The sequence below is a fragment of the Coptis chinensis genome, chromosome 6 (genome assembly GCF_015680905.1).
Source record: "Coptis chinensis isolate HL-2020 chromosome 6, ASM1568090v1, whole genome shotgun sequence".
Classification (NCBI taxonomy): domain Eukaryota; kingdom Viridiplantae; phylum Streptophyta; class Magnoliopsida; order Ranunculales; family Ranunculaceae; genus Coptis; species Coptis chinensis.
The window spans coordinates 46,924,907-46,996,995 of record NC_141461.1 but is presented as its reverse complement, the minus strand read 5'-3'; the positions used below and the strand labels follow the sequence as shown (position 1 = coordinate 46,996,995).

The following is a 72,089-nucleotide window of genomic DNA, read 5'->3' as shown; positions in this document are numbered from 1 at the left end:
AGCGAGCATACAATTTATCTTTTCTTTATTTTACATTTCTATTCCAAAACAATTGTTCTCTCCATTCTATTAATGCAAGATTCTCGATACATCAATAGCTATGTGATTTTCCAAAAACAAAACAGGAAATATATTTTACACACACCAATCCCTAGAACAACGCAATCTAGGGGCTATTTGATATCAATTTTGCTTATTAATGGTCGCCTATATCACCGAGCTATTCACATGGGTCAGGACATTCCATGTCTTGTGTAGTAAATCCCCCAACTCGCGTAGCTGAAGCTATATTAGTCAAGATTGCGTTCGCCCCAGAGACGACACGAAAGTTGCATGAGATTATCTGTTATGGTTGGTTTTTAATAATTAAAGTCAAGAATCACAACTTTTTTAGTACGAGTATCTTAAAATATCTCTCCATAATTTTCAAAACTAGAGGATATAAAAATGAAAATTATACACCCCGGAGTAACCAAAATGATACCGGATTCACGTATAATTTTATCTTCTTGTCAAAACCTCTATATAGTTAGAGATATTTTTTTTTTGGGAAAACTAACAAAAAAAACATGAGACATCTCCAAACAAGAATTAAACAAATAGAGTAACCCAGAGTGATACTATTTTCTGTTTAAATCTATCTTTTGCCTCCACATCTCTATTTGTCTCAAGAATCTGACGTTAAAAGACTCAAACTTGTACAAATTTCCAAAAATTCTTCATTTTTTTTTCTCAAATTATTTCCCCCTTCTCAATCTCTCTTTCTCAAAACTTTCAAAAAATTTCCAAAAATGTCTTCTGTTAAGAACAAAAACCCTCCACCTAGCAAGACTAGATGGATCAGTTTCAATGATCGTGTGCAAGCACTTCCTAGAGAACTACAACTAAAGATATGGACACATACCAAAAACCATTCCTGGTTTGGGTAAGAGTTCATACGCACGTAAGAGACGAGCTATGAGAGAAGGCTGTTGCTCGAACTGTCAAGCACCAACTTGTCTCAGTCTTCAACCTCATATTGAAATTTTACTTTTCAAGGTTTTCATGTGCCAGCCACCTACTCACCAAGCACAGCTGAAGAGAGTAATCTAACCATCTGGTTGGGATTGACTCAAGTTTTCAAAAACTTCAAAAGTCTTGGAAATCTGACTTAAAAGGACCCACCTTTTTAAAATTTCAGTTCAAACATATTCATAACCCAAAAAAATTAATTAAAATTTTTCCTTCTTTTCTTTGTTTATTTTTCCCTTCAGCTCTTTTTCATTATTTCCCTTATCTATTTTTCGTCCATTGTTAGATATGAGCATACCATATATCATTGCGTAACATTTTCGATGGTGATCGTTTTGGTACCTCACGGATCAAGATCAGACAAGTAACGAAGATTGGATTGGCAGTTGAAGTTGTCAAAGTACCAAAGATATGATCAGAATTACCTTATTTCATTTGGGCTTGTGCTAATATTTCGAAACAACTAAAGATGCACATGCCATCAAATCCTTTTATAGCCACGCGACCGCCCGACAGACTCTCATCTTCCCAAATTTCCCAAACCCTAGCCGCATTAACCAGGCGCGCATCCGCCCTCTTCCACCGTGCGATCACCTACCCACCTACAAACACTACCTCTCCAAATTGTTATAGTAAGCTCCATTTTCAACCCTCATTCCAACTAAAAACCCCGATTTCATTAACTCCTACTTAAAATGGCTTGAGTCCTAAAAATCGTGTCGGAGCAAAATTTCGAACCACTCTTTAATTCTGATCTTTTTTTTTTTTTGCTAAAAGATAATTGATTAATAAAGAATAAATATTACAAAAGTGAAGGTTACATATTAAGAATTGCTTAGAGAAGGTTACATCATATGTGTACCTTTCCTAAAACATCAATGATCTAGTAGACAAATCGAAAATAAGTGGTGTAGTGATTCTCTAGATTTTTCATGAAAAGAGGTCTACTGTCCCACCATTTTGTTTCACCTTGAACCAAGTTTCCCCCATGTTTAGAGCAACTATCAGCTCCAAGGTTAGTCTCTCTCCAAGTGGCTGTGACATTGATCCATGTTGCCTGCTCCTTCATAGTTTGCCACCTTTCTCGGGCTCTCCAATGTATTTTATTCTCCTGAAAAGCTTGGACTACAGATTTTGAATCACTTTCCACCCATATATATTTCCATCCAAGGTCCAGCGCCTTTTTTACAGCTTCCACAATAGCAACTGTTTCAGCCATGTAACTAGTTGTGACGCCCAGTCCTCCTACCCCTGCACCTAAGAATTCCCTCTTATAGTTTTGCATAACCATTCCCCAACTTGATCTCCCAGGATTCCCTATCGAGCACCCATTGGTATTAATCTTTAGGATTCCAGGTGGAGGAAGAGTCCAGAAACATTCAATGATTTTCGGTGCTCTTCTCAGCTTGTGTTGAAGATTGAAGACTCTAAGAATCTTTAAGTCATGAACCGAGTTCTCTATATGCCCTGTAGATCTATGGTGAGCTCGAATGATTGCTCGTCTTGCTAAAAAGCAAATTTGCGATAAGCTTGAGGCTTTATTGTCGTAAAGTGCTCTGTTTTTGTTCTTCCAAAGACTCACCATCGTAGTTATAGAACAAGCTTTCCACATATCAAGTATGAGGGAGTTGTAGTGTTTCCCTTGCTACTGCACGTCCTGAAATGATTTTGGGTTCTTGTGAGTGTTGAAAATGTCTCGAGCATAGGTCCATACTCTTTTGGCCAAAGGACAATGAAAGAGAATATGCTCCAGAGTTTCTTGATGATTGAGACAGATGCAACATCTGGAAGCCAGCTGCGTTTTCCTCCTTTGAAGTTGATCATCTGTTCGTGTTGCTCCGTGTGCCAACTTCCATGCTATCCCTTGTGTTTTCGGCAGAATTTTTGAGCTCCATATATATTTACACCATGATGGTTTGGCTGATTTTTTTCTGATGGCTTCATGAGCTTCCGAAACTGTGAAGTTCCCAGTAGAAAAGGCTAGCCATACCCTAGTATCATCTCTTGAGCTATTTGGCTGCGGAAGAGTGCCCAGTTCAATACCCATTTGCTGCAACATTTGAGTCATATTTTCAGAAAAATGCCAGTTATCACCCTGAATACAATCATTGAGCTTTGACTGAAACTTAACAATATCCTTTCTCTCTTCCTGAAAGAAGTCGCAAAGCGGTTTCTTCAACATCCAATTCTCTCTCTAGAGATTGATATAGGTGCCATTGCCCACCGTCCATCCATGTAGATCTTTCATCTCACTTAGAGCCCATTTGATACCATTCCAAACAGTGGATGTTTTGTAATTTGACCATCCCCCTATTTGATTGGTATATTTACCTTTCATGAAGGACGCCCAATCACAATCCTCTGTTAGTAGGCTCCACGCTTGTTTCATAAGCATTGAGAGATTTATATCTTGAAGTCTCCTTAGCCCCAGTCCTCCTTCCTCTGTAGGCTTGCATGCTTTCTCCTATGATACAGTGATAGATTTCCTTTCCATCGGGTTTCCGCTCCAAATGAAATTTCTGATTATAGCTTCACATTCCTTTATCACTAATTTCGGCCACTTGTATATAGCCATATTGTGTACTGGGATGCTGTTTAGAACATGTCTTGCAAGAACTACTCTTCCTTGGAAAGATAGTAATTTTTTGGCCCATCCTGAAGCTTTTCTTCTGATCTTATCCACCAACGGAGCAAGTGCTACTTTCGTAACTCTCCCCATGACTAGAGGTACCCCTAGGTATTTTTCAGGCAGGGTTCCTTCCTTGATATTCAAAGTCTCCTGTATAAGATTTTTCCTTCTGGTTGTCATTGGGCTGAGAAAAATCTTGCACTTGTCTTTGTTAATGATTTGTCCAAACGAGTCTTGATATCTGTTAAGAATCTTGACAATATGTCTAGTGCATCTCATGTTAGCATTACTAAACAAGAAAATATCATCTGCAAACATTAGATGTGATGGACTACAGTATTTACCATTAACCACCATATGTAGAATCTTCTTCTCTTGGACAAGCTTGCTGATGTTTCTGCTTAAACAGTTCTCTGCTAGCGCAAACAACATTGGAGAGAGTGGATCACCCTGTTTCAGCCCTCTCTCTGCAGAAAAATGACCTTTCGGTCCCCCATTGAGTAGTATAGACATTGAGTTGCTAGAAAAAGCTCCTATTAGCCATTGAATCCATACTTCACAGAATCCCACATGCCGAAGGACTGCCCATAGAAATTCCCAATCCATTGTATCAAAAGCTTGAGAAATGTCGATCTTGATTGCTAAACTTCCCCCATGCCGAGGTGTTTGGAGCTCATTGATTAACTCGGAAGCTAACCCAATGGCTTGCTGAGAGTTTCTATTTGGGATGAAACCGTATTGCTCCTTGCTAATGATCCTTTATGCAATTGGGTTCAATCTTGTGGCAAGAATCTTGGTGATGATCTTGAACACAAAATTAGAAAAACAGATAGGCTTGAATTTGTTAACTTGATTGGCATTCTTTTATTTCAGGATTAACACAATGAAGTTCGAGTTAACTCCCATAGGCAAACGAGATTTGATGAAGAAGTATCTTATAGCTCTGACTAAATCATATTCCACAATGTCCCAGCATTGTTGAAAGAAAAAACCTGTAAATCCATCTGGGCCTGGGGAGTTGTCAGCTTTAAGGTGAAAAACCGCTGCCATCACTTCTTGTGCAGATAGGATGGAAGATATCTTTTCATTGTCTTCTCATGAAATTACCTGTGGCATATTTTGAATTAGACTCCAGTCAATCGCATGCTTGGATTTTTTGAATTTATCCTCATAGTGATTAACCAAGAACTCTCCAATATCCTCCTGAGTGCTGACTGTGTTCCCCCACATTGTTTTTCAATTCCGAGATCAGAGATTTGCTTCTATTGCGATTCACCATTGTGTGAAAGAACTTGGTGCTTCTATCATTATCATTATCCCAGTTGGCTCTTGATTTCTGCCTCTAGAACATTTATTCCTATTCTAGCAATTACTCGACTTTATTCTCTTGGCTCACCATTTGCATAATGAACTCCTCGTTCATGTTCCCTTGATCAAATTGTTTTTGCATCTACTCTAGACTTTTGGATTCTTCTTCAACTTTAAATTTGATGTTACCGAAGACCTCCCTGTTCCAAGATTTCAAAGCACTTTTCAGTCGCTTTAGTTTTTGTGTCAGGATATAGATTAAGTGGCCTGACACTGGAACATCCTAATTTTCTTTAACCGTGTCTCTGAAGGTTGAGTGTGAACACCACATGTTGAAGAATTTGAAGGGAATATTTTTTGGTCGAGGGATATCTACGCTTCGACCCACTATAGGAGAGTGATCCAAGCATAGCCTGTTGCATACCTTATAGTTCCATCCCGGGTATTTGGAGCTCCAAAGAATATTGAAAAACATCCTATCCAGTTTTCCCAGAATTTTTAATCTCCCGACTTGCTTGTTCCACCAAGAAAAGTGAAACCCATTGCAAGGAGCTTCCATCAAATGATTGGAACCAACAAAATCTCTGAAATCAGTCATCGCTGCTGTAGATGGTCTATGGCCTCCCTGTTTGTCTGAGTAACTCAGATAAGCATTAAAATCCCCAAGAATTAACCATGAAAGGTTACTGAGGCTTAGCTGATGAAGATCCATCCATAATTGCCTCTGATTCACATAGATGCAATAGGCATGAATAATAGATAAAAGAACTCCATCTATCTCCACTGTTAACTGTTGATTGGAGCAATGTATCAGATTCGGAGTAGCAACTGTTGTCTTCCAGAAGAGCCAAATGTTAGGAACTCTATTTTGACTAGTGTTGTAAAAGAAGCAAGAACTTATTCCCACAGATTGGAGATAAGACTTGGAGATATCATCAGGGCTGATCATTGGTTCTGCAATACCTACTATTTCAGGATCCCATTTATTGATGAGCTTAGAAAGCCTATTTTGCGACTTGTCGTTCGCAATTCCTCTTATGTTCCAAAAGATGCACCTCATTGAGATTGAGGTTTTTTATTGTAATTTAAGGTATAAACCACCTTTAATTATCCCTTTTTCCCAGTCCTAGATCGTGATATGGACCTGGTAGCTGGGGGATATGTTTGTTGCATCTGCCACTGTGGTTTGTTTCAACTCTTGAAGATTAGATCAGATTCTTGAGTGTCATTCACCATTAATCCCACAGTTTGATCTTATTCCTCTTGTTCATCATCCTCCGCCAGGTCTCCCCATCTGGAGGGAGGGGTTTCTCGGTCAGGTTGTTCTTTTTCTTCCACTCCTTTATGCTGGTTGCGTACTAGCATTTGAAGGACTTTCTCCACTTCAGTCTCGGCCAAAGTTTTTTCAGCATAAACTTCATGGACTCGAGATAATGATGCGGCACTACTTCCTGCTGATTTCGGATCCTGTTCTTGCTGAGTCCCCTCTTTTCCAGCACTGTCAGTCACCTTGTTTTTCTCCAAAGTAAGTACTTCCTCCTCCCTGACTAACTCTGCATTTTTATTCTAATTCTGAGTATGTGTACTCTGATTTTGTTCTGCTTCCTGAATTGATTCTCTTTCTTTGCATGTCCCCCCATTTGCGTCGTGTTCTTGTTCATCAGCTAGCTCCTGCTCCTCTATGGTTTGAATTTCCTCAATCTCTAGATTTTCAAACCTATTCTGAGTTTGAGTTTCCACCGGTTTCTCATTAGTTTTTGGTCTCCATATTGCCTCTCCTTGCTTACTAGTTTCAACTTGCATCTGTTTTCGACCTCTTTTCCTTCTCGGCTTCCCTCCGAGAAATTCTGCATCAGGTGTAAGGTCAATCACAACATCTTTGTCTTTATTTTCTTTCCCTCTAGAAGTTTGCATATCACCTTTTAGTTTCCTACATTCAGTAACCAGATGCCCGACGATTTTGCAGTGGGTACACATCTTTGGTAACTTCCCTATCTCCACTGTCTGCCAAAACTTCACAGACTTTGTTTTCACATAAATCTGATCAGGGATGGGTTCAGATAGGTCCACATCTACCAGAATCTTCGCATAATATCCGTATTCTCGATTAAGAGTTTTCTCATCGATTTGCATCGGATAACCAACCCCTCTTGCAATGGACATAAGGGTTTATGGTTCCCAGAATTCTTGTCCAAGTCCTGGAAAACGAAACCATACTAAAGCATGGGACTGCCTCTGGCTATCCGGACAAAAGTTCGGTGTCCATTGACTAATTCTTATTGGACTTTTATCAAAGTCCCAGGCTCCTTTCGCCCAAACTCTATTCAGATCCTCAGCATTGGAAAATCGCAGAAATAGATATCCTTTACCAATGGGAGTAATAAGCCACTCACCTGAGGGCTACCAGATTTTCCTTGCTATTTCACGCACTTTTTCGATTGGTACTTTCTGTAGATCAATTCTACCCACTAAACAGAATTTGCAATAAAGCAACCCTTTTTCATACACCTTTTCTGGAATGGTGATGGCTGGGTAGTCCCCCATCTTCTCAGGGTTTGGAAGTTCTTGAAGTTCCACTTGTTGTTGTGTGGCTTGCTTTGCTGCCTCAGCATAAGAGATTTTTGGAGCTGTTTCTTGTACCGTAGGCTGGCTTTGTTGATTTTGTTCCTTACCAATGTCGATGCTCTGAGTGGGTCGCATCGCCTCTTGGTTGCTTCTTTTATCATTAAAGGAGCTTTCGAATTCATAAATATCCATGTTTTTTCTGTTTCTTTTCGGAACTCGGCACTGTTCACAATGAAAGATTTTACCCTAGAAGTAACATACCATAAAGATTGTAGAAATTAGCCTTTTCAGAACTTTCACTGTAAGCAGTGAAGGATTTGACCCAAAAAGGCAAGAAGAGAAAGACTTATCGGAACTAACACTGTTGAGCAGTGCAGGATTTTACCCGATATAGATATGGAAAAAAGTTGAGGAGATAGAGAAAAGTCAGAATCTTTTGTTTTTGCTAAAAGCGGCAAAAAAGAGAGGTGCAGGATCATAAGCGCAGCTTATGTAATATCACACCCAGTCGCCTCTAACATGGTCCTATTTCTAAAATTATTTCATATCTGATCTATTTTAAGTACACTTCAAGGTTGAGATTAGAAGAAGAGGATGGGAGTCTTTGGTTTTGTTGAAGGATGCGAGTTATTCTCCATCTCTCACTCTTTCATTTTACAACATGCAACGAGGGGAGGATGACCGCGTCATGGTTGTCAGGGTTGGCCACACATTTGAGCTTACTAAGGAGGTGGTGAGTAAGGCTCTGGTGATTCCTCTTAAGGTCTATACTCAGACAGAATAGTCCCCAGACAACAAGACCATCGATGTGGTGATGGCAAAAACGCTTCTCAAGAGTAGGAAAATCCCTACATCACATTGCTCATTTTAGACTTCGCTGCGAAGGAATCAGTTGGCAGTATCTCAATGGATAGCCTTCAACTTGATAGGCTCAGTAAGCCTTCTGATATCGGTAAGGCGATGCTCCACATCCTGTGGATTCTTCAGGAGCAAAAGAACAACTTTTGCATCGCCACCTTCGACTGGGAGCAACTCTGCAAACCCAAGAGATCCACCACCCCTCTACCAGTGCTGGTCACTAGGATCATGCAGCACTCAGGGTTCGATGCTATAGACGATATAATAGAGGTAAGGAACGCTACCAGAGGTCCTATCTATGCCCACTACATCCAAAAACTCTGGCATCAACCTGCCAGCAGAGGCGCCGTGCAAGCAAGCGTTACCGACCAATGGACTACTTCGCTGAAGGTGGCACTCGATAGTCCACTCAGCCTATGGACAGAATTCATTTCCTCCATGAGGGCTAGAGGATTATGTACCAGCATGTCCACCACCTCAGGCAAGGTCAGCGAGTCATTATTGAGGCTCAGCAAACCCTCAGAGAGGAGCAGCAGTCTTTCCAACAGGAGTAGTGACGTTTCCAGCACAGTGTCACAAGGATACTGCAGAGCATTAAAGATGCACTCCCGCATAATGATAAACACCTGAAGTAGTTGGGTGGTAAGTAAATCAAAAAGTATTAATGAGGTTCATCATAAATTGTTTGGAAGATGGATTGGTGTGAGTTGTGAAAGAGAAAATGTAGTATTCTTAGCTTTAGGACTTGTTTGTATTGAATGAACTTTTATTGAATGAACAACTTAAAGGAAACAAATTGATTGATGAAAGAAAACTTGTTTGATTGAAGATTGAAACATAAACTTGAAAGAAATAACTTTAATTGAATGATTGAAACATAAACTTAAAAGAAAGAGAATTAAATTGAATAACAAAAAGTAAAACAACTTGAATGTAAATGACTTAAAAAAATAAATCTTACACTACTCCTACATGACACTAGAATAAGTCTAGGTGCCTTCTCTCCTCTTACTTTTAGGTTCTTATACCCCTACTTTTACAAAAGACTGATTTACCATCTCCCTCTACAATCAAAACACCTCATCATGTTTGTTTTATGCTTTTCCTTTTTCCTTTTTCCTTTGGCTTTTACCTATCTTCTTGATCAAGCTAGGTTTTGACAAGTCTTCTTTTGTATCATGGCCATCCATCTCTAGTCTTCTGAGTTAAGGATGTGACTTTCAGTTCTCTGGTTTTGAGTCTTTGACCTTTGATCTTTGACTTTGACTTTGACTTTTCCAGCACTTTTTCATAACAACTTCGAGTCTTCATAATAAGCATTAATAAGGCCCCTTTTGGTGCTAAGATTCAGCTTTTATGATAAGTAGTCTGAAATGATATGTAACCTGAAAAAGGCAATAAATACTATGAGTTATCTTTTTATTATGCGTAAGAAGGGCTGTAATGCAGTAACGTAAGGGTGATAAAATGTACATTTGAGAGCTGATCACCACCCCTAAATAGCATTTTGTTTGTCCTCAAGCTAGGATGAGAGAAAAGACTAAGATCACAAATGAGTGATTTATTATTATTATACTAATCTCGTTTCATGAAGTGCGAATGCATTGACCATATACAACAAGGCCTTAAACCACTAGGAATTCCATAGTGGACGAGCTTAAGCCTTGTGAGAGTTTTCCAGAGAAGGTACTCACAAACTTCTTCTATCTAGTACAAAAGGTCTTGTCTCCTTATTTACTCTCAGAAATCTATACATCTCATTAGCGGGGAATAAGGACAAACTCCTTTGAACTTAGAATAACATATGTACAGTAATTTAATCATCTAAAGATAAATGTGCACACATGAGCAATAAAATGCAAAAGTAGAGTCGTTTCCGAAACTTTTGGAGAGCGTCCTTAAGGTGGGTTCTCCAGGGATGTGTTAAAACACAAACTCTCAGATAGATTCACTCAAGTTTCGTTATCTCAAATGCAGTATGCATTTATATTTCTCACATACATGAATGACGTCCAAAGGAAATTGGGGTCGATTGATCACACTTGCCACTTACTATCACACCATCATATTCCTAATTGAGCTAGAGGTCTTTTATTAGGAGTTATAAGGATAGGATGGTGGTTTAGAAAGAAAAAGGAAAGGGAAAACAAAAATCTTATAAGTTGAGAAATTAGGTCTTCAAGATACTCGTAACTAGAGAATAACCTCATTTTGTTCTTTGCTTCCGAATTGGGACTCATTATTTAGCCTTTTAGCTTTGTGACTCCATATGATTTTGAAATTTTGGGAGTTCTAACTTTGATTTTGTTTCTTTTTGTTTTTGTTTATTTCGATATCGAGCCCTTTTGATTTTTTTTTTGGAGTTTTGGTTTTTTGATGGGTCTTGTTTTTTTTTTTTTTTTTTTTTTTTTTCTTTTCAAAGCAACTAACTGATCTGATTTTGTATAAGGTCTTCTCTTCTCTTTTTCTGATAACCATCCAATTCTCAACTCCTCAGCTGGATAAACTTTTTATTGTGTGTTGTAACGGGTCAGGGATTTACGGTAAAGAATAAAAAGGCTTTTAGAAATTGTGAAGGCTCAAAAGGGGTAACTATAAGAAAACTATCTTTTTGGGTTCTTAACCTTTATTTGGCTATATCGATCCAAAAAAGGCCTAAATTCTCTCCTAGGATATGGCGTGGTGATCAAGCAAGTGGATGTGTAGTCTTTCTATCAGGACATCCTTTGTGTCCTCACTCAATAATCATTCAGATGAGGCTTTTAGCTAGATTCTCACAGGATATGAAACTTAATTGTTTTAACCTTAGTCTCGGAAACTCACTGCTATATACAATCAAATGTTTATGCATGTCATTCATGAAAAGATGCAGAAACTATTATACGTATATTAATCTAAGTTCGAAGAACAAATCCTTACTCTATTGCTATAATGAGACTTCTAAACTTTTTATTCATTATAGAAAAAGGAAACAATACTAGCTTTTAGTACTAAACAGAAAAATATTTTTGGTCTTTTTTTGAAAAAAAAAAAATTAGAAAGGAAGAAATATACGACTATATCTAATATAGAAAATGCATAATTTTTGCAAAATGTTACTATACTACCCCCAAATAGAAATATGTTTTGTCCTTATGAAGAGATAAGGAAAGAGATTACAATGAAAACATGAGCAAAAATGGCGATACACCTGTATTATGTTCTTCATGATGAAAATATACCATTGCACCCCAAAATAAGTTTGGGGCGTGGGTTGTTTGATATAGAACGAGAACTGCATGGTTTGTACTAGGGATAATTATTCTACTATGAGCTTTTTGGGTTTTTGTATTTTTTTGAAAACATATGTAATGTAGAAAAGAAAAATGGAAAATTTTGGCATGATGTATTTATATTACCTTCTACTCATATACCCAATTCCACATAAGAAACAAATAAAACAAGTAGACAATATTAAAATTACACTACTAGTTATAGTTATACATAAGTTTGAAAAGAAACAAACTGAAAATAAAACATAATTATCTATACAAATACTAGGGAGCTGCCTAGTCAGAATCCGTGCGGGACTCGTCACGACGTCGAGAAGATCCTTCTCCTTGCTGACGTCGGGTCCTAGGGTGTCTATCACTACGCAGGAGTGCATCTCTAATGCTCTACAGTGTCCTTGTGACATTGTGCTGAAAACATCACTGTTCCTGCTGGGAAGACTGCTGCTCCTCTTTGAGGTTTTGTTGAGCCGCTCTAATAACTTGCTGACCTTGTCTGAGGTGGTGGACGTGTTGGTGCAGAATCCTCTGGGCCTCATGGAGGAAATGAATTCCTTCCATAGGCTAAGCGGACTGTTGAGTGGCATCTTCAGCAAAGTAGTCCATTGGTTCAGTGGCAAGTGCTTGCTCGGCGGCTTTGGCGGTAGATGGATGCCAAAGTTTCTGGACACAGTGGGCATAGATAGGACCTACGGTAGCGTCCTTGACCTCCACTAGAGCGTCTGTAACATCGAACCCCCATTGCTTCATGATCCTAGTGACCAGCACTGGTAGAGGGGCGGTGGACCTCCTGGGTTTGTAGAGTTGCTCCCAGTCGAAGGTGGCGATGCAAAAGCTATTCTTCTACTCCTAAAGAATCCACAGGATGTGGAGCATCGCCTTACCGATATCAGAAGGCATGACTGAGCCTATTAAGTTGAAGGTTGTCCATTGAGATACTGCCAACTGATTCCTTCACAGCGAACTCTGAAACGTGCATTGTGATGTAGGGTTTTTCCTACCCTCGAGAAGCATTTCTGCCATCATCACATCGATGGTCTTATTGTCTGGGGACTATTTCGTCTGAGTATACACCTTCAAAAGAATCCCCATACCCTCACTCACCACCTTTTTTTTTTTTTTTTTGCTAAAGGTAATTGATTAATAAAAGAATAAGAGTTACATGGAACCAAAAGTAACAAAACAGAACGAGAAATAGGAATACAGGGCCTTTACTAGAATATGGTTATCTAGTTAACAAATTGAAAATAGGTAGTATAGTGGTTCTCCAAATTTTTCATGAAAGAGGGTCGAGATTCCCACCATATATTGTCTCCCTGAGTTAGAGCAGCCCCATGTCTGGCACAGCTGTCTGCTCCCAAATTAGTCTCTCTCTAGGTTGGAGTGACATTTATCCATGCTGCTTTTCCCTTCAGTGATTTCCATATTTCCTTAACTCTCCAATGCGTTGTGTTGTTCTGGAAACATGAACAACTGATGAGGAGTCCCATTCCACCCAAATATATCGCCATCCCAGTTCAAGCGCATGCTTAATGGCCTGCACAATTGCCATTGTTTCTACCATGTAATTTGTAGACGTACCCATTCCGCCAGTAGCTGCTCCCAGAAATTCTCCTTTGTAGTTTCGGAACACAAACCCCCATCCTAACCGTCCTGGATTTCCCCTCGAGCATCCGTCAGAATTTATCTTGAGAATACCCGGAGGAGGTAAGAGCCAAAAGCATTCGAAGATTTTTGGGAATCTTCAAAGTTTGTGTTGGAGATTGAAGTGTCTAAGAATCTTGAGATCATGCACCGAATTCTCCATATGCCCCGAGGACTTATGGTGAGCTCTTATAATCGCTCTCCTGACTAGGAAACAAACTTGTGGATAGCTTGGAGTTTTGTTGTCATACATTACTTTGTTTATGTTTTTCCATAGACTTACCATGACCGTCAGTGAGCAAGCTTTCCACATGTCCAAGATGAGTGAACTGTAGTACTTGCTCTGCTATCTCACGTCAGAGAATGACTCCATCTCTCATTGTATGTGAAAAATCTGTTGAGCAAACTTCCAAACCTTCTTGGCGAATGGGCAGTGAAATAGGACGTGATCTAGAGTTTCCTCTTGATTTCGGCATATGCAACATCGAGATGCAAGGTGAATTTTCCTTTTCTAGAGCTGGTCATCAGTTCAAGTAACGTCATGTGCTAGTTTCCATGCAATGCCCTGTGTTCTCAGAAGGACTTTAGAACTCCAAATGAATTTACTCCATGTTGGCTTCGGAGTTTTTGTTCTGATAGCTTCGTGTGTCGCTGCCACTGTAAACTGCCCAATTGTAGAAGCCATCCAAATTCTTGAGTCCTCTTTAGAACTATCTGGCTGTGGTAACTTAGAGATATCAATTCCCAGGTGATGAAGCACTTGCGTCATTTCATTAGAGAATAACCATCTATCCCCCTGAATGTATTCACTGAGTCTAGCTTGATATTTCAGAATTTCTTTTCTTTCCTCTTGAAAATAGTCGCATATGGGTTTCTGCAACAACCAATTCTCCCTCCAAATATTAATAGCTTCTCCATTACTGACGTTCCAGCCATGCAACGGTGCCATTTGAGTGAGATCCCATTTTATACCAATCCAAACTGTTGAAGTTTTGTAGTTGGACCATCCACCAACTCGGTTAATGTATTTACCCCTCATGAAATCTGACCAGTCTCCTTCTTCAGTCAACAGAGTCCAAGCTTGTTTCATAAGCATGGATAGATTGATATCTTTGAGCCTCCTTATTCCTAGCCCTCCCTCCTCTGTTGGTTTGCATGACTTCTCCCAAGAGACGGTGATAGCCTTCCTCTCCGTTGGGTTACCACTCCAGATAAAGTTCCTGATGATGGTTTCACATTCTTTTATCACCGATTTTGGCCATTTGTAAATGGCCATGTTGTGGACAGGGATATTGTTGAGAACCTGTCTTGCTAGCATCACCCTTCCTTGGAATGATAACATCTTCCCAGCCCACCCTGAGGTTCTTTTCCTGATTTTATCGATCAAAGGAGTTAGAGCCACCTTGGTTACTTTCCCGCTGATGAGAGGTACCCCAAGATATTTTTCTAGTAGGGTACCTTCATTGATGTTCAGAATCCCCCTGATAAGGGTCTTTCTTCTATTGTTCATAGGACTGAGAAAGATCTTGCATTTGTCCTTGTTGACGAGCTGCCCATAGGAATCTCGATACCTGTTCAAAATCTTAACCAGATTCTTGATGCATCTTAAGTGAGCATTGCTGAAAAGGAACACATCATCCGCAAACATAAGATGTGAAGGGCTACAATATTTTGCATTCACCACCATTGGAAGAATCTTCTTCTCATGGACTAGTTGGCTGATATTTCTACTCAAACAGTCCTTAGCCAGAGCAAATAACATGGGAGAGAGGGGGTCAGCCTGCTTAAGACCTCGTTGTGCTGTAAAGTGATCTTGGGGGCCTCCATTGAGCATGATAGCTAAAGAATTGGTTACAAATGCACCTTTAAGCCATTGTATCCATGTCTCACAGAATCCTAATTGCTGGAGTACTGCCCATAAGAATTCACAATCCATTGTGTCAAAGGCTTGAGAAATATCAATCTTTATGGCTATGCTTCCTCCATGTCTGGGAGTTTGCAGCTCATTGATTAACTCCGAGGCTAAACTAATGCCTTGCTGTGAGTTTCTATTCGGGATGAATCCATATTTCTCCTTGATGATAATCCGTTCAACCAGTGGACTTAATCTAGTAGCAAGAATCTTAGTGATCACCTTGTAGACAAAATTAGAAAGGCATATAGGTCTATATTTATTCACCTGATTTGCATTTCTTTCCTTTGGAATTAAAACTATGAAGTTAGAATTAAAACCAAAGGGCAAACTAGACCGCCTAAAAAAATAGCTTATCGCCCTTACTAGATCATGTTCCACTATGTCCCAGTAGTGATGGAAGAAAAACCCAGTGAAGCCGTCTGGCCCTGGAGAACTATCTGCATTAAGAAGAAAAATTGCTGCTTTGATTTCTTGAGCTGTTGGTAGTGCTGACAAAGCTACATTGTCTGCTTCAGAGATAAGTTGAGGCATTGTGTGAATAAGGTCCCAGTCGATGTCATGCTCAACTTTTTTGAATTTCTCTGAATAGTGCTTGACCAAGAATTCTCCAATCTCTTTTTGAAAGTCCATAGCAATCCCTTCATTATTCTTCATTTCAGTGATCATTGATTTACTTCTTTTGAGATTGGCTTGGGCATGAAAGAATTTGGTACTTCTATCATAATCATTATCCCATTTTGATCTCGATTTCTGCCTCCAAAATCGTTGTTCTTGCTCCAGCAGCCCCTCCACTTTGTTTTCTTGCTCTAACATTTGCATAGTGAAACCCTCGGACATGTTTCCTTGGTTAAATTGTTCTTGCATCTGTTCTAGTATCCATGATTCCTCTTCCACCTTAGCTTTGATGTTTCCATAGACTTCTTTGTTCCATCTCTTCAGAACCCCTTTTAGCCTCTTCAACTTTTGGGTCAAAACAAAAATCGAGTGTCCTAGGATAGGAACTTCCCAACTCTGTTGTACCACCTCTCTAAAGGAAGGATGAAAGCACCACATATTAAAGAATTTGAATGGTATGTTATTGGGTCTCGAAATATCTATGTTGCGCCCCACTAAAGGACAATGATCCGAACATACTCTGTTGCAAACTTTGTAGTTCCATCCTGGGAAGTTGGAACTCCAAAGAGCATTACAAAACATTCTATCCATCTTTCCCACAATTTTAAATCTCCCCACCTGCTCATTCTACCATGTGTGGTGAAATCCATTGCAAGGAACTTCCAGAAGATGGGCAGTACTAACACATTCTCGAAAGGCATTCATTGCCTCTGCTGATGGTCTGTTACCCCCTTGCTTTTCAGAGTAACTCAAGTAAGCATTGAAGTCCCCCATTAAGAGCCATGGGAAATTAGCATTACTGATGTGTTGTAGTTCTGTCCATAGCTGTCTCCTCTGTATATAGATACAATGGGAATGGATTATTGTGATAATAGCACCTTTTACCTCCACTATGAGTTGTTGTTGTGAGCAGTGCAGAAGATTAGGAGTGATAGATGACTTCCAAAACAGCCATAGATTAGGAACCTGACTTCGTCATGAGTTATGATGAAAAGTTGTACTCAGACCTTGTGATTGGAGAAAAGACATAGACATATCCTGAGGATTGATCTTCGGTTCAGCTTTGTTTCCCTTTTCCTTCTCGGTTTCTGTCCGAGAGGTTCATCAATAGGTGTTAAGTCAATCATGACTTCCTTATCTTTGTTTTCTTTCCCTCTAGTAGTTTGCATATCTCCTTTGAGTTTCCTACATTCTGTAACTAGATGCCCGACAATCTTGCAGTGTGTACACATCTTTGGCAGCTTCCCTATCTCCACAGATTGCCAAAATTTCACCATCTTGGTTTTGACATATATTTGATCAGGTAAGGGTGCTGATAAATCCATGTCCACTAGAATTTTTGCATAATACCCGTATTCCCGGTTAAGCGTTTTCTCATCAATCTGCATTGGATATCCTATCCCTCTTGCAATGGAATAGATGGATAGTCCCCCATCTTCTCTGGGGTTGGAAGCTCATGAACTTCCATTTGTTGTTGTGTGGGCTGACGTGTTGCTTCAGTGTAAGAAATTTTCCTAACGTTGCTTTGTGTCGTAGCTTTGTTTGTAGAATTTAGTTCCTTTCCAATGGTCATCCCCTTATCAGATTATGAAGGAGCTTGACATTTTCTGTTACCATTGAACGGACACTCAAATTCATAAATATCCATCCTTTGGTGTTTCTTTTTGGAACTCAATTGTCACACCCCGAATTTCGACAGAATTCGGAAAAACATTATTTGTTCCCCGACTCTTCGATCTCCGAGGTGTGACGCACTCTCCACTTCCAAAAATCCATAAAACAGTTTTAAAATATGCGGATAATTAAAACCAATAAAATTTTAACTTAAACAAAGTCATCTTCATTATAAAACAATTTACAAATGAAAATGCAAATAATATTATCTCAACTGAAAATCTATATCACCTCGAGGGAAAACAAACACAACACGAGATCACGAATGCTAACGCAAAACCACAAGCAAAGAACCAATCTTCTTCATCACTAAACCTGTCAAAACTTATCAACTATGTTCATTGAATGAACACACCCGATAAGCAAACATGCAAATCGGGTCAGCATTATAAAAATGCTGGTGTGAGTAGCCCTAAAATACAAATATACTTATACATATATATACATAATCCATACGGCAGTTAGTTCCTCCACCGAGGCGCCTTAACTTTTAACGACTAATACAACATCCTTAAGTTCAATAATCTAGGCAGGTAGTTCCTCCACTGAGGCGCCTTAACTTCCCACTAACCACACAACAAACTATACACATCATAAATAAGGCATGTAGTTCCTCCATCGAGGCGCCTTAGGTTCTAACTAAACAAATAACCAGCCAACCATATACAAATCATCTATCTAGAGATATATCATTTACCAACATATTACCATAATTAGATTATTTCAGGCTTTCTTTGTGTGTCCCTAAAATCACGTCGTATCTATGTCTTACCTAGTTTCCCTGGCTACCATCGCAACCCAACGAACATGTACATCCACATGCCTCCGCACATAATGAGCCACTCGATGCGTAACCACCACCTGAAATGGATGCCGCGACACCATTAAATCCTCACACGGAAGCCAAATCTATGTAAAAGCACGCCACTATTCGGCATAAAATATTAAGCATCATCGTTCTATTTTTTGCGAACGGAATAATCAAGCCACTATTCGGGTTTCGCCGGAGGGCCATTCAAATTTAATCGAAACGCCCGGAGGGTCGCCGAAGGCCATTCAGATTAAGCGCCGGAAGGGCCAATCACATGAGTTGTGGTAGTGGTTCTAGGATTTTCGTTCGTAATTTATTCGGTGTCATACATCTATGACTCATAAACATTTCTACTATATCACGTGCAGGTCAATTACCTTATTGCACTAAGCCACAATCTCTAGAAATATCTCAATATATCTCATAACCATATTTCATACTTTCACGTGCCAATATCTTATTGCACTACACCACACTCCCGTGGGCAAATATTCACCAATGCTATATTAGCATCTCACATATAAAAATAATGGAGTGTATATACATTTCTCCAAGATATTGCATCAATATATTATAACGTATTATATCATGTCATGTCACAATGCTTCAACGTATCACATATATTATAACGTATTAGGAATATAATATCTCCTAACATCTCAATATCGTCACGTGTCAAAAATACACAACATCACTGTCAAATCTTTCTTAGATAATGACCACCAAATTATACAAGCTTCCACAGCATTTTATTACTACATATGTCCATATAATATACACATAAAACGTAGCACAAATAAACAGTCCACAATCCACAATCAAAGCCCAATATACTTTACACACTACTCACATCAAATCTAAATTAGATAATGACAAACCCAAATTACATAATATCCGACAACGTTTTATTATTACATTTATCCATATAGTCAAATATGTGAAAAACTGAAAAGTCAACATTCACGAATCAACGGTCAAAGTCAACGGTCAACAGTCAAAGTCAACGGTCAACGGTTAAAGGTCAACACCTCATGGTCAAGGTCAAACTCAACATGTCATGGTCAAAGTCAAACTGTCATCGTCAAGGTCAAAGGTGAAAGTCAACCGTCCATGGTCAAAGGTCAAAGTCAACCATCAAAGTCAACGGTCGATGGTCAAAGTCAAACTGTCGTTTTCGTGTTCGACAGGTTCATGGTCATAGCCATGGTTCATGGCTAAGGGCAAAGGTGCATGGCTCATGGGCTCATGACCACGGTCCTGGTTCGGACCCAACTGGTCAAGCCCAAACCTTAAAACCCGAAAGTCTAAAGTCCACTTATTTATTCTACCTGACCCAATTGGATCTATTTTAAGTCCAAGGGACTGGTCCATGCAATATTAGAAAACTGGCCCAAAAACGTTAAGGGGTTCGGTCCAAAAATACAAATGAAACGGGCCATAGACTAATATTAGAACTGGTCCCAAAACTTAAGTTAAACGGTCCCAAAAAATCAAATAGAAAAGGGCCAAATAAAACAAATAGAAAAAAGGCCCCAAACAACTAAAACAATCCGGGCCCAAACTTAAAACATTTCGGCCCAAGCAGAACACCCAAAATCGGGCCCAAAAACCAACTAAGGTTTTGGCCCACCCCAATCAAAATTTGCAAGGCCCAAGGCCCAAACCGAAAATTGACATTCTTGTTCATCTTCTTCCCTAGCTACCACCACCAAAGCAGCCACCAAGTCGCTTGTCGGTTAGACTCCCCATCCAAACCCAACCAACTTTAACAAATGCAAAAACTCCAAATCATACATTTCATATACTCCCTTAAAACTGGATCTAAGAATTTCGGCCACCATTATTGGGGCTTCAAGCTCCAATCGACAGCCCCCACACCCACACTACACTACTCCATCCATCAAACAATACAAAAACACAACAATCACAGTTTAAACACGAAAATCACAAATCAAAAACCCACACCCTCAGTAATGGCAGTGACGGCCATTAACGCCTCCCTCAAGGCTTCACTGCCCCCACTCGTCCATCATCATCCCACTACTCCAAACATCCTAACCCAACACAACCGAACAAACCAATCAAAAAGACGACCCAACCACCGGCGCCATTAGTGCCGACAACACCGACCAAACTTCCACTAACACCAAATCTCCAAACCAACAAATAACCCACCCAAAACAAAACAACAAGATAATAAAGGCAGTAAGATGGAGTCATGGGCTGCGCCTCCATGAATGCTTTCCGCGATTCGACAGTTTTAAAACGCAATGATCCAATGAGTTATCAGTTTAACAGTTTAATCAAAAATCCGAAATTTAATAAAATTTAATAACACCAATAGCACGAATTCCAATACAACAGGATAATGAACAGTGTAAAAACGAAACAATATACGCCGATGTGTGTAAACTACAAATCCGGTGAAATAGCAAAATAGCTACTCACTTATGTATGAACGGCTCGGCCGAATCCTCCTAGCCCGATTAAATTCGAATAAAAAAACCCTTCTCTCTGCCTCCATTTTTAATATCTTATTTTTCTCTGAACCCTATTTTCTAGAAAAATGTGTTTATATACTTGGGTCCGAAACCCAAGCCCAACACCGACTCGGGCCCAAAAACCAGGCCCACGTATCCCGAGTCCGATCCGACGAATTTTGAAAATAAAATAATTTAATTAATTAATAAATAGAAAAAATACGTATTTAAAAATACGGGCGTTACATCAATACTGTTAACAGTAGAGGATTTTACCCAAGAAGGAACAGAGCATAGAGAATGGAGAAAGAGATAATAACTCCAATTCCGAACTCAACACTGTTCTCAGTGGAGGATTTGACCGGAAGAGAAGAATTCCTTATGCTTTTTAGAACTTACATTGTAAGTCAGTGAAGGATTTTGCTCGAAAAGGAAGGAAAAAGAGAGCTGAGAAGATAAGTTGTATTTCGCCTGGCTTGTTTTAACTATAAGCGGCAAAAAAATTTAGCACTGGATCATAAAAGTAACTTAAGTTATCCCACATACATTCGCCCACCCTTTGGTCCCCATTATACCAAAAAATGCCCACACACCACTTCCTTAGTGAGCTCAAACGTGTGGCCATCTCTGACAACCATGACGCGCTCATCCTACCTTCGTTGCATGTGGTTGTAAAACGAAAGAGTGGGAGAGGGAGAATAACTCGCGCCTTCTAACAAAACCAAATACTCCCATCCTCTTCTTTTAATCTCAGTCTTGAAGTGCACTTCAAATAGATCGGAATTGAAGAAGGGTTCGAAATTTTGCTCTGACACGATTTTTAGGACTCGAGCCATTTAGAGTAGGAGTTGATGAAATCCGGGATTTTAGTTGGAATGAGGATTTAAAATGGAGCTTACTGTAAAAATTTGGAAGGGTAGTGTTTGTAGGTGGGTGGGCGGTCGCGCGGTGGAAAAGGGTGGACGCGCACTAGGTTAGTGCGGCTAGGGTTTGAGAATTTTGGGGAAGATAAGGTCGGTCGGGCGGTTGCATGGCTATAAAAGGGTTGATGGCACGTGCCTTTTAAGTTAAAATGAAATTTTGGCCCAAGCCCAAATAAAATCAGGTAATTTCGATCATATCCTTAGTGCATTTACAACTTCAAAAGCCGATCTGCGCTTCGTTACTCGTCCGATCCTAACCCGTGAGGTACCAAAACGATCAGCAACAAAAATGTTACGCAAAGGTATAAGGTACACTCACATCCAACAGTGTATGAACAATAGATAAAGAAGAGAAACAAAAAAGAACTGAAAGGAAATATATACAAACAAGAGAAAGAAAAATTTTAATTATTTTTTTTAGGTTTTGAATAAGTTTGAACTAAAATTTTAAAAGGTGAGTAATTTTAAGTCAGGTTCCCAAGACTTTGAAGTTTTTGAAAACTTGAGTCAATCTCAACCAAATGGTTGGATTACTCTCTTCAGCTGTGCTCATTGAGCAGGTGGCTGGCACATGAAAACCTTGAAAACTGAATTTTCACTATGAGGTTGAAGACTGAGACAAGTTGGTGTTTGATAGTTTGAGCACCAGCCTTCTCTCATAGCTCGTCTCTTACGTGCTTATGAACTCTTACCCAAACCAAGAATGGTTTTTGGTATATGTGTCTATATCTTCAGTTGCAGTTCTCTATGAAGTGTTTGCACATAATCATTGAAACTGATCCATCTAGTCTGGCTAGGTGAAGGGTTTTTGTTCTTAATAGAAGACATTTTTGGAAAAAAATTGATAGTTTTGAGAAAGAGAGATTGAGAAAGGGAAATAATTTGATAAAAAAAAAAGAATTATTAAAAATTTGTACAAGTTTAAGTTTTTTAACGTCAAATTCTCGAGACAAATAGAGAGGTGGAGGCAAAAGATAGAATTAAACAGAGAATAGTATCACTTTGTGTTACTCTACTTGTTTAATTCTCGTTTGGAGACTTTTTTTTTTTTTTTTTTTAGTTGGTTTTCCCAATCAAAAGATATCTCTAACCATATATAGAGGTTTTGACAAGAAGATAAAATTATACGTGGATCCGGTATCATTTTGGTTACTCCGGGGCGTATAATTTTCATTTTTATATCCTCTAGTTTTGAAAACTATATATATATATATATATATATATATAGATGTTTTAAGATACTCGTACTCAAAAAGCTATGATTCTTGACTTTAACTTTTGAAAACAAACCATAACAGGTAATCTCAAGCAACTTTTGTGTCGTCTCTGAGGCTAACCCAATATAGACAGACAAAGCTTTAGCTATACGATTAGGGGATTTACTGCGCAAGACATGGAATGCCCTGACCCGTGCAAATAACGCGGTGATATAGGTGACCACCCTTAATAAGCAAAACTGATCTCAACTCGCCCCTATTTTGCGTTTTTCTAGGGGTTGGCCTCTGTAGAATCCATTGCGCGAGTTTTTTTTTTTTTGAAAATCACATGACTATTATGTATCAAGAATCTTGCATTAATAGAACAGAGAAAACAACTATTTTGAAAAAGAAATGTAAAATAAAGAAAAGAAAATTTTGTAACTCGCTCTATAAGTTCACACTTACTCAAACGATGAGTAAAAAGTATTTTATAAAGAATATGCAAGATATATGTGGACTAAGGCTCGATACTTACAACCACACACTCCAACTGGAGGGTCAGATTATCTTAATGATGTATTCCCTTTAAAGAAAAAGGTAGAATGGAATGGGGAAGGAATACATCGTGGAAAAGAGAATTTAATCCTCGTAGATAGGAAGATCATGAAAGAATTTTTAGTGTTCTAGCTTAACTCACAACACTTGTTGCTTCCAAGGCTGTGTTTATTGATTTAGGGTTTGGAATAGCTTGTCCTGGGAACACACCTTTTTGGGTTTTGTCTTGGGCTAACAAATTCAATGATTGTTACATGGATGCTTGAAGTTGTAGTTGTGGGAGTAGATTCTAAGTATTTTGAAGTGAGGTTCACCATAGATTGTTTAGAGTTTGAATGGTTGGGAGTTTTAGAAGGAAGGAAGGTAGAATCTTTAGTTTAGGACTTGTATTGGATAACTAGTTGATGAAGAACATTGAAAAGCTTAAGTTGTTTAATGATTGAAAGAACATAAACTTGAAAGAAATGAAATGAAATGATTGATTTAAAGAATAACAACAAAGAAAGATGATTGATTGATTGAATAACAAAAGAAAATAATAAGATTGAAAATGAAGAACAATAAAACAAATGACTTGAATGAAAAAAAAAAAAAAAAACTAGAAATTAAATCCTACATAACACTAGAATAAGTCTAGGTGCATTCTCTCTCCCTAACTTTTAGTTCTTATACCCCTACTTTATGCAAATGACTGATTTGCCCTTCTCCATTACATTTGAGACACCTCACCTTTTACTTTATGCTTTTGCTTTTTGATTTCTTCTTGATCAAGATAGGTTTTAAAATAATAAAGCCATCTTTTGTGTTAAGGTCATCTATCTTTAGCCTTCTGAGTTGAGGTCTTGACTTTCAGCTCCTTGGTTCTAAGTCCTTGACCTTTGACTTTGAATTTTTCAACACTTTTTCATAGCAGCTTTGAGTCTTCATAATAAGTGTAATTAAGGCTCCTTTTTGTGCTAAGACGCAGTTTTCATGATAAGTGGTCTGAATTTCTCTATAACCTGAAAAAGGCAATAAAAGCTATGAGTTGTCTTTTCATTATGCGTAAGAATTGTTGTAATGCAATAATATAAGGGTAATAAAATACACATTTGGGAGCTGATCAATGTTAGGATTTTAGTTTGTTATTACATGACAGATAGCATTATCTCGGTGGGCTTATCTGTATAAACACTAGTTGATGGTGTAATTGGGACTAGGTCTCTTTGGTTGTTGATAGGTGGGTTTTGGTAGTTCTGATGGGATGGAACCAATACTCTATTTTGATTATTATAGGTACCTTGTCCTTGTCTGAATGTATTTGGTGGTTTATTGAAACCTAGAGGCGGTTGGGTTTGTGGATTATTAGTTCATGCGAAGTTTGGATGTTGTCTCCATGGTGCATTTGGTATATTGAAAGCACATACTTCTTCTGGTTGAAGTGATGATAGGTTTGTGATTAAGGGATAGGTGGCATCTATATGATTTAAGCTTAAACAAAAACTGTATGGTGAGGTATTTATGTTCATGACAGGATGAGAAGTTTGATCTTTTTATTTGGTTGTGAGGGCATCTATCTTTCTTGTGAGGGTTTCGATTAAAGTTTTGATTTCTAGATTAGATTTCACCTAAAAAATACCACTAGCCTTAGATGTACTGGGTTGGGCTGTCCTAAAATTCTTTATATCACCCCAATGGGTACTTTTTTCAGCTTGGTTTTCAAGAAAGGTTAAGGCTTTGGTTGCACCTCTATCCAAAAAATTATCATTACTCATGATGTCGAGGGTTACTTTGTATTCTTGGAGAAGACCTTTGAAGAAACATTAGACAAGAGTGGATTTTTCTAGTTTATGGTGAGGACATGAATGGAGTAGGTCAGAGAATCTATCCCATGCTTTGGAAAATGTCTCACTCGAACTCTATCTAATAACTATATCTTACTCCTGATCTCTTCTGTTTTCTTGGGTGGAAAATACTTCATCATGAAAGAGAACACAACCTTTTCCCATGTATCAAAGGAATTGTGCTTCTAAGAAAGAAGCCAAGCGTGACTCTTACCAGCTATAGAGTGAAAGGAAACACTCGTAGCTTCACTTTATCATCGGTGACACCCGGATGGTGGAAAGTATTACATACTTCATGTATCCGGCGTAGATGTTCGTACAGTAACTCGTGTTCAAACCCATGGAATATGGGTAGAAGATTGAACACATTTGGTGGAATGTGAAAATCGCTCATGAGCAGTGTGAGTCGTATACAAGATGGAGTTCCATCTTGTAATGGTGTGTAGAAGTTGGAGAGATGCTCTTCAACTTGCACAACTTCGTTGACCATCTTAGTAGGTAGAGGACAAGAAATTGGAGATTGTCTAGGATGACATGCTCTCTCCTACTTGAGTAAGTTTTATTCTTTTTTAACCTTGTACTACCTGAACGTAGTATTATGCACTTTTAGCAAGATAGTAAAAGTATCCTAACATGCGCAAACAACGCAGTGTATGCTCAAGCAATCGAAATTCGTATTTACAAGTTTGGAGTTTTGAAAATCTTTGCTGGGTTTATAATTTACTATGCCCTGTTCAAAGGAACAATTGGTCGCGAGACTAGGATGGATCTACTACACAGCTCAGAAGAGTAAGCAATCACTTTTCCAAGTGGTGTGCTACCAAGAATCTCACTCACGATAAATCTGGGGGAGGGGAGTGAGGAAGGTAGTTGGTCCACCGAAATCTGGTAACTGATTACTCTAAATCCTCATGGCTATATTTTTGTCCTTTTCTGGAGGAGTGTGACTACTTTAGGCTCTAGTTAATTGATTTTAAATTGATTAATTGGTCTAGTGCTACAAGAATCAAGCAATGTCTGATTTATCTACATTGGGGAATAACTTTCCAATGGTTGTTATGTGGCTCGGGTTCAGCATTATGCGTGAATTGAAATTGCAGTGCGAAAATTAAAATTCAAACAATCACGTAAGCATACTTGAACACAAGGTATCCTCTTACATGGGCTTCGAAGAGGTTTAGAATTTACCTCTCAAGTCATGCTTATACGCTGTTTGAGGATAAGGCGACGTTGGTTAGCGTGTAATCTGAGAATCAGGCCCAATTGTTCGAGTGTTTCCTGTTTTAGGTTACAAAAAATGTCTACTTAAAAAGCCCACAATCCGGGTTTTTAATAATTAAACAACTTTGTTTGCCTTCAAGGGCCCAAAACATAAAAGTAAACTAACACTAATACTAAGACTAATAGATTAACTTGATTACCTAGATTACCTAGAATAACTAGATTTAATCGCAATTAGAGTGTTGATTACCAAGTTGATTCAAAGTGCACTAGCATATGATTCACGACTCGCCTTGCACACGTGAACTTCCCAAGGCAATGAAAACTCTAACCCTTGGTAAGTTTCACAACTTCAACCAAGTGCTCAGCTCATGCTAATCTACATAATTAAGAAAAAAAACACATTTTTTTTTCCGTTTTTCTTTTCTTTCTTTTTTTCTTATTTCTATCTATTACAACAAAGTCCACTGATTTATACTACTCTATTACGAAATCCAGATCTCTAGTTACAACCACACATAAAAAATGATCGAACTATGAAAAAATGGCAGCGGAGTGTCCTGAGGTGCCTGGGCAGACGTGCAGTTGCCCCACCGGTTCTGGCCAAGTTAGTTCGGCTTTCGGCAGCAACTTCAGCTCCTCTCCAACAGTTGAACCTCGAACCTAAATTTGAAATAAAACAGATCAGTATTGAAAAATAACGAAATATATTGACGAAAAATTTTAAAAACAATAAATGAAAGGGATATAATGGTGTTTCCCTCCTTAGAGCTCAACCAAAAATCCATGTTCTTTCAATCCCTGATGACGACGCCATTTGAAGTAGTTGGGTGGTAAGTAAATCAAAAATTATTGATGAGATTTACCATAGATTGTTTGGAAGATAGATTGGTGGGAGTTGTGAAGGAGAAAAAGTAGTATTCTTAGCTTTAGGACTTATTTGTATTGAATGAACAACTTAAAGGAAACAAATTGATTGATGAAACAAAACTTGAAAGAAAACTTGTTTGATTGAAGATTGAAACATAAACTTAAAAGAAATAACTTTGATTGGATGATTGAAACATAAACTTGAATGGAAAAAGATTGAATTGAAGAACAAAAAGTAAAACAACTTGAATGTAAATGACTTAAAAAATAAATCCTACACTACTCCTACATTACACTAAAATGAGTCTATGTGCCTTCTCTCCTCCTACTTTTAGGTTCATGTACCCCTACTTTTATAAAAGACTGATTTGCCATCTTCCTCTACAATCAAGACATCTCACCATGTTTGCTTTATGCTTTTCCTTTTTCCTTTTTCCTTTTGCTTTTTCTTATCTTCTTGATCAAGCTAGGCTTTGTGCAAGTCTTCTTTTTGTATCAAGGTCATCCATCTCTAGTCTTCTGAGTTAAGGATGTGACTTTCAGATCTCTGGTTTTGAGTCCTTGACCTTTGACTTTGACTTTTTCAGCACATTTTCATAGCAGCTTCGAGTCTTCATAATAAGCATTAATAAGGCCCCTTTTGGTGCTAAGATGCAGCTTTTATGATAAGTGGTATAAATACTTTGTAACCTGAAAAAGGCCATAAAAGCTATGAGTTATCTTTTCATTATGCGTAAGAAGGGTTGTAATGTCGTAATGTAAGGGTAATAAAATGTACATTTGGGAGCTGATCAACACCTTAGGACCCGATGTCTGCGAGGAGAATGATCTTCTCGACATCGTGACGAGTCACGCACGGATTCTGACTAGGCAGCTCCCTAGTGTCTGTATAGATAGTTTATGTTTTATTTTTAGTTAGTCTGTCTTGTTTTCTTTTCACGCTTATGTATAATTATAACTATAGTGTAATTTTAATATTGTTTGCTTGTTTTCTTTGTTTCTTCTGTGGAATTTCGTATTTGAGTAGAAGGTAATACAAATACATCATGCCAAAATTTTCCATTTTTCTTTTCTGCATTACATATTTTTTCAAAAATATAAAAACCCAAAAAGTTCATAATAGAATAATTATCCCTAATACAATAAACCATGTATTTCTCATTCTACATCAAACAACCCACACCCCAAGGGAAGGCGTATTTTCATCATGAAGAACAAAATACATGTGTAACGCCGTTTTTGCTCATGTTTCTATGATAATCTCTTTCCTTATCTCTTCATATTTTGAAGACAAAGCATATTTCTATTTGGAGGTGGTATGGTAATATTTTGCAAAATCTATGCATTTCTTATATTAGATATAGTAGTATATTTCTTCCTTTCTAAAAAAAAATAAAAAAAGACCAAATATATTTTTCTGTTTAGTATTAAAAGTCATGTTTCCTGTTTCTATGATGAATAAAAAGTTTAGAAGTCTCATTATAGCAATAGAGTAAGGATTCGTTCTTCGAACTTAGACTAATATATATACGTACAATAGTTTCTGCATCTTTTCATGAATGGCATGTATAAGTATTTGATTGTATATAGCAGTGAGGTTTCGAGACCAAGGTTAGAACAATTAAGTTCCATATCATGTAAGAATCTAGCCAAAAGCCTCATCTGAATGATTATTGAGTGATGACACAAAGGATGTCCGGATAGAAAGACTACACGTCCACTTGCTTGATCACCACACCATATCCTAGGAGAGAATTTAGGGCCTTTTTGGATCGATAGCCAAATAAACGTTAAAAATCTAAAAAGATAGTTTTTCCTCTAGTTACACCTCTTGAGCCTTCACAATTTTCTAAAAGCCTTTTTATTCTTCGCCATAAATCTCTGACTTGTTACAACACACAAAAAAAAGCTGACCCAACTGACGAGTTGAGAATTAGATGTATATCAGAAAAAGATAACAGAATACCTTGTACAAAAATAGATTAGTTAGTTACTTCGAAAAGAAAAGAAAGAAAATAAAATAAAGACCCATCAAAAACCAAAACTCCAAAAAAATCAAAGGAGTCAAAAATTGAATCTCCCAAAAGTTCAAAAAAAAAAAAAAAAAAATATAAATAATATAATATATATATAAATATATATATATATATATATAATATATATATATATATATATATATATATATATATATATATATATATATCATAAACAAAAGCAAGGTTAGAACTCCCACATTTTCAAAATCATATGGAGTCACAAAGCCAAAGGGCTAAAGAATGAATAACAATTCGGAAGCAAAGAACAAAACAAGGTTCTTTTGTAGTTACAATTATCTTAAAGACCCAATTTCTCAACTTATCAGATTTGTTTTTCCCTTCCTTTTTCTTTCTAAACCATCACACTAACCCCGTAACTTCTAATAAAAGCCATCTAGCTCAATTAGGAATAGGATGGTGTGATAATAAGTTGCAAGTGTGATCAATCAACCCCAATTTTCTTTAGACGTCATTATCTATGTGAGGAATATAAATGCCCGCTGCATTTGAGAGAACGAAACTTGAGTGAATCTATCAGAGAGTTTGTGTTTTAACACATTCTTGTGAGAACCCTCCATAAGGACGCTTTCCAAAAGTTTCATAAATGACTCTGCTTTTGTATTTCATTACTCATGTTTGTGCATTTATCTTTAGATGATTAAATTACTGTATATATGTTATTCTAAGTTCAAAAGAGTTTGTCCTTATTCCCTGCTAATGAGATGTATAGACTTCTGAGAATAAATAAGGAGACAAGACCCTTTGTACTAGATAGAAGAAGTTTGTGAGTACCTTCTCTAGAAAACTCTCATGAGACTTAAGCTCGTTCACTAGGGAATTCCTAGTGGTTTATCGCACTCTGCGAAACGAGATTAGTATAATAAATAATAAATCACTCATTTGTGATCTTAGTTTTTTATCTCATCCTTGCTTAAGGACAAGCAAAATGCTTTTTGGGGTGGTGATCAGCTCCCAAATGTGCGTGTTATTACCCTTACATTACTGCATTACAGCCCTTATTACGCATAATGAAAAGACAACTAATAGTTTTTATTGCATTTTTCAGGTTACAGAGCATTTCAGACCACTTATCATAAAAGTTGAATCTTAGATCCAAGAGGAGCTTTATTAACGCTTATTATGAATACTCAAAGCTGCTATGAAAAAGTGTTGAAAAAGTCAAAGGTCAAGGACTCACACCAGAGAACTGAAAGTCACGTCCTTAACTCAGAAGACCAGAGATGGATGGCCTTGATACAAAAGAAGACTTGCTCAAAACCTAGCTTGATCAAGAATATATGAGAAAGTAAAATAAAAGCAAAAAGGAAAAGCATAAAGCAACATGATGAGGTGTCTTGATTGTAGAGGGAGAGGGTAACATTAGACTTTTGTAAAAGTTGGGGTATAAGAACCTAAAAGTAGGAGGAGAGAATACACCTAGACGTATTCTAGTGTCATGTCGAAATAGTGTAGGATTTATTTTCAAGTCATTTACATTCAAGTTTGTTTTACTTTTTGTTCTTCAATTCAATCCTTTTTCTTTCAAGTTTATGTTTCAATCATTCAATCAAAGTTGTTTCTCTCAAGTTTATGTTTCAATCTTCACTCAAAGTTTTTCCTTTCATTAATCAATTTGTTTCATTTAAGTTGTTCATTCAATACAAGTTGAGTCATTAAAAACAAGTCCTAAAGCTAAGAATACTGCCTTTTCTCCTTCACAACTCCCACCAATCCATCTTCCAAACAATTTATGGTGAACCTCTACAATCATTTGAAACCTAACTTACCATTAACACAACTTCAGTGGTGGTAGTGGATGGATTGAGTAACCGAGGGAAGAGAGATAGTGTTTCATGAAGGGCTCACTTATAAACTCGAGGAGGGATCGTGGGATAAAGTTATGATAGTCTATGATATTGTAATGGTTGAAAGAGCAACTGTAAATTGGCCCTGAATTAATGGTTTGGTTGAATGGTTGGTTGATGGAATCGCAACTACATGCACTAGTTGGGTTGCTCTTCTGCTTTACACTTAATTATTTTTAATGCTAGTTGCATTTGATCAACTTAGTTATTTAGTGTAATTAATATTAAATAGTTTATTTCAAGAGCTCATTGCAACTTCATGGTCAGGTGATTCATTTCAATTCAGAACAATTCTAGTTTTTTAGCTAAATGCCTAGAGTCTGAAGTGTATAGTGATAGGTTTTTAGTCGGTCTAAATAAACAAACTAATTAAATCCTATTTTAATATATATAACCGCAAACGCACATCTATCGTTGAAAATAGTTATGACAAACGGGTCGATCCCACAAGGATTTCTTCTTAGACAATTGAGTACTAGAATATATCCCAACCTAATCCGAACAATGGTTGTTAAGTTTGAGGAGTTTTTGATTTACTATTAACTAAAACTATTTAATTTAACTATGAAAGCAATAAAATTCTAATTTATGAATGGAGAGAATACTAAGACATTCGAATCCACCCTAGACCGTTATATATTATCTTAGTTCAACTAGTTCAAAATTCTCTTTTTATTACAAGTAGCACGAGGAAAATTTAACCCTTGCTTGCTCAAAGATATAATCGTTAAGTTCTTATATATATATATATATGATAGAGGCACATTCATTATGTGCACATTATAGCCACATTTTCGACATACAAATGAATTAAGGCCTAGTTTTTTGTGGAGATAATCTCCCTACCATGAAGATTATTCTCACAAAAAATCATAATATTTGGATATGTCTAACCATGTTAAAATTAGTGTTCATTTTTGAATTTTTCATCTAACGGTCTAAACGTTTTGTGAGCATGTTCTAATGTTAGACTTCCTTGAATGAGCTAAATTTTTGTGAGCATGTTCTCCATAGTAGGGAGATCATATCTACAAAAATCAGCCCTTAATTCAATTTTTAAGTCCATATATATATACTAGTTTTCGAACCCGTCCTACGAACGAGTGTCGTTATATTAAATTATTTTAAAAAATATTAACAATTATACAGAACTATGAGATATATATGATAATTATATTAATCACTCATTCAAATTTTTTGCACCACTCTCAATAAAAAAAAAACACCAAACCTTGATAAAACATATTGACTTCTTTTAGTTGTTAGGTTTAATAATTGAAGTTTTATGAGAATATTCAATGTGGCGAAGATGATATTGAAACTACTTGAATAGCAAGACACTTTCAATCATAATAAGAGAATTATGATAAACACTATTTAAAATGCAAAACTATACTTGTTGAGACATTATATTCCCCCTATAAATAATACAATTATGTTTCGAGGTTAGTTCAATGCATTTGCATCAAGTTTCGATTTTACTGCAATTATTATTCATTGAGGTTAGTTCAATGTAGTTATTGCATCTAGTTTTTGATTTCCCATTAATTATTCTTTGAGGTTAGTTCAATGCAGTTGCATCAAGTTTTCGATTTTCCGTTAATTATTCTTTGAGGTTAATTCAGTGCAGTTGCATCAAGTTTATGATTTCTCGTTATTTATTCATTAAGGTTAATTTAGTGTAGTTGCATCCATTTTTCGATATTTCGTTAATTAGTTTTTTAGATTAGTTAATTGCATTTCCATCCAAGTTCTAATTTCTCATTAATTTCTCTTTCAGATTAGTTCAATACATCTGCATCCAGTTTCTGATTTCCAGTTAATTATTTTTAGAGGTTAGTTCGATATTCAATGCATTTGTATCTAGTTTTAAATTTCTGGTTATTTATGCTTTGAAGTTATTTTGACCAGTTACATTCGATTTCTGATTTCTAGTTAACTATTATTTGAGGTTATTTCATTGCATTTGTATCAAGTTTCTGATTTCCGTTAAATATTCCTCAAGATATTGCATCTAATTTTTTATTTACCATTAGTTAATCTTTGATTTTAGTTTTATGCAATTGCATCTAGTTTCTGATTTTCCGTTAATTATTCTTTGATGTTAACTCAATGTAGTTGCATCCAATTTTCGATTTCTAGTTAATTGTTCTTTGAGGTTAGTTCAATATCAAGTTTTCGATTTTCCATTAATTTTTTTTTAGGTTAATTCAATGTAGTTGCATCAAATTTATGATTTCCTATTAATTATTCATTGAGATTAGTTCAGTGCAGTTGCATCCATTTTTCGATGTTTCGTTAATTAGTCTTTGAGATTAGTTCATTGCATTTGCATACAGTTTCTGACTTCCCATTAATAACTCTGAGGTTAGTTCAATATATATGCATCAACCATCAAAAAATGTATATATGTGCATCTAGTTTTTTATTATTTATGTTTTGAGGTTAGTTCGATGCAATTACATCTGGTTTATGATTTTTCATTAACTATTCTTTGAGGTTATTTCAATGCATTTGCATCTAGTTTCTGATTTTCCGCCAATTATTCTATGAGGTTAGTTCAACGCAGTTATTTATGTTTTGATTTTATGTTAATTATTTTTGAGATTAGTTCAATGTATTTGCATCCAATTTTCGATTTCCCATTAATTATTATTTGAAGTTTGTTTGATGTATTTGCATACCGTTTCCAATTTCCCGTTAAATATTTTTCAAAGATTTGCATCCAATTTCTAATTTCTCGTTAGTTATTCTCTGACGTTAGTTTAATGCAATTACATCCAGTTTTTTATTTTTAGTTAATTACTTTTTGAGTCTGGTTTATTATATCTCTATTAGTAAAATACACCATAATTAACCTGGCCTTTTAAAATAGACCGTTTTTTCTACCACCTAATACCCTGATTAAATAAAAAAAAATTATTCAATGTCTTAAAAAGGACTATTTAGTTTTTATTTTTTTTGATTTCTATTTATACCCTTCAATCACAACACACCTTGACGAGGAGTTTTATGTAAATTCAGGGTAAAAACCCAAATCCACGCCTATATTGATATGTACGCAGTGTTATCTTGCCATTAATACCCACTTAAATACCATTAATACCCACTTAACTACCATTAATACTGAGTTCTTCAACTTCCCCTCCTTTCTTCTGGTTGGGTTTCTTAAACAATCGAGAGATAGTGCATTTGATAATACCAAATATTCATTTTTTAAGTTGTCGATTTCAGGTCGAGCACATACAATCTATTTCACCACTTCATTTTTTCTCCTACATTGTGTTACACCCATATTGTTAGCATCTTCTTAAGAATATTCTGTGTGTGTCATCAGATCAGTGCCAACTGTTTTAGTAAGTAAAATTTGAAAACGCGGATGTTGATTCTTTTTCCTCTAATTTTGTATCGCGATCGAGAAAATTCTATCACGATAGAGAAGCATAAAGTTGAGAAGGATCGAGAATGCTCACCGAAAAATCAAGTTGCTCATCTTTTGCAATTGGATCAAGATCAGAAAATTCAGATACAACAACGAGACACGACAATTCGGTCTTTGCGGGTATTACTTAATTCTCATTTTTTCTCAAGGCCCGCTAACTTAGTTGGTCAAATCATATGGAGTGGTTGCCATAAACCATGTTCTCAAACCCAGGTGGTACCACGACCCCTCAATTTTCAAAGTATATATATACGCATGTTTTGTATAGTCGGTTGGGTCTTTGATTCCTTTTTCTTATCTCTAGATCATTTCTTCTTACGGAAGTTCGGAGGCAATTACAAAGGCAACCGTTTCTCTCTCTGTAAAATTATGCTAATATTAGTATATGAAAACTGTATGTTGTGGATAGGAAGATATAAATATTTTTATGCCTTTTTCCTTCCATATTATATTTCCAATCTAACTACTTGGGTTCGATACAGACAATGTGTGAACGGCTTTACATTTTGGAGGGTGGAGTTGGTGTGGGAAGGTGTGTAGCATAAAGTTGAGAAGGATCAGAATGCTCAGCTGAAAAATCAAGTTGCTCATCTTTTGCAATTGGATCAAGATCAGAAAATTCATATACAACAACGAGACACGACAATTCAGTCTTTGCAGGTATTACTTAATTCTCATTTTTCCTGGCGTCTGCTAACTTTTCAATATATGATTATTCATTCTTGATTAACGTCGCTCGATTGACTATGTTTGTAAAGTGTGAGTGTGGTTATGTTCACAATGTGTGTGTGTGTGTGTTTAAAATATATTATCTATTCCAGATTTGTTTTGAATTCAATTAGATTATATTATTATTAGTAAGGTGACACTGAATAGTTGCACTGTTGGATATTTAGAAATTAGTTGAGAAAATTTTCCAACCCAGATCTCTTGAAATTCGCTATATCTATTATTGTTATATGTTTTTTCTTCTTTATTTGGGTTGTTAGGTCTCCTAACTATACCTTTAACAATGCATTTCAATCTTTAAATGCAAAAGTTACATTTATAGATAAACAACCACCCACCCCCTGTCTTGGTGTTGTCTTGGTGTTTTATGATGCTTAGCTTGATAGTATATTAGTATGAGGCTGTAAAGATGTCTTAATTTTAGATTCACTCGAGTTAACTCTATATTTTAGTCATGATCTCTTTATCTCTCCTTTTACTTTGCATTGTAGTTGATTTCCAGCTTGAATTTACACATACGTCCTTAAGAGTACTATATCATCTTAAGAGTGTGGGCCTCGGGTTCTCGAAGGTGTGCTTAATGATCAATGTGTTTTCTATTCGACTGTAGACTATTGTATTTTTCTTTTATTTGATTTTATTTGCTCTTTTTATTTGTTTTGTGTGTGCTGATTTCGTATAAATACTTGATCATTCGGTTTTTCTAAATTATTTCCTAGATTTATTTTCTTATGCCTCTCAGGAAAAGTCATGTGAGAGTTCATCTCTTATAAGCGGTCATGCAAGTAAGCCATGGACTTCGTTTGGCGAATGTTAGTGTACTGTACTCTAGGTGTTAAGAGTTTTTTTTGTGTAACCCGTTCAAGAATTTATCTATTTGCCCATGTATGTGAGATCACTATTCGAGGATCTGCAACTATTCCGCTCATATTGATTCTATATAAGGTCTTCATGGGATGATAATGAGTCATAATGGGGCTTGGAGAAAGTTTGGTACACCTAAGCCTATCAATAATTCAGATTTTGTTGGTCTGCCTTATTACAAGCAAATGGTGATAGAACAATGGTACCGAACAACCTTATTGATATTCAATGTTACTTCCCGAACTTGAAGCTTCAATACTTATTCCAAGCATTCATCAATTATAAATTAATGGACTGGAAATTTCGAGGTCAAGTCTGTCCAGGATTGCATTAGTACTTTGAAGTAGTCTTGCCATTCGCATATCCCACGACATACACTACACTATATATAGTTAGCATCTATTGTTGCGTAGTCTTCTTCAGATATGTTCTGAGGCTTCACTTGCAAACAAGGAGCTCAAAAAGAAATTGAGTAATATAGAAGGTATAATCCTTTACTCCATGATCTTTCTATTTTTTTTATTTTTATTTTATTTTTGGACAATTTAATCGTTTATTGTTGTTACCTTAATGTAAAGAGGAACTCATAGGTGTGTTGTACTGCTTTACTAAAATTTGATATGGTTGGAATTAACTTTTGAAATTCCAAGTACTTCGTGTTTCAGAAATCTTCTTTTTAACTGGAAAGATTAAAAATAAAAATAGAAGGGATTATTTACCAAAAACGGTTTTAGGTGTTGAATTTGTTGTTAAAAGTGCGCGAAGTGCACCCGAATTTTCTGGGGGGCTTTGAACTGAATTTCTGGTTATAAGGAAGTGGCTAATGGTGTTTAAGCAGTGTGTATACTTTGCCTTCGTTGTCGCTTCTAAGGATATGTTTTGTGTTGATAGAGAAAGATTATTACTTTCATCTTATTAATTGACATCCTATGAAGTTCCGCGGCAAAGTATGTCAGATGAAGGATTGTAACGTAGCATTTTCGTAGATGTGGCCTAAGAATGATAGTTTGTAATAGAACCATCTTCCATCATTCTCTTTGGCTTTTATGCATCCTGCTGCTTTTGATTGAGTTTGACTGTAATATGCATTTCCTTGACCAAGTTACAACGATCTTTGTAAGTGTGAACTGCCTTATTCTTTATTTATTATTTTATGAAATATAATCTCTTGCCTCCGTGAAGGACTTGCTTGAAAGGTTGAAAGTAAATCACGAGAAAAAAACCCACCTCAATCATCAATCAAAATAAAAAAACATGAATGAAGAGTACAATGTGATTGTTTTGGGGACGTGTCTCAAAGAATGCATCCTCGGTGTCTTCTCTCTGTTGACGGCCTCAAGGTCCCGCACATGGATAGGAATGACTATTACGGGCGGAGGGTTGACTTTGCTCAATCTCATTCAACTGTGGAAAAAGATGTAGGGGAGATGACAAGCCTCCAAAGACATTTAGGCTCTAGCCGGACTATAATGTGGACATGATACCAAAGTTCATGATGGTAAATGGTACCCTGGTGCGCACACTCATCCATACAGATGTTACGAAATATTTGTCCTTTAAGGCTGTCGATGGAAGTTTTGTCTTTAACAAATGAAAGGTTCCAAAGAATGCACATGGAGGCCCGAAATCTCCTCTAATGGGTTTATTTGAGAAGCGTCGTGCTCGCAAGTTTTTCATTTACGTTCAAGATTTACAAACCACAAACACACGAGGGAATGGACCTTACAAGAGTAACTACAAGACAACTTATTGCAAAATACGGTCTCGATGACAACACAGTGGACTTTATTGGTCATCTTGTGGCACTTCATAGAGATGACTGTTACCTTGATGAACCCGCACTTGATACAATGATGAGAATGAAGCTTTTATGCGAGAATCAGAGCATCGCTTTCAAGGAGGATCACCGTATATATATCCTCTACATGGCTTAGCAGAGCTTCCTCGGGCTTTGCGCGCTCGCCAAGGCAGCAGTGTATGGTGGAACGTACATGCTAAATAAACCTCAAGGCAAGGTAGAGTTTGATGATGAAGGAAAGGTACGGTCTTTGGTGACACTTCCGAAGGGAAACTACCGATGCAAGAAAAGTTGTCCGTGATCCTTCTTACTTGCCCAATAAGGTTAGGAAGGTTGGGAGGGTTACCGAGGGCAATCAGACATGAGCCATCCTATCCCGAATACAAATGATTCTCATTCGGTGCAAGTCATCCTCCCTCGAAGCAATTAGGCCGCAGATCGGACATGCACCTCTTCTTCAACATCAGATTCACATAATGTTGCCGCTAAGAGAAAATTCATTGCCTTTGTTTCTACGAAGCGAGAGATCGATCATCCCCGAAGTTGAACCAAGCAAGGAATCGACCTTCTAGGGCCTGTTGATGAGATATTTTTCGATGTCTATGGTTTTCGATGTCTAATATGATTTGGTTAGCTTATTTGCCCATATTTTAGTTGTTGTAGCCCATAATACGTCCATTCTTCTCCATTTTACAGTCGCCATGCGAGAAAGTCAAGGTTTCTTGAAAATGAGGATTGTCCTGTTAAGATGAAATTGGTGGCTCCCCCACTGTATGCCCTTACAACACAGACTCTTGACAAGGTATGCACTACTATTGGCCTTGATTTTTTTATGTGAATGCCATATACTGTTTACCGGTTTCCTTTATGAGGTGTTTCATCCTTTCATGTACGGTTGGACATATAAACAATGTATATTTTGATAAAATGAGAATTGTTACTTATAGTGTTTTGTAATTGAAAATTTGGTATTAAGTAACTAAAAACTAATATTAGTTGTACTAATAAAAGTCATTTATATATTAGACCTCCTTAACAAATTTGATGTTATCCTTTCATTTTTTTAAATTTAGTTAATTATTTGTGTGTTATATGGTTGATTGGTTGAGGGTTTCAAACATTTGGCCTTGAAGCTGTGGGTAGTGGTTTAGTAATTAATAATTTGGTTTTTCTTCATTTAGTGTTGGGGGTTCTAATTGTCCATTCTGCCCCTATCGTTAAACATATGCATTTCCAAGAGAGACCAACCCGAAAGAAGTAGCTAGCAAAGGACAAACTGTATAACATTCTCTTAGGGGTAATGCCTCCCATCGCATGCATGTATTATGCTAACATCACAGTTGACGATTTCTTAACTCGGATTTTTGTTGGGTATGCAGGATGTAGCTAAGAATAACATTTCTAAATGGAAATGTTATGAAAGGATGGGCAGGATCTTTGGTTAAACCTGCATTGTTTGATGTTGTTGTTGCTGTCATTGTTGTGACTAGCTCCACTTCTATTTGAATTGGCTAAATTGAGTAGTGTATTTATTTGTCTGCGAGCCATGTCATACCATTGCATCTGACCTCTGTGCTAAGCATTTTGTGCATGTCCTTAGCCAGTCTTTGTAGTTTTAAGAGTTTTAGAGAATCTGTTGTATCTTTATTGCTTTTTAACTATTATAAGAAAGCAAGTCAAAAGAAAAGAATGGTGTCCGGCCACTACTTTCAACAATGTGCAAGTGTTGGATATTCTAAATTGTTAACTCTTCTCTTGGTCATGCTTCCTTCTCTCTCGCTTTCTATTGGACTCTATTATCTCGTCATAGGTTTTAGGAGATCTATTAGCCCACCTATTAGCTGGATTTAAAAATCTTTGATCAATGGCTAAAGTATAAAGTTTAATCATGTGGACAAATAATGGAATTGTGGTCAGTCATTCTTAACTTTCATTATGGGTAATAGGTATTGACACACTTTACGGAGTGATTTTCAATTTATCTTCTATGTTTTCTTTGTTCATTTTTATGGATTTAAAGCAATTATTTGCTCTTTAACTTTGATCTTTTCCGTTCCATCGGTAACTGGCTGGAGAGCTATTTCACAACAAAAATAAGTTGTAAGATACTATTTCCCTTCTTTTGGATTTTGGGGGCGTGATTATTTACTATTTGTTTTATAGATACTTAATTCTTTAAAACTAACACGGAAATAAAATGCCCTTATTATATATTGGCACAGAAATTTATTCATACAAACTTAAATGATACAAAGGTAAAACTTCGCACAAGATCATGATTTAAGAGAATCCGCGAAACTTTACAAGGTTAGAAACTTTAGATTAGTTACACTTACATCTATTGTGATCTTTAGTTTTAATAAAAGTTTGAACAAAGAATATATGGTTATAGGATCAAGGTTGGAGATGGACCGGAGCATGCAAATTAGTAGGTATAGGTTCTTTTGCCTTTATCAATCTCTCGAAAGAACTTCGAAGGAGTTATCCAAGAATGAGGACCCTAGCAAAGAGGCCCCTACCATTATGTAATTTTTTAGTTCTTTTAAACTACGGTGAATCGTGTATTATTAATGATAGTCATGTAAGATACTCATTTGGACTCTAAGTTTATGATTATATTTGGTTATTAGATATTTTTTCAAAGAGCAAAGACCGTAAGAGCAGATTTGAGTTCACTTTAAATATTTTCAAATTTGTTTTATTTGTAAGAGCAATTTGAGGGGTAGTTTTATATGCATTGCCGCCGTGATGAACTCATCCCAACCTATGGTGCCATTGCCATCTGCGTTAGCCTGTTTTGAAGATCGATTAACTGGATGTCAATTTCATCGGCTATTTACATGAAAGCTCACGATTTTTTAGGAAGGGGTTCATGGTTTGGATTTCTGGTGGAATGAAGGTCAAAGTTGATTTTCCATGGTAACAGCAATGTATTGGTTTGATAAGTTAGCAATGTATTGGTTTCAGTAACGTACTTGTGCATTTTTGTTTCTCGTGTAGATTTATGTTGAACTAGAGCGTGCACGATTGATAAAAAAACGGGCGAAGATCAAGGAATCTCGTGGCCTTATTAAAGGTCGCCGACTTGATGCAAAATTGTCGTAAAGTGATTTCACGAGCAATAGGACCTTCATGATTAACTTTTTCTATTGGGTGTTAGTGAAAATCAGCATTTTCATATGTTGCTTAGTTGTTGTATGATATAGTAATGACTTTCCCTGCGTTTGTGTTACAAGGTGGAAACATTTGGAGCAATGACAAAAACAGAAAAATAAGTTTATAAATGTTTTGTTGTATGTGGACAACAACATGCCTTGGTTGCGCATTGTAACGGTTTAATGAGGTTAGAGTAAAGCTTCAAGTTGCACGGGGCTAGAACAACCTTCACTTTAGACAATTGGCTCCCCAAAATTTGTGCAGAACTATTTGAAAAGGAAAGTCGTTCGCGATGGTGGACATGCACGATCCACCGTTAAGGCTACTTATAGGGACGATACTGTGAGGTTCAAATTTGAACCCTGCACAGGGTGTGTCCATTTGTTTGAGGAAGTTGGGAAAAGGTTCAAACTGCCAACTGGGACATTTCAGCTGCAATTCTTGGATGATGAAAAAGAATGGGTGATGTTAGCAAGCGATTTAGATTTGCAGGAATGTCTTGAGGTTTTGGAATCTATTGGGTCTCCTTGTAAGCTAGCTAACTTGCAATTAAGTGAGTGTCTGTGTCATATCACCAATTATACAGTACTTTTGTGTTCGCACTTCTATATATCATGAAATGGAACTCTTGAACATGCAGTCCAGTGCGACAAAGTTGTTCCTAGGTCAATTCTGAATTTTGATTCCTTTCTATTTATTCTACTTAGAATTGGAATGATTAGGCATATGTATTTTGTATATATAATGTTGAACAATACTATTAACTTTTATTTACAGATCGAGAGCAGAATTAAATATAATAGTCTAGAGAGTCTAGCTAGGGTTTAAGTCTCCATGTCTGCTTAAGGTTATGAGATCTACAACTAGCCATACCAAGTGCTTGATAGGTCTTCATATAGAGGGAGTCTAATCATGTTCGTGATATCTACAAACTACATACCCTCAGCTCCAAATATTCACAGCACACAAGAATAACATTGTTGTATCACTTTTTATTTATTTATGACACACATTCATTTGAATAATTATTGTGACATCACTTTGTAACATTGCACTTGCCACCCAAAATATTTCTTTCTTCAAGGATTGATAACAATTTTATTCATCAATGTTTTACTCAACTTGATCCATTGTATACCTTTAACTGAGTGACTCTTATTTCGGATATTATTTTCATTCGGGTTTTCTCCAGGATCTTTTGTCAATAGCCAATGTTGCCAGACAACATGAAGTATGAGATTTGCCAAGTGCTTCATCAAAGGTGAGTATCTTAATTCTATTATTTTAGATATATATATATATATATATATATATCAACAATGAAACATGCATATATGTTGCACTTAATAAGCTTAATGATTGTTTTGTCGGGGATTCATTTACCTTGCTCACTTATAAAATTATTATGTTTTTTGAGAGCACTAATATATAAGAATTTTTGGTGGTAGAATTGTAGAATTGCCAGAATATTTGGTGGCATTTGCATGCTTAAATACTAATTTACGCAGACTTTCAAGACGAATAATGAGAATAATGAATGATGAATGAGTACTTATCTTTTAGACAATAATTTATAAGTACATTGAATTTTGAGATACCGTTCTTTAGTTTTCAGCCACATTACAGTACCTTTCTTCAGTTAAAATCAAGCTCCTTGGGGCTATTAAAGCAAGAAAGCGAGCAGGAAGCACTGAGCACTGAGCCTGCTAGCCTTCACATGAGCAAGCTAGGTCAATCATCCCACCATATTCTCTCATTTCGAGAGAGGACATCGCTTCTATTGCAAGATTTATCTGCTTTGAAGTTCAGCTCTCTCCATGTTGTAGAGACTTCGAAGTGTTTGATACTTAAATGCCAGTAGACTCACATTATCTGACTCTCAAGGTGAATTGCTAGATTTTGAAGAGTGTTTTTGTAAAGTGTTGGGACAAATTTTTGATGTATATGGACCATGCAACATATCAGTGCTGATCCATCATCATTTGAGGGGTAGATGGTTACGAGTAGATGATTGCAACATAGCAGCTATTATAGAAGAGGACAAGTCAGAGAGACCTACTACTGTGACTAAGGGGTGGACTTTAATTATTATTGGTGTACTATCCTATGTAGACTGCGTATGACTCTTTCTAATACATAGAAATATGCCTCAGGTGGCATTGTAACTCCAATTTTTGGATGGATGAATAACAAACCAAATGATTAACCTTTGGAGGTTAATATGTTCCATTCTTTGAAGTCAATACCTAAGGATTGCATATTTGTATACTGATTTCAGTGAATGTGTCGATGCACTAACTTTTTATCTTTCTCATATGCAACATTCACTTGCTAGGATGAATCTGACAAACATAATTGAAAGGCTCAAAGTACGTGTGTTTTGGATGTAAACTTATAAGTATATTACTTACATATTTTTCTTTAGAAGAAATTCTCCTAAGAAATCAAATAGAATTGGAGTTCCTTTTAAGTAAAATGTTAAACGGCTGCGAGCGCGTTGTGCGTATGCTCAGGCATAATGTGAATTGTAAGTATGCTTACATAATTTTAATAAAAAATTTGCCAAATTATGTTCCCATACTCTACAATAAGTTATATTTGCCATCCACGTACATAGTACGTGCATTTTGCTAGTTTACATAAAGTTTCCGATTTCCTGTTAGTTACTCTTTGAGCTCAGTTCAATGTATTTGAAGCCACTTTCCGATTTCCTTTTAATTATCCAATGGTGTGTGTAATATCAACTTCAAACAGGGCATAAAATAAATTATGTTTGATTTACTATGTGGGATCATAAAAATTATCCAGTTCCGATTTCCGTTAATTATTCTTTAAATTATACATGACCCACTATGTGGGATCTTCAAAGATTATCTACTTAACGTGTGATGTTATATTAATTATTCTGAAAAATATTTGCAACTATATATACATAACTATTATATATGAATATTATATTAATCACTCATCCAAATTTCTTATAACGTTAAAACCCCACTATCATTAAAAAAAAAACCTCACCCTTGATAAAACCCTTCAACTTCATTTTGTTGTTTAATAATATAAGTTTGATTAAAGTTTTGTGAGATTGCCTAATAAGGCGAAGTTCATATTGACGCTACTTGAATAGCAAGGCATTCCCAATCATACGAAAAGAGATAAGATAAATACTATTTTAAATGCAAAACTATACTTATTGAGACATTCCCACAACATATAACACAACTATGTTTTGAGGTTAGTTTAATGCTTCCTCCAATTGGTGATCAAATTAAGGTCAACACGGATGGGGCTTCTAGAGGAAACCAGTCCAACCGTGTTGGGTGGATCCTTTAGAAATATTCATGGTGATTTTGTCTTACTCTTGAGCAAGGGTATCGGAATTGCGGACAACTATACAGCCGAAAGTGCATGGCTATATTGGAGAGTGTGGAGCTTGCCCTTTCAAAAGGATAGAGCAATCTCCGGGTGGAATTAGATTCGGTAGTAGTCATCACAGCTTTTAACTCGGGGCATCCCTTGGCAACTCCTATGCAGATGGAAAATTTGCCTGAATTTAAGGTGCAAAGCTTGAAAGTGTCGCATTAACCGAGAGGCTAACCTAGCCCTTGAGACTAGGTGACAAAATTTGGATCTTTCTTAGTCGAGAATGAGGCTTTTGTATCAAATGGCGCATACCCCATGGCTATATGAATGGGAGGTTCCATATGGTTGCTATTTTATAATATATTGAGCCTACATCGTTATAGCATGTGGGTTCTACCACTCTATATACAATTCTTTTATTTCGTTTCTTTCCTTAATTCAATTTACACTTACCAAGTAAAAAAAAAAAGTTAGTTTATTGCATTTGCATCCAGTTTCTGATTTTCACTTCCATTATTTATTTTTTGATGTTAGTTCAATGCAGTTGTATCTAGTTTTCGATTTCCCGTTATTTATTTTTTGAGATTAATTCAATGCATTTGCATCCAATTTCCTATTAATTGTTCTTCGAGATCAGTTCAATGCATTTGCATCCAATTTCCGATTTCCCGTTAATTATTTTTTGAGATTATTTTAATGCATTTTCATCCAATTTTTGATTTCTCGTTTATTATTCGATAAGGTTGCATTTGCATTTAGTTTCCGATTTTCCGTTAATTATTGTTTGAGGTTAGTTCAATGAATTTGCATCCAAAGTGGATGATGCATTAAATCTATCCAACTTTATTTGTTTAAGCCCATATAGACATATAGTGCATACAATTCAATTTTATTTGTTGTCCGCTTAGTTTTGATTGTACACCGTTACTTATTTTATGATTAGTTGACTTTTATTTTTTCTTTTTTGTCACAGTCACATGTGTACTTGTGCAGTTAACAAATATATAAAGTAAATGTTCAGGCAACTCAATTTATTTTTTCTTTCGTTATTTCATTGTCTTTTTCTAAAAAGAAACTTTGTTATGTTAAACTTCACCTAAGATTAGTGTAGAAACTATTCTTCGTGGCGTAAGGGTTTTAGAAAAATCGTTTTCGGTTAAAATTATTGTTTTTAGCAATTTAGTTTTATGTCTCTTATTTTTTCATAATTAGCTATAGTATTTAGGAAAAATTGGAGAATCTATGAAACTCTAGATGGAATTGTTTCCTTCTTTATATCATATTTTTTTTAGTAATTAGTAATAGAGTTTAGAAAAAACTGGAGTCTGGTTTTTTCATAATTATTCAAAGAGTTTTACAAATATTAGAAACTCTGTTAATGCTCAAAAAATAGAGTTAACAGGGTATAGCTATAATATATGGCTAAATCTACCGCGGCGCTGAGATGTATATATTACATCTCGCCACTATATATAATCAATCCAAAGGCGAAGACTGCGCTTTACGACCTGCGCACTGAAGAAGTGCTCATAATATATATCTAAAGATATCGGGCCGGCTAGATAGACAACAGAATTCAAAACAGCATAATATCGGCCGTTGGATCATAGCTGATCAGATCAAGATGAAAAAACGATATTTCGGAATTTGGGTTTCAAAATTCTTTTTTTTTAACGAAGGGTTTGGGTTTCGAAATTTCTAAACAGCAAACAACAAACTACGATCATCAACAAATTCAAAATCAAAACCACCAAATCATCAACAACAAAATCAAAACCACCGAAAAACCCAAAATCAAACCCAAAAATCATCAACAAAATCAAAACCACCCCAAAAACCCAAAAACAAATCATCTCGTGCTTGATTCTTAATTTATCTGGTAAGAATTTATCGTTTTTAGTTCGATCTTGTGACACACTATTTCTGCTTATTGTTATTTGTTTTTTTTTCAACTGTATTTGTTATATGCATTTGATGTAGATCTACATGATATTCGGATGATCTAAAATATCAGATTTTCCTGATCTCCAGTCTTTGGTGACATTTGGATTTCTAGGGGAGGCATTGAGTTCCCTGTGTGCACTTGGGAATTTGACTGTTGAAACAAGAACCAAATATGAACCAATGGCAACACACTTGACTTTTGACCATACAGTAAAAGGAAAACAGCACGCCAGATTGGTACCACAGTTACTGTTGAGAGGTTATTCTTTTCTTTGCCTGTTCGAAGCAAGGAATTCAGTTGCAATATCCGAAAGGAGTATGCAAAGCTAATTTCTTTATTGAATGTGAGTTCTTAGCTAATTTCTTTACTCATCTTGAAACTGTGGGATTGTAGTTTGGTTTTGACAGTCTTGTTATATTTCAGGCGTATGCCCTTATTGCCAAAGGAGTTCGATTAGTTTGTAACAACACAACTGGAAAGAACGTAAAATCTGTGGTACTTCGAACACAAGGAAGCAGCTCCATTAAAGACAACATCATAACTATATTTGGCATGAATACATTCTCGTGCTTAGAGCCCTTGAGTATTTGCATATCAAAAAGCTGTATGGTTGTACTTTTGCATATCAGAAATCTATGTCTCGGATGTGGTAGAGCGGGACACCTCAAGGAAGACTGCCCCCAAGAAGAAAGACGGAGTGAAGGTATCTCAATCAGAGAAAACAGTGACAGGTGGTGAGACTGGTAGTGCACCTGCTATAGAAGGAGCCAGGATCAATAGCGGATGAAGGAGCACAGTCAGAGACAGCTGAGGGACTTGGCATAGATGTAGCAGCAACATGGGTAACAGATGGTAGTCTGGTTTGGTGCCAAATCACTTTTCCAGTGGAGACAAGTGTGCTAATGTAGGCGAGGGTAATCTGTTAATCAAGTAAACAGCCGTACCCTTAAGTATTCTCTTTGGTGCTTATAGCCATCACAGATTCATTAGTTGCTTGTGCCCATGTTGTTGTTGTTGTGCTGGATTGGCGAATTTCGCGGTATCTCTCATTAAGCTACCAATTAGTATAATCAGATGGTTCATTGATCAGATTCCTTGTTGATCTTGAAGATGATTGTCAAATAATTCTTTGTTGTTTCACTCATTATTTTTTTGCATGGGTGAATTTTGGAGTATCGTTCTTGTAAACTTTCAGCAGATTGGTTGTTAATGTAGAGGATTTTTTTTTCTGACATTTCTGTTTCTTTTCTTGCTTTAGTGTACCATTTTCTTTTGTTCAAATCGTGGAGTGCCAGTTTGAATCGTGGATTACCAATCTGTTAATGTGTATTCCCAGTTTGAATTGCTTTGATGGTGGATTGATTTGTGTCAGGCTGCAGCTAAATCTTGGATTACTAGATTCGGGACAAACTTAAACCCAACAATGTCAGGCATGAGAAATAGGTGCGCCATCACAGATTCATTGAAGTTTGAAAAAAACTCTGAAATATTGCTCTGTGTTTAGGCCTTTGGTCTGAAATAATATAAGGTGTTTGCTTAGAAACCAAGATTGTATGAAAATCCAACGATCGTAAGCTAACTGCATATAAAACCTTAATTGACTGTAAAATAGTTAGGCTGTTTTATTGAATCTAAGTTGTATGATCAAATCTATCAATGACTTGTCGAAATGATTAGTAATCCTCAATTTGGTTCCCCATTATACTTAAGTACTAGCTCGAGGCAACATCAATATCGCTATTAAATCTGGAACAATAGAATGAATTTCGCAAGACATGGACCCGGTGCAGTGAAAATTCGACTTTAGATACAAAAGCATTCATTCAGCATAATTTAAAAACTATTTTCAAGATGAAGATACTTAAATACAGGGATCTCTCCTAAGCCGCATAAACACAACAACTTTTAAAGATTCAGTTATCCCATGCTAGCAACAAACTATCCCATGCTATTAAGATATCCCCGCAATGAGATTGATCGTTGATTGTGTCAACAAACTTTTGAATTGTTTTGTTCATTTCCTGATTGCACATACGCATCCAGGAAACACAACCAATCAACTCGTCAACCATTTCCTCCTTTAGCTTCGAACTAAAATCAGTAGCCTTCATCATAGATTCTTCCTGCTCCAACCCGGTCTTCACTACATTGAAGGCAGCCACAGCGCCACTGTACAAATCAGCAAACCCGTTACTACTGAGAGATCCTCAGATTCCCATTTGCTTCATGACCTCGTTGAGAACCAACTAGCAATACGTAATACATCAGCTAACCTGTCTCCCCTCCAAGTTGTGGCACTTCGAAAGCTTGTTGCTGGACAGCAGTAGTGCTACAATATACAACCAATACAGGAGTAGTCCTGACCTGCTAAGGAGATCAACCATGCAACCGTAATGCTCAATCTGAGGAATAATCTCATAATCTCTAGTCATGCTACTGAAAAATCCACAGCCCTCATCTACTAATCCCATATGGCTACAAGCATGCAAGAGCCCAATAAAGGCCACCCCATTTGGTCGAATACCAATACGAGACATCTTAGAGAAAAGCTTCAGGGCTTCCTCAGCTTGGTCGTGCATTGCATATCCTCCAAACATAGCCGACCATGACACAACCGTTCGTTCTTTCATCTCATAAAAGACATCCCGAGCAATTTCTAAACAACCACATTTGATATACATGTCAATCAAAGTATTACAAACTGATTCAAATACTCATGAACTCTCCTACCAAAATCAAGTGCACCCAAATCCGCACAAGACGCTAATACCGCCACAACAATGACCTCATTAGGTGTTCCCCTAGCAGCTTCCATGTCAGTAAACATACGAATCGCCTCTTTCAGATTCCCACACTGAACATACCCCGCTATCATCGCAGTCCAAGACCTCACACTTCTCTCAGTCCTTCCATCAGTCTCTGTTTTTATTGGAATCACAACAAAAAACTTTTTCAAAAGGTATAACGGAATTAAAGTTTCAAAAAACAAGGAACTGCATCAAATACACAATAGTGAGGCAATAACAACACGCGCCATCTAAAAGAATCAACAAAACAATGTGATCACTTAAGTACAATAGTCGATAAGCATACCTCCAAATGCCGCACTAGCAGCGGAAAATGTGAGCAATGGAGGAAGCTGTTCAAGAGAAGATAATTGTGTTAGTGCATTGATAAAGCAACCGTTTACTTGGGAGAAGTAATTTTGTAATTGTATCTATGTGAGTAAGATGTGTAAATCTGTACTTCAATTAGTATATGAAACAAACCATAACTTCCCAAAAAACGACAACAAAGAGTTTTATATATCTGTTCTTGTGTAGAAGACAACATACCCCAATAACTAGAGGAAGCCTTAGGCCCCTTTACATACTTCTGAACAAATGGCATTCCTAGGACCAAAAAACAAAATGTTTTTAATATGAATCTTCATTTTGCAAAATGCCAACATCCACAAGTAGATATAAACCGCAAACATTAAACATGATTTATAGGTTAAGGAGAGAGATGCAAGTGAAAGTACCTCTTCTTTTGAGGGGGGTGAAGTAAGGCTAGTACGAGTTTCGATGGATGCGCGTCTTAAGAAAATAGTCTCGATTGAATGGAAGACCTTTGAGTTCATGAAAAACAATGCAAGGACGATCACAATTGTCGAGAGGGCTAGGGGTTTCTCAACCAAGGTTGATTTTTTAATAGTTTCTGGTAAGTGGATTGCTGACAAGCTTGCCACTTTTGATAATAAGGAAGTTAAAGTGGGTATTGTGGGAAAGAAGAGGTTTGAAGATACTGATATACTGCTAGAGATCAAGAACAACAGATCTGGCTTATTCATATCTTTACTTTTTATTTCGAAAAGGTTTCGAAAAGGGGTGCTTACAATCTGCTGTCCGGTAGGGGAGAGGAATTTTGGCTTGTCAAGATTCAAAGAAGCATTACTCCTTTTTTGTAGATCCGCTCCAATCCTGGTTACTCACCAAATACCAACAACTGGTGTGCTACTACAGAATGTTGGAGGTGCAGCAAGAGTGGTGGTGAAACATGGGTATGCAGATCGTGCCAATAGACTCAGAAATTCTGCATTAATGGTGGAGTCTAAGAGGACTGACGTTGACTGGCCGAAAATTCCTGAGTTATTGAAAGACATCTTCAATCTGCATAAACTTCCTCAGTTGACATGCGTTAATAGTCGCAAAGCTATGATGGAGCTGTCCACCATAGAGGAAGTTGAGAGGTTGCTCAAAGCCCCACGGATTGAGTATCAACAAAGCTAAACTTCGGTCTTGAAGGTGGAGACCGGCATCGGAACGATTGATCCGTCGTGGGCTACACAAACGTAAACGATGGATTGAGTTTCTAATCCCATTGCATCTATGGTCCGTAGAAGTCTTCGAAAACCGCGTTCCAAATTTGGGAGGTTTTATAAGGTCAAGGAAGAGATGGGAGACTATAGAGAAGTTTCTCGTGTTAAGATCTTAGTGGATGATTGCGATCTGCTGAAGATTCCTAACATTCTACCGTTGATTGATGAAGGTATTACCTATCCGATCAGAGTGTTGCCTGAAATTGATGACCTTCACTTTGGGAAATTAGTTGAGGAAGTAGACGAGTTGCATCCTGGGTCGACTCAAGAGACACAGACTCGTTCCTATGCTGAGGTGGCCACAAATGGTAGAGAGAGTCAGATTAATAGAAACCCACGGGAGCATTGTATCAGTAGGTTTGGGGTTCAAACTGACACACACCGAGCAATTCAAAATTCAAATTCACGTGGAAGTAGAATGGATGAAAGACGCTCGCATATACAGGCCCATAATGGTTCCGAAGAGGAGATGCAAGGGTCCAGAAGACAGGCCCAAGGAGATTTAGGTTCTGTTGGACCTTTTGATACAAGTCCTGATGGACTCTATGTTCCAGATACATTTTCTGGAGTTACAGGTCGGGTGTGTAGTGGGCCTAATCTTAATATAGCCCAGACTTCACCATCACCAATTCAGTTGCGCGTGCGAAGTCTCATTGTTTGCTCTGCTAATAACTCGGCCAGGGATGATATGAATGTTGAAGGCAGGGGTGTAGATGGGAACAAAATAGTAGAGGATGATGATGGGAATTGGGGATCGGCTTCTTCTTCATCCTCAGGAGAGATGGAGGAAGAGAAGTCTGAAGATGAAGAGCTGCTTATCGACTCTTTGCAGAACCAAAACGAAACAAATAGTGCGGATAATGTCTCTCGAGTTAATGAGACGCAATTATCTGAGAATTGGGTTGCTGACACCGTAATTCCTTTGGGTACAATGTTGGGAGTCACTACGGGTAGCAAAGGTGCAGGGGATCTGTTGAAAGCCATCAATAGGAGGGCTGAGATGGAATTGCATATTCTGAAAACAAATACAGAGGTTATGGAAAAGGGAAAATCGGTTTCTAATGTCGACTAACATCATGACATGGAACATGAGGGGATCTACGAACAAAGAAAAAGCTCGTAGATTAAGAAGGCTTATTCGTAAGCATAGACCGATGATTGTGGCATTGCAAGAAACAAAAAAGGAAGTATGTAATGAGAAATTTATCACGCATCTTTGGGGGAGAAGTGCGCATGCATGGGATTTTATCCCTTCTATCGGGATATCTGGAAGATCAGGGGGGCAGTTAGTGATATGGGATACAGATAGAGTGACTGTACAGGATTCTCTTAAAGGGGCTTTCTCTTTATCACTCGTTTGTCTATCTAATGTAATGGGGTTAAAATGGGTGTTCACAAGTGTATATGGGCGAGTTGATCAAAGTGAGATAAGGAGCAATTTTGGAAAGAACTAGGCTGATGTAAATGGCTTGTGGGATTTGCCATGGTGTATAGGAGGGATTTTAATAGTATAAGATTCACGTAAGAAAGGAGAAACAACAGCGAGAATCTCAAAAGACATGAGAATGTTTAATGAATTCATTGACAGTTTTGGGTTGATGGACTTCACTGCATGCGAGCTAAATTCACATTCTCGAATCACCACGAAACGTCCCAAGATGAGCGTAATTGATAGGTTCTTGGTGAGTCATGGATTGATTGCATTTTGATGAGCATGGGGAGCAAGCATCGGGTATAATCTTTCCGATCATCGTGTTATTCTCTTGAAAAATGCCATCTTTGAAGGAGGTCCTCGTCCCTTTAAATTTGAATTAATGTGGCTGGAAAAGCCGGAAAATTGTGGGGGTTAATGGAGGGATGGTGGAATGAGAGACCGATAGTTGTGGGAAGCCGGGGTTAGCCTTTAATAAGAAGCTTAAGCATTTGAAACTCAAATTGCGAGAATGGAATAGGGATAAGTTCCGGGTAGAATTGATCCGAAAATTAAGGAATGTTAGAAAATATTGGGTGAGTTTTGGAACAAAAAGAGGAACAAATGGATCTCTCTAACCGGGAACTTGTTCTTAAAGATGAAACAAACAAGATATTGGAGCAACAAATTGAACAGGGAAGAAACTTATTGGTTTTCAAGGGCAAAGACTAAATGGAACAAGGAAGGGGAGAGGTGTGCAGGCTATTTCCATCGGATTGCTAATGCTCGTTTTCATAGCAATTCGATTACAAAATTAAAATTGATGGCCAAAGATGGGTTAAAGATCGTGGTAATGAAAAAGCACATTGTTGATTATTATTCCACTCTATACAAAGAGGAATGTTTTGACAGACCTACTCTTGATGGGCTAGAGTTACCGTGTATAGAGGAGGAACTAGCTGTATGGATGGATGGAGGAACTTTGAGGAAGATGAAGTCAAAAGGGCTCTCGACTCTTTAGCAGTGAAAAAATCTCCTCGGACCGGATGGATTTGCAATGATAGTGTACAAAAGTTGCTGCACTTTTATGAAAGATTCGTCATGGAGGTGGTCCGTGAACTGCAGGAAAACTCATTTATTAACCGGAGATTCAATTCTACTTTTATCACATTGGTTCCGAAGTGGATGGGGCAACCTCAGCATGGCGAATACTGAACCTATCGGCTTCTTGGGTGGAGTGTATAAGATCATAGCTAAAGTGTTAACACTTCGGCTTAAGAGTGTGATGCACAAACTGGTTGGGGCATATCAAGGATCATCTTTAGAGGGACGACAAATTCAAGATGCGGTTTTGATAGCAAATGAACTTATTGATGCCTGTCGAAGGAATGGTGATCCTGGACTGATTTGTAAGATTGATTTTACGAAAGCATTCGATAGTGTAAGCTGGTCCTTCATTGACTATTTGCTGGGTAGATATGGTTTCGGAATTAAATGGAGACGGTGGATCAAAGCATGTTTATCTACAACACACTTTTCAATCCTGGTTAATGGCAGCCCTGAAGGATTCTTCACTAGCACAAAGGGCCTGCGACAGGGAGATCCTCTATCCCCATTGTTGTTTGTGCTTGTCGCGGAGTCACTAACAAGGATGGTATTCAAAGCTCAAGACAATGGTATGATTATAGGGTTTAAAGCTTCAGCTACAAGTCCGGGTATTCCCATACTCCAATACGCCGACGATACTATCTTCTTTTTTGATGCTAGAGAAGACCAAGTGCTCAATTTAAAGGCTATCCTAATGTGGTTTGACGCGGTCTCAAGGTTGCATGTTAATCTGAGTAAGTCTAACCTATATGGAGTGAATGACATCCCCAATTTGGATGCTTTGGCCATGGTTTTGGAATGTAGGACTGGTTCATTACCATCATCATATCTGGGGTTACCGTTAGCTGCTGGGCATAAGGCCAAAAGTATGTGGAACCCAGTCATTGAAAGATGCAGCAAAAGATTAGCTATTTGGAAGCGCAAATATTTGTCAAAAGGAGGTAGGATTATCCTTATCAAGTCCACACTTGCTAGTATGCCCGTCTACTTTCTTTCTTTACTCATTATTCCAGTATCGGTGGCTGAATTACTTGAGAAAATGATGAGAGACTTTCTTTGGGGTACGACAAATGAGGGGCAACGTTATAATTTGATATCTTGGGAAAGAGTATGTCTTCCAAAACAGTATGGTGGACTTGGTTTTAGACGTATTCGAGATGTGAATGCCTCTTTGCTTTCTAAGTGGATTTGGCGTTTTGGTAGTGAAGAAGAGGGCTTGTGGAAAGATGTGATCAGGGATAAATATGGAGTTGTCGGAACAGGATGGTTCACGAAAAAAGTCAGCCAATCACATGGATGCTGTCTTTGGAAAGGAATCATGAATCATAAAGATATGGTAGAGAGAGAGTTAAGTTTCAAGCTTGGAAACGGAGAAAGAATTATGTTCTGGGATGATAAGTGGTGCTCGCAAATGCCTCTAAAAGAACGTTTCAAAGATTTGTATGTCATTTCTAGTAACAAGTCTGGGACCGCTTCAAAGAACACGCTATATGGGATAATGGTGTACAATCGTGGATCTGAAATTTAGAAGGAATTTGTTCGATAGGGAGCTACTACAAATCTGTGAGTTTCTGGATTTGCTTGCTACTCAAAGGGTTAATGAAGATCATGATAAATGGAAGTGGTCAAGGAAGGTTCAACCGTTTACTCCGAAGTCAATGTATGAGCTGATCGAGGAAAAGAGGATACAAGCTTTGCACTTGGGAGCCCTTAATTTTCCAGTTAGCAAAGTTTGGAATAATAGAGTTCCAACCAAAGTCTCATTCTTTGTTTGGGCTTTATCTTTGGGGAGGACCTTGACGCGATAATAATAATCTTCGAAAGAGAGGCAAAATCCTAGTTAACAGTGTGTGTCATGTGTACTAAAGAAGAGGAAACTATTCAAAGACTTATTCATGGATTGTGAAATTACACAAATTATATGGGATTATTTCATGCATTCTCTTAAGTGTCGGGGTGACGATCACAAGGTCCGATGGGGCGGTTCAACCGCAAGCCAGATGGTAGAATCTCCACTACCGGTCGGATTTTGGCAAAGGTTATAGCTCACGCAGTTACATGGTCCATATGGTTGGAACGCAATCGTCGAACTTTCGACGATGAGTCTAGGGATGTCCAACAGCTTATAGTCAAATGTAAAACTCTTATGTGGGCATGGGTGTCTTTCTTACCTAGTGTTAGAGGTTTGAAATTGGATGACCTCATTTTTAGATGGGAGTCTGTGATTGAGGGGTAGCATTAATATGTATTTCTAGTAGTGTGAATCTCTCACACTGCATCTTCATTACTATTAATATAAAATCTTGTTTTGCTGATCAAAAAAAAAAAGTAATACCCGTATTGAAACCATGAACTGCACTTAGCATTGCACCAGACCCTAACCAGCCTACATCATAACACGTAATAAATCAAACAAATGCAAAAAATATATATAAAAATTCGAGAATTCCCATTATCGCTAGAACTCAAATGAATTACCACGACAGTTGCGTCATGTAAGACTGAAGTTATGGCCCACTCTGCACTTTCCTGTTTAGCAAGTTCAGTTACGCATTTCAACAAACAGAAATTTGGAATTTTGTAAGTGAGAGAGCACATAACAAGATAAATGGTTACTATTAATCTCCTGGCGTTATAAACTATGATAGAAGCTATGAGTCTATGACTTTCATGAATGAATATACAGACATTGAAAAGTAGAACAAACCTTATCTTTTTCTCCTGAGACTCAGTAGTAGGATTTCCATAGCGCCCATATTCCAAACTTGCGTAACGTCCCATCGTTCTGGTAAAGTTCCATTGTTCTTTGCTCTGCGAAGAAGGAAGCAACAGTTCGAATACTACCCGCGACATCGTTTGCAACTTGACAGGAAGAGCACAAGCCAGTAGACCACTTTGATTTTGTGTTGGAGGTGTTGGGTTTGGATTCGGACAAAATTGGAGAGAGGAACAAGAGAGAGAAAACCCTTCGTAAGTTTATGGATATATGCTGGTTTTGATCAGATTTAGATTTAGGATGATCCAACAGCCGAAATTTTGCTGTTTCGATGCTGTTCGAAATTCTGCTGTCTCCCTAATATATATATATATATATATATATATATATAACCCCGCTATTAGACGGACGCCCTTTTACGTACTTTACTTAAAAACCAAAATTTCTAAATACGAAATATACTCTCACGAAGGGTTTTCTCATAACTCGCTCCTTCTCTCTCCAAAAGTCCAAACATACTGTGACTATTTCCCTCCCTCCTGGTACTCTCTCTCATGGGTTCCTCTTTTTTCTATTTCTAATCTTAAAATTATGATTAAAAAAAAGTTGCATATTCGCATGTGAAATATTTTGATTCATACTCAAAATGTTCAAACCATTATGCATCAGTTACCCAATATAAAAAAAATCATGCATCACATGTATATATTATTGTGGAGAAGAGGAGGAAGTAGAAGACGGAAGATGAGAGAAGGCAGAAGTGAAGTGAAGAGGAAGATGAAACTAAGGGAGCGGGTATACGGACAGACATAAACCAAGTAACAATTTGCACCCCTTTCTATAGTCAACTCAAAAGTTCGCTACCGCTCATGGATTACTAGATAGGATTGTCATAATGTAACTGCCAAAGGTAACGTTAAATATTTGCATTTCTTAATTGAGTAAATTTTCGAAGTTTTCAATTTATAAGCCACACAAAATAGGTTCAGGTTTTTACAGTCCCAATTTTTATTGGTTTCTTATTCATTAAGCAAAACTCAACAAGTTCTTCCAAGTTCCAACACCAAAATCTGAATTACCATGCATGGTGACATCAACAAAATTCCCTTATAAAAAACCATAATAAAAGTCTTCAACTATCTTTCTTTCTAACTTTCTATACACCCTATTTTGTATATGAAAAAAATAGCATCTCTGCCTCTAAGAACTCAAAAAATGGATGATCACAACTCAACAGTTTTACTAATTGATTCACAAGAAGCTCAAACAAAGTACAATACAAGTGACAAAAAGCCCAAAGAAACATACATAAGAGGAGAGGCAATTAAAAGCATTGTGTATGCTGATCTTAATGCTATAGTCACTTGTTTTTCACCTATATCATCAATCTCAGCTAGGCATCTTTCTTCTATTGATGTATTGGTGTTGGGTTTTGTAAATCTTGTTGTTGATGGAATATCAATGGGGTTTGGTGATTACATGTCTAGTAGTACAGAGAAAGATATGGCTGCTAAAGAGAGGGTTCTGACTCGATCACTGGGAAGTATGTAATCATGGTGAATCTCAAGAATTAGAGTTGGTGAGAAGGTATCAAGCACTTGGGATGGAGTTGGATGATGCTACCATTGTAAGTAAATTTCATTTTGTTATGTTTTTATTTTTTCTGGTGATTGTGGTAGTAGTAACACACAAGATACACTACATCATAATAGGATATTTGCAACACACACTTTTTTTTATTTGCAACGGTTATTTAGCGTTAGTAAGTTTCCAACGTTAAATAAGCGTTGGTAATATTGTAAAGCGTTGCTTTATTTGGGTGAATTTCCGGAATTAATTGCTAACGCTTAAAAAGCGTTGGAGAAGTGTTACAAACTTAAAAATTTCGCGAACAGAGGGAAACCAAAAATATCAAAATATAAAACATAAAACATAATTTTTTTTTTCTCTCCTCTCTCTCTCTTTCACCCTTTCACCGCCGCATTATTTCAAGATCTCTAATTTTCGCACTCCTCAAAATCAAAATCAAATTAAACAGTCAATCAAAGAAAGAAGAAGAAGAAGAAGAAGAAAACAAGGAGTTTGGAAGTCCGTTTTGACACAGTCGTATTTTCTTGCAGTTTGAGGTAATAATCTTTCATTTTCTTTCTAGTTACTAACTTAATTAACTTTTCTTAACTGCTACGTCGTAGTTATGGTTTCAATATTGGTTTGAAAATGACAGTCCGTATAATAATAATGTAGGCAACAGACAAGGTTGGTGAAGCTGGAGGGAGCATTGAGGAACAGCTTCTTGACAATGAGAAAGTTGGTGACTCTTCGTCTTCTAGTCGAGTCAAGCTTCAAAGTAAACTGAGGGCAGTTGAAGTTGAAATAGATGTTGTTGCAGCTAGCTTTGAACAGGCTAGTAGTCGTGTGGAAAACGAGGAGTATTTCTCAGGAAGCATTGATAATGGAGAGCAGGAAGGTAAAGAGGATGATAAAAATGACATTCGGAATGCTACCAATAATTTAAACCTTCAACATGCTCTAGCTAAAGATCGTTTAAGAAGCCTCAAGAAAACAAAGGTACAGCTCCAAAATGAACTATTAGAGTTGGATAAAGATGAGCATAAGTTGATTGAAGATCTGGTTAAGGAAGAGGTTAAACCAAAGCGAAAGCTGAAAGAAGCTCAGGCATCCAAAAAAGATACAAAGAAACGCCAGAAAACAGTCTCTTATGATGAAGATGTTGACTTTGATGCGGTTTTGGATGCTGCTTCTGCAGGATTTGTTGAAACGGTAAGTTACTTAGATATATATCACCCCTTCTCATGTTGCCTTTAAAGATCTGAGAATGAAAAAGTTGGTGGAGTGTACTTCATACATTAAAGCTCTATTCATTTATGCATTTTTATTGGATATGTGGACTTTAAAGTCGGAATAGAGTGGAACACATAGAAAGTTAGGCATGTGAATGACATTTTGCTATGATGTCTTAGGAAAGGGATGAGTTGGTCCGCAAAGGTATCTTAACCCCTTTCCATAAACTTAAAGGGTTTGAGCGTGGCCTTCAACAACCAGGGCCATCTAGAAGGATTGTACCCGAGGAAGAGGACAAAACTGATGACATTGCTTCAGCTACTATGGCCAGAGCTGTTCGATCAATGTCTGATGCTGCACAAGCTCGCCCAACGACCAAGCTGCTTGACACACAAGATTTACCCAAACTCGATGCACCTACTCATCCTTTTCGAAGACTAAAACCCCCTTTGAAGCCTCCATTGTCACCAGACACTGAGACAGAGAAGAAGAAAGACAAAACTCGCAAACATAAGAGACCCTTACCTGACAAGAAATGGAGAAAGGCAGCTGTAGTTTGTTATATTAAGTTTGTTTTATGATGCAATAGAAGTTGCTGTAGGGGGTATGAATATTTGTTTTCTCAAATACTCAGCCTCTATATGAATGTTCCTGTTGTCATGTTTTGTGATGTGCAGTGATATATAGATTAATGAATGGCATGGCAGTTTATGCATGCATTAAATATTATGATTAAATCCATTTAAGTTGTTATTTTGTTCTAGTGGTGGCTTTGGTGAATATTGGAAGAGCAAAAAAGAGCCCTTATGCAGTAAGGTAGATATATAAAATTAATTACACGGTTTTTTTACTCATCTTATTAAGGTCTAGGATGGAGAAGACAGTCGAAGTTAAGGGATGGACACGAAGGTGTTTTGTAGTCATTGTGTCTAGATGGTTTCTGAAGCTTTTGTTTTGTTTGGATTTGTAAATGGCTAAACACCTATAGTTAAGATTTGTAGCGTTGAATGTCTTAATACATGATTTTACATATATATGGAACACGTTTGATGTATGCGTGTAGTGTTTACACAGTAATTGGTGTATTACAAGGCAGCTGATTGGCACCCCTTCTGAGGCTGACCTAGAATGTATAAACGACAAGTTCCCGGCCACAAGTGGCAATTGTTTACTGAGAGATTCCCACACGTCCGTCCTGCAGCTGTTGATCTGGTTGAGAAGATGTTGACATTTGATCCAAGGCAGAGAATGAGAGGTAAGAGTGAGAATCTGTTCCTCGGTTGTTTTGATAAATATGTTTTGTGGCGGTAAAGTATTTGTACTGTAGAAGTGAAGGCAAAGTGGTGCATTTGCTTCGATTTTGATTATGGTAGTAAAAGCAGTAACACACGAAATGAGGTATTTGAGTTGTGTTTTCCCAGCAAAGTTGTGCAGTTTGATTGAACACGATATGGCAGGTTTATGTATCTATGTGTGTATTGTTCTCTGTGGTTGCAGTTGAAGAAGCACTAGCACATCCATACCTAGCGTCCCTGCACGACATTAGTGATGAAGCTGTCTGCTCGACACCCTTGAGCTTTGACTCTGAGCAGCATGCATTGTCTTCGGAACATATTAAGGAGTTAATTTAGCAGGAAACAATGGCATATAACCCGGAGTATGATGAGTAGTGAGTTTTTCCGTATTGAGAAGTAGAGCTGAGGCAACAGTCTGCCTAGAAAAGGTGATGTTTGATCCCATTTTGTTTGATGTAAGTTTGAGAGTTAGTCTTTTGGTTTTTTAATGATGCGCATGCTTCCTTTAACTTGCTTATTCAGTTCTTCTTCACCCATGAAACAAAACCTCCAAATCAACTAGTATAGCGCAACACGGTGAGGATGGACCGTAGGTTGCAGATACTGTAGAGGAAAAAAGTGTAACACCAACATCAGCTTCCGCATTTGTTACAAACGAAAGCTAATGAAAGCCTACAAATGGTAGTATTAAGGTCTTATCAAGTCCACCGTGACAGTAAGGGGTACATCAATTGATGATGCCCACAACAAAACCACATTACAAATGCACCAGTCCTTAAAAGTGGAGTATCTTATCTTGTTGTTAGACTTCATCATCCAATTTAGTCATTACTAATCTTAAACTCCATTTATATGCCTGTTGATGAAATACTAGTTACTTACTTTTCTTTATCCTGATGCTTTATAAATTTCATTCCATAGGTTTGGGATACAAGGCAACGTACTTGCTGCAATTCTTTTGACGCCCATGAAGAGTACATTTCTGATATGACTTATGCGGCGGATTCATTGAAACTTTTGGGAACGAGATAGATCTATTTTCTTTCATATTTATGATATTACGTCGTTCTTTTATGCAACTCTGGCTTGCATATATGTTTCTTATTGAGGAATGGATAAATTGATTCATGATGACAAAGGCAATGCTACTATTTCTAATGATGGTGCTACTATTATGAAACTTCTTAATGTTGTTCATCCTGCTGCTAAGATTCTTGTCGATATTGCCAAGTCTCAAGAATCTGAGGTATACAATAGAAAACAAATTTACTAATTTTAGTGATTGGCTGACTAAAAGAGTGAAATTTTTATGCTAAAGTTTATATTTATCTTAGAGTGGGTTATGATGGTTGCATTACTACAACATTTAACAGCTTATACTTTAAAGAAGATAATGACCATTAACAAGGACATTGTCTCAGAAAAAGTTGAGAGGGTATCATTAATAATTGTATTGGTTAGGTTTTAGGGATAAATTTGGAATTCACTTGTAATTTTAATGACCGGATTTATTGTCTACAGGTGGGTGATGGAACCACTAGAGTAGTTCTTTTTGCGGAAGAGTTTTTAAAGGAGGCCAAACTTTTCATTGAGGATGGTGTCCACTCAAAGTCTTATACGTAGTTTTCGAGCTGCTTCCAATTTGGTAAGGAATTTGGATCTTTTGGTTTGATTGGATGGATATGTTCATGAGAAATTGTTCTAGAAGCCATGAGTTTGCTACTTGTATTTAAGGCAATTAGCAAAATTAAGGAACTTGTTACGAGTATAGAGGGGAAAAGTATAGAAGAAAATAAGAGTTTGTTGGCAAAGTGTGCTTCTACCACACTCTCTTCAAAGTTTTTTTTTTTTTTTTTTTTTTTTTTTTTTTGATAGGAAAGACCTCACTCTCTTCAAATCTAATTGGTGGTGAAAAAGAATTTTTAACATCTATGGTTGTGGACTAAGTTATTTCAATTGGCAACTATGATACATTGTTTATTGTATTCTTGTATTTATTATTTATTGTAGGTTTAGCTGGTCTCGCTACAAAATATGAGAATTTTTTTTTTTTTTATTAGCAACCCATCAGCAACGGTTTATAACCATTACAAACGAATTTTAAATTATTTTTTTTAAAATTAACTAACAACTTTGCAACGGTTATAAACCGTTGGTAAAAAAATTAACAAATTACCAACGCTTAAAAAACATTTGTGAAATAAAAAACCGTTGCAAAGGTTTTAAATATGTGTACGAAATAATTATAATAAGCGTTGGAAAGTTCTGTTTGCAACGCTTAATAAGCGTTGGAAATTTCTGTTTGCAACGCTTTTTAAGCGTTACAAATATTTCCAACACTTTACCCACGCCATATTTGCAACGCTTTTTTGCCGTTGCAAATAGCCTATTATGGTGTAGTGATACTGATCTCATGACATGAAATTCGGCTGGAGTTGGCTTGATCGGAAAATATTCACTCATGTAGTTCAACTTCTTCTGTTGAGGTTGAGAAAGTTATGATCTTCTTCCACATTTCATCTTTACATCTTTCATTGTGCATTTTACTATATCTACACAAACTGACGAAAGAGATACTTTGGAAATAAATACCTTAAGCTCTCCCTTTAACACTTTCTGTTTCCTTTTTCTAACATATACATACTTCATTTTTAAAAAGAAATTATTTCTAGAGAGTGTGTGGTTTATCATGCATTTTGATCGAGTGACACACCGACTCCCAAACAGTCACAATACCGAGCAAGCTTAATTGAGTCAGAGAGTTGTCACCGTAGAACTAAGTGTGAAATAGAAGGCATGTAGCAACAATGTAGATCTGGAATATAACCATGAATTCTCAATCCACAGTCCTTCCAAACGGTCACAATACCAAGCGCGCAATTCATAAGATCCATGGAAATCCTTAATTCACAGACCTAGTTGGCATCATCCACTGCCAACACGTACCCTTAATTCAAACATCCAATTGTCCAATGAACCATTTACAAAGACTATCAGTTATGCGCGTAAGGGAACTTTCAATCCATAGTCCTTCCAAACGGTCACAATACCAAGCGCGCAATTCATAAGATCCATGGAAATCCTTAATTCACAGACCTAGTTGGCATCATCCACTGCCAACACGTACCCTTAATTCAAACCTCCAATTGTCCAATGAACCATTTACAAAGACTATCGGTTATGTGCATAAAGGTGTGTTTGTGTACGTGCAACCGTGCACCCAATTGGCCAATGAACCATTTACAAAGAGTCAAAGACTATTGGTGCGTGTGTGTGTATGTTTGTGTTTGTGTGTGCGCACCCGCTAACTAGATTTTAGTAGCTAGGTTGTTTGGATGACCAACACATTTCATCGTCTCATTGTCGTGTCAAATTAATCAAACTGACTAGATTTTATGAACCACTGTACATGTTTCGATAAACCAATTGATGGACTAATTAAGCTTGCATCACTCTTTTTTCTATTATTTATGGCACCACACTTCTTCTTTACACTTTGTTAAAATTAGTTATTCAAACCTTACAAGAATTTTGATGAGCCATTCATGAAATAAATTTGCGAACAAATAAATTTCTTATTGGGTTATATGTGGTGCCAGGTGGTGAAGGTGCTCTCAAAGTACAAGGACATACAACCCCTTGTTTATTTACGGGGAATGGTTTGTGCCAATGGTGCTACTTTTCTTTTCCGGTATCAGCTACCTGTGTGGTGTTCGCAGTCGGAGCCATAAAGATGGCAAAAAGTCTAGAGACTGAGATTATTGGATGGGGATATGGCTTGCTAGATTAATTTTTGGATTCTTTTTTGTTCTTGATAGTTGCCAAAATAGGACATAATTATGCACTATCTACACCTACCATCTTCTGAAAGGCGCTGTAGTCGTAGCTTCTGAGCACTAAGGGTCTAATGCATGTTGTTTTGGCCTTCGTGATGAAGTGAGCAAGATGCATGACTAGTGAAGCTTCTTAATCTTTTGTAATTTTTTTCTTTTTTCGGTTGTAAGATGGTTACTGGCGTACATTCCAACAGATCCATTAAGTTGCACTTTTCTTTTCCCTGGTCTTCCATATTTTAAAATTTTTAATGCTAGCTTCTAGTACGATAAACTTTACAACTTTCTGTTGTGTCTACCACAATAAAACAATATTATGCTATCGCCAAGAGCCCGAGACTGGTCTGTTGATCGAAACATATCTTCCAAAAGTTAGAGAAATGTAAGGTATATAATTGCATGAAGCTAAGGTATAAATGCTATCAAAGTTTGTCTGCTCAACCTTCACGGCGAAGGAATTCCCCACACAAAGAAAAGTGTTGAGATTAGAGATATTTCGATCAATTTTAAGGGACTGGAAATCTGGAATAAAACATAGCTAGCTAAACTCGTCCGTAAGAGAGTAGGAAGTTAATTTATCTACAGATAAAAATTAATTACAAACCTTCAGACAAAGGGAGATACTTATTAGTAGCTTTAAAACTAGGGGCAGACCTACTAATGCTCAATCCTCATTCCTCAAGCTTCTAAAACAACAAACGGAGGGCACAAAATTTAAATTTGTAAGGTACTCAGAATATATTCAACAGAATTGTCACAGCTTCTCCTATGCTAAATTTTTTTCTAGAGAAGACTTCTGGTAAGTTTTTCAGTACACTTGGTTTAAGGAATGTTTCAATGCCTCAAGGCAAGAACATATTCGCCTTGCTCGCCCTCTGAAATCGTCCTTAAATATTCCAAAGAATCATGGTGGGATAAAGAGACTGCTCGCAACAGGAGCAGAGGCAAAAATGGAGAAATAAAGGAAAAGAAGGAATGCTACAAGAAAGTGGAGGGAGGGTGCATGCGATATTTCATGTTGGTTCTTTTCCTGAGTAGGGAGAGTAGAAAGAAAATTAATAACAAACTGCTGGAGTACGGGTGCAAAAGCGGTTATAAGTTTACAACTATCAAAATTGTAACCACTGAACAGAATGGCAAGTCAATTTTTGGGATATAAAGCCACTTTCTTAGGAAAATGATCACTACGTAAATTTTTACACAAAAACTATGAGAAGTGAGTTCCTCGGGATTCATATGATATTCATCTGTTTACTTGATGAAGTTGAAATTAGTACATCTGTTGTTCTTGGTATCTTTTCTTCAATCTAACGAGCCTATACTATATAATTAGAGTATCGAATTACTGAATGATTCAATCAAACATTAGGTTAATCCAAGAAACCCTCCCAAGCATTTCCACAAGGGGCAGTCACAAAAACCAGGGAAAAAGAACAAGTTCCAATCAGGCTGGCATGATACAATTCACTGTTCTACAGGAGCATTAGATCGAGGATTCAAGCTATATCTTACTTCACCTTCTTCATGGAATCTGTTGTTCTGAACTTAGCATCATACTTTATGAAACTCCACCAGAGGTATGTGATGGGGATGGTGGTGGCATGCCATAAAGCATGAGCATTGACATATCCTTTATATGGAGGAAAATCATAGATCTCCAAGAGCATTGCTAGGCTGGTGGCTAGAACAACTGCCCACAAGTTCCACTTTGAAGGATGACGAGTGACACCTGCCCAGACTACCCAGAGTAGAAGCTGAGCAATGCCCATGCTGTAATAGAACTTTCTTCAAAATACTTACTCGGTTCATATATCTACTACTATATATTCCTTGTGAGATTGCTCTAGATTCCACCTAGCAATCATTAGTTCCTCAACAGAGTAATGCTCAAACAAGAACATGAGATTGATTCAAAAGTACTATTCATGATGTGAAGAACCAACACTATTCCCCATAAGAGAGAGAAAGAGAGTACCAGGAGGGAGGGAAATAGTCACAGTATGTTTGGACTTTCGGAGAGAGAAGGAGCGAGTCATGAGAAAACCTTTCGTGAGAGTATATTTCGTATTTTGAAATTTCGGTTTTTAAGTAAAGTCCGTAAACAGACGTCCATCTAAGAGCGGGGCTGTATATAGATTATATTCTAAGAGCGGGGCTGTATATAGATTATATATACTAGCAAAAAAACACGTGCTCTGCACATGAATGAAATATAAAACTCATTCAAGAGTATGTGAACATAGACACATAGTTAAGTTTTTAATGGTGATGAAGCCGATGATACCTTGTGAGGCTGTGATGATATGTGATAAGAGCCCAAAACTGTAGTTTAATCCCCCTAACAATAATACTTTTAGACCAATTATGCGAGTAATAAATAAGAGTTAATGTTGATTACATACTTTTATGTATTCCAGGCATTGGAGTCAATTATGTGCAGAAATGTGTCACTTTGGCGAGATAAAGGAGCAAGGGTTGGTTGCTAAGAAGTTCTGTGATTAAAGGCCAAGATTCAAGGAGAAAAAACCTTTTTAAATCCCGGTCAAAGTTGAAAAGTCAAAGTTAACACGGGCAGAAACAGCACACAAAAGTCAGCAAAACTTCCGAAGGCCGTATCTTTGGACTCATACCTCAGAATTGGTCCTACCTTATGTCAAAACGACCGACTCGGAAAGAGATTTCCAATGGTTCAAATCTTGACCCAATCAGAGGAGCAAAAGTGGATGAAAAGTCTGTTGAAGAAAAATCTAGCTGAAAAGGCCTCTATGGACTGAAGAAATTGGGTTTTGGGCTCGATTTTCCGACCCAAAACATGGCTCCTCAGCCCATGCACGAAAATGTGGATCTTGTCTCCTCCTTTTCAACACACAAGACTTAACTCTTAAGAAAGTAGAAAATTAGGTAGCCATTAGCATAGAATTGTAGATCTAGTTTTAGACTCCATTAATTAGTTCAATAGCTTGTTTAGATCTAGATTTATTTCATTCAGTTAATTTAGTTTTTCAATTCCGATAGAATAGTTAGAACAAGTTGATTGTTATTTTAGAATCAAATTTATTTTACAATAAAGTATTAGTTTTTCTATTCAATTTAGTTTCATTATATCAATAAAGTTAATTAGTTCTTCATAATCTAGTTTCATTTTCCATTAATCATTTTAGTTCAATTCATAGATTTAGTTATTTGTCATTACTAGTTTCAATTAATTCTTGCATGATTATATTTCCATTTGAATTAAAATAAGCAAATTTAGAATCTTTATATCATGTCTTGTTTAAATTCAATTGGAAATGATAGTTTAATGACTCTAGGCTAAACCTCCATTAGAGGGGTTTGATGAAAGCTTGATTGTTGTTAGCGTAGAATAGTCGTAATTTTCTATTCCAATCTAGAAAGTAATTAGTTCAGCATGAGAATGGGTTTGATTGCTTCACATGCTAGTTGTTAGTTGGTAGAGATTACCATGAACAATTAGGGATTAGGAACACCCAATTGCTATGCAAAAGCATTGCAATTCGGATTACGACAAATCTTCGCTAGTTAATTAAGTCGAGTTAAGGTGGAATCAATCCCCCCTAATTCCTTATCATATAGTCAATTTAGCACTTCATAGTTGAGTTATTCGTATCTTGTTAGCATAATTTGCATCGTAGTATAATTCCCATCATACTCTCATTAACTTTGGATATGACCGATAATAATAGAAAACGCTAATACTAAAGAACTAGGAGTGGAACGAATCTTTTACTCCAACTCTATTGTGATAGCATCGAGAGTAGAAAAACTTTTATAACACAATAGAAAATTTTTTAGTTTTACTTGTGTTTGAGTCTAGTAACTTATTCGTAGGTAAAACTATTATTTTACATTTATCAATATACAAAGTTAAAAATAATCGTGCACTGTATAATGAATTAGTATTGATTGAAACACATGCGTTCCAACGAAGTTCCACTCATGTTTAACAACATGGGTCTACAACTGTACATATAGTTCATACGAAAACTTCCTGGTGAATTATAAGTTGAGGATTACATATTCAAAAAGGAACAACAGGTACTGCAGGTCAGACACTGGTCATGGCATCATCTGATATTTAAGTGAAGAAAACCAATAAGACAGATATACAATATTCTAGCTTGCAGTGAACTATAACTGGCTTGTAGTAATTACACAACAATTTATCAAAGCAAGCGTCATGAAAAAATAGAACTTCAACTTGATCCAAAATGGATATGATACTTGGTATCCAACTAAAATCTTGTCTATTTTGTGCAGAGCTCTATCAACAAACATCGGCAAGGGGAATGTTATGTCATATTGTAAAAGAAGTTGTTATTTGATGAAGCAGGAGTATGCAAATGATCATCTCAGAGTGGAGATTATGGACTCTTAGCAAACACTTATGTCTAGCCTTCTAGGTGCACTCGGAAATGTCGAACCAACCAGTAAGCTCCTGACAGACTATTGCAACACTTCAGTCACTTTCTACAAGGAAAAAATAAATTAGAAATCTTATAATTTAGATATCATGCCAATTACTACATTTTCTATCACACTGCCAAAATATCACATAGCACCAATACCGGAACATAATTGAGCATATCAAAGTACGTAATCTAAGGAACTTGGTGGAAATTATTGCCGAGTTGGAATATGTAAGAGAAGAACAACTCTGAATGTAGAAGTAGTTGACAGGGGAAAATGGCTATCAAAAAAATAATAATAATACAATAAATAAATAAAGATAAAGAAGGGAGCAATAAATGATTCTGTACTTAAGCTCAAAATTAGGACTTGGCTGCTGGCAAAGGCTTCAACAAAAAACAACACAGATGTTGGAACTTGGCAGGAATAAGGGAAGTAGGCTCTCCGCACTCATACCATTGCAACCAACATTGAATAAGCTCATAATAGTAAGATCTTATTTATTAAAACTTTAATTCAACCACACATGTATATAGAGTGTAGTGAGAGAATATTAACCGGATAAGTATATTATCCAAACAAATAATATGAACAACCTCATCAAATATATGCAAAGAAACCCTAAAACTTACATCAAGAAGGAATAATAGAGTTGTAAGCCAATTTCTTTCTCTTAACCAATCAAAACATTTTTTAGAAACCAAGTCCTTTGCTTCCTTGTAGGAAATACCGTGGGGCTGATAACTAAGATCACCAAGAAATATGACCAAGTCTGCTTCTGATAACTCAAGCTTTTGACGACGTTCAGGATGGATACCAACAGCCTGAATAACAGATCGTTTCTTAGTTGCAACATTATCTAGAGAACAAAAAACTACACATGCACTATGAAAATTAAGATTTACACATTTCGATCCTTTTTATTCCATCTAAAACAAAAAGGTATGGGAGAATATGGGTGTGATAAATAGAATATATAAAAACAGGAAAATCAAAATTGATCCTACTGATTTATTGACACTAAAAGCATCAATTTAGCATACAGTGCACGGCATATCAATTTCAGTCCACCAAATCCTCTACTAAACATATTCTTGGCAACCGATATATCCATTTGCTTATACACAGTTACTAAGACCAATTTGAAATTTGTCACATTCACATGTGAAAGAATCTATCACATACTATTTGCAAAGAAAATCCAAATCTCACCTAAAAATAATAATTGCAAGAAACATAATGTATAGTTATAATGAAAAAAAAATTACTCGAATTGGTTAACTTAATAGCTTGATTCTGCACAATCAAATCTTGCTCTCAACCTGCAGTTTGCGGAGTCAACTAGTAAGGAAGGATGTTGTTGAAGTAAATATGGAGAGCATGAAATTGAAGGAAAAAAATACCCAAATTGGTGGACCTGCAGGAGAAGGTGGTATATTAGAATGGGAAAAGACTAACGACCACGAATGAAAATACTTCTAATCAAACTAATAAGAAGCAATGTTTGTGGGGCTCAAGCGAAATAGGCAACAACAATGGAAAAGCTTAGGGCGATATCATGTTAGTGTACGGTGTAGTAACCTAGAAACTTGCATTTGATGAGGATAGCCTTGAGATGCCTAGACTACTTGTAGTAAGGTAATCACCATTCCTTATACATGTTCCCATGCCTCAGTCCAACTAATGCTCCTAATTAAACACATAATAATAACATAATATTTTGAAGGAGAAAGTTTCCAAAATATAAGGTACTCATTTTTCTCAAACAATTGCTATCATAAGTTAAACACCAAGAATGAATGTATGGTATGACAAACAAACACACATGCAAGGGGAGAAACAAAATATGGATTCTACATTAACCTAAAAACGATGGAAACTAACTTACAAAGTGAGGCATTTTTATCAAACAATGTGAGTATCTCAGCATATAACGTACGTGTGAATGCAACCTTTAGCTAGGATTCAGATACCAATAGAATTTTATAATCATCAATGCTTTTATAATGGCAGCGAGAAGTAAACCATGAGCAAAACAAAACAACCTACTAAAACAACAACTCATGCCAGTTTAAAGAAGGTGCTGAATCTGATGAGCCAACAGAATGGTACTCATTTAACTTACGTCCAAATTTCCAATAAAGGTAAAACAACCACAAAGAAAATATTGTTCCAAGTATAAAGGTAAAGTTGTCGTGTGCATAAATGCCTCAAAGACAAAAGCTCCATAGACCTCGCCGTAAATAAACCCGTTGGCTTACCACCAATGAGACCATGTCCATTACGTTTTGACGAAACTCTTAAGTAGGGTGTCGAGTTGACTACATGGCTGGTATCTTGAATCAGCCGAGTCTCCAAAGATATAGATTTCTTGAACTAAGTCTTCCTAAACCACCACCAAAACAGATGAAACAAAAACTACCCATTGAAGGATTTAAGTAAGGGGATGGACATTAATACTTATTTCTCTCATATAATATATTTGTTTTACCACAAGGTGACTACGATTGATAAGAACCCTTACAAAGGAATCATATTCTTCCCATGCCAAGATCTGCTCGTAAGTATCACCATGGCTTTTAATCATTGTTAGCAAGCTCCTTATAAGATTCCCATTGATGGCCTTCAGTCTTTAAGAGATAAAGTTCACATATGAGATTCTAATGTAAAAGACGACACAAAGGGTTTGAAAGCAAACAAATCACCTTAATTCATTTGTTTTCCTACTTTCTGAATGCTATGGTTAGGGGGTGGTCTTACTCTTACAACAGACTTGCTTGGCTTGCAACTACATATTCCTACTACACAACCCCGTATGAAACCGTCATCAGTTTTTTGTTTGACGTACTTAGGCAAATGTTTGTGCCAATGACATGTCAGATTCATTCAACATAATAACACGAACTCATATCAGGTTCTACATGCTTTCTCTAGATTGAAGTTATACAGAAAGAAAACCAAATTTATAGAAACATAGAGAGATAGGGAGGAGAGATCATAGCTTGAGCAGAGAGATTGTACTTCATTAGATGTCTTCACTTGCCAGAAAGGTATGACCATGTATGTGTGGAAGGTGCAGTGTGCATTGAAGATCATGTTTTGCAAATAGAATAAATAAGGCACTAAGCCACTAAGGTCATTTACCAATTCAACATACGCCAAAAATTATAACCACTTTGTTTGTTATGCTCAAGTAGGTTGCGCACGAAAGAACGTATCAAACGGATTAAGACAAATTAAATAAACAAAACATACGTTCAGCCACATTAACAAACAAATTATTAAAATGAAATATAAAGTATTTCTATTGGTAAACCATTATTTCCAAATATTTCCAATCAAATTGCACATAAACATTGCCCATAATAAAAAGATCAAACTACTTATCCGGTTCATAAAATTGAAGACAACCACTATTCATTCAACGATTCTTACTATATACCATATGAAACTGATGAACAAACTGTCATAGCACACCTAGCTAGTCATCCATCTGCATCCAAATTGAGAAGCTAAAACTCTATCAGTTCAACAAAAAAATAAAAATTGAAGAGAATAAAATTGAG

General features: G+C 36.9%; 3 protein-coding genes, 3 long non-coding RNA genes and 1 pseudogene across 10 annotated transcripts; 5 read left to right on the top strand and 2 right to left on the bottom strand.

Annotated features, from left to right (window-relative positions):
• Nucleotides 1–2,656: 2,656 nt before the first annotated feature.
• LOC147493281 (uncharacterized) lies at nucleotides 2,657–3,193 on the bottom strand. Its single transcript, XM_086567805.1, has one exon. It carries the CDS (start codon nucleotides 3,191–3,193, stop codon nucleotides 2,657–2,659), a length of 537 nt encoding a protein of 178 aa, XP_086423931.1.
• A 33,549-nt stretch (nucleotides 3,194–36,742) lies between these two features.
• LOC147493280 (guanosine nucleotide diphosphate dissociation inhibitor 2 pseudogene) lies at nucleotides 36,743–38,794 on the top strand (annotated as a pseudogene).
• A 2,620-nt stretch (nucleotides 38,795–41,414) lies between these two features.
• Nucleotides 41,415–43,529, top strand: LOC147493279 (uncharacterized). Of its 2 annotated transcripts, none has more exons than XR_015198817.1 (3): nucleotides 41,415–41,789; nucleotides 42,453–42,521; nucleotides 42,869–43,529. It is a non-coding gene; the product is annotated as an uncharacterized LOC147493279 (long non-coding RNA). The 2 variants fall into 2 exon arrangements; XR_015198818.1 differs by lacking the exon at nucleotides 41,415–41,789 and adding an exon at nucleotides 41,795–41,813.
• Nucleotides 43,530–46,203: 2,674 nt separating this feature from the next.
• Nucleotides 46,204–47,805, top strand: LOC147493278 (uncharacterized). Of its 2 annotated transcripts, none has more exons than XR_015199942.1 (3): nucleotides 46,204–46,505; nucleotides 46,607–46,914; nucleotides 46,995–47,805. It is a non-coding gene; the product is annotated as an uncharacterized LOC147493278 (long non-coding RNA). The 2 variants fall into 2 exon arrangements; XR_015199943.1 differs by having other exon boundaries at nucleotides 46,206–46,505; nucleotides 46,658–46,914.
• Nucleotides 47,806–48,373: 568 nt separating this feature from the next.
• LOC147493277 (pentatricopeptide repeat-containing protein At4g38010-like) lies at nucleotides 48,374–55,836 on the bottom strand. 3 transcript variants are annotated; one of them, XR_015199650.1, is made up of 4 exons: nucleotides 50,095–50,960; nucleotides 49,907–49,963; nucleotides 49,665–49,710; nucleotides 48,374–49,490 (listed from the first exon to the last, which is right to left on the bottom strand). XR_015199650.1 is itself a non-coding variant. In XM_086568642.1 (3 exons), exons 1-3 carry the CDS (start codon nucleotides 55,797–55,799, stop codon nucleotides 49,258–49,260), a joined length of 294 nt encoding a protein of 97 aa, XP_086424768.1. In that variant the 5' UTR covers nucleotides 55,800–55,836; the 3' UTR covers nucleotides 48,374–49,257. The 3 variants fall into 3 exon arrangements, 2 of the variants coding, with proteins under 2 accessions (XP_086424768.1, XP_086424767.1); XM_086568642.1 differs by lacking the exons at nucleotides 49,907–49,963; nucleotides 50,095–50,960 and adding an exon at nucleotides 55,785–55,836; XM_086568641.1 differs by lacking the exon at nucleotides 49,907–49,963 and having other exon boundaries at nucleotides 50,095–50,829.
• A 1,544-nt stretch (nucleotides 55,837–57,380) lies between these two features.
• Nucleotides 57,381–59,730, top strand: LOC147493276 (protein CHROMATIN REMODELING 8-like). The gene is made up of 4 exons (XM_086567804.1): nucleotides 57,381–57,686; nucleotides 58,286–58,291; nucleotides 58,410–58,946; nucleotides 59,147–59,730. The coding sequence occupies exons 1-4, from the start codon at nucleotides 57,381–57,383 to the stop codon at nucleotides 59,546–59,548; spliced, it is 1,251 nt and encodes a 416-aa protein (XP_086423930.1). The 3' UTR covers nucleotides 59,549–59,730.
• A 2,044-nt stretch (nucleotides 59,731–61,774) lies between these two features.
• Nucleotides 61,775–62,242, top strand: LOC147493275 (uncharacterized). The gene is made up of 2 exons (XR_015199979.1): nucleotides 61,775–61,907; nucleotides 61,997–62,242. It is a non-coding gene; the product is annotated as an uncharacterized LOC147493275 (long non-coding RNA).
• The last annotated feature ends 9,847 nt before the right edge of the window (nucleotides 62,243–72,089 follow it).

What these genes read in the sequence shown, in the direction of transcription:
- LOC147493281 (XM_086567805.1), bottom strand. Translation starts at nt 3,193, where the DNA reads ATGTTGAAGAAACCGCTTTGCGACTTCTTTCAGGAAGAGAGAAAGGAT.
- LOC147493277 (XM_086568641.1), bottom strand. Translation starts at nt 50,403, where the DNA reads ATGAATAAGCCAGATCTGTTGTTCTTGATCTCTAGCAGTATATCAGTA. An exon ending in CACCCCCCTCAAAAGAAGAG is followed by an intron (nt 49,711 to 50,094) that starts GTACTTTCACTT and finishes TCTCTTGAACAG; the next exon opens with CTTCCTCCATTGCTCACATT. An exon ending in TGCTAGTGCGGCATTTGGAG is followed by an intron (nt 49,491 to 49,664) that starts GTATGCTTATCG and finishes CAATAAAAACAG; the next exon opens with AGACTGATGGAAGGACTGAG.
- LOC147493276 (XM_086567804.1), top strand. Translation starts at nt 57,381, where the DNA reads ATGGATGATCACAACTCAACAGTTTTACTAATTGATTCACAAGAAGCT. An exon ending in CTGCAGGATTTGTTGAAACG is followed by an intron (nt 58,947 to 59,146) that starts GTAAGTTACTTA and finishes ATGATGTCTTAG; the next exon opens with GAAAGGGATGAGTTGGTCCG.